At 36.7% G+C, this 72,089-nt stretch overlaps 2 protein-coding genes, 1 long non-coding RNA gene and 1 pseudogene across 3 annotated transcripts in view; 1 reads left to right on the plus strand and 3 right to left on the minus strand.

Annotated features, from left to right (window-relative positions):
• The window catches only part of LOC112775201 (uncharacterized), a 3,204-nt gene extending 427 nt beyond the window's left edge, over window positions 1–2,777 (minus strand). The window contains exons 1-3 of the long non-coding RNA XR_003189487.3: window positions 1,894–2,777; window positions 1,545–1,644; window positions 1,337–1,465 (exon numbers count right to left, since the gene is read on the minus strand). This is a non-coding gene — a long non-coding RNA (uncharacterized lncRNA). The remainder of the gene's footprint in view (window positions 1–1,336; window positions 1,466–1,544; window positions 1,645–1,893) is intronic.
• Window positions 2,778–10,693: 7,916 nt separating this feature from the next.
• LOC112775200 (linoleate 9S-lipoxygenase 1-like) lies at window positions 10,694–16,313 on the minus strand (annotated as a pseudogene).
• An 18,509-nt stretch (window positions 16,314–34,822) lies between these two features.
• LOC140182181 (uncharacterized) lies at window positions 34,823–36,349 on the minus strand. Its single transcript, XM_072228312.1, has 2 exons — window positions 35,558–36,349; window positions 34,823–35,107 (listed from the first exon to the last, which is right to left on the minus strand). Exons 1-2 carry the CDS (start codon window positions 36,347–36,349, stop codon window positions 34,823–34,825), a joined length of 1,077 nt encoding a protein of 358 aa, XP_072084413.1.
• Window positions 36,350–61,655: 25,306 nt separating this feature from the next.
• On the plus strand, window positions 61,656–68,505 carry LOC112778054 (uncharacterized). The gene is made up of 6 exons (XM_072228313.1): window positions 61,656–61,764; window positions 62,748–62,794; window positions 64,772–65,431; window positions 65,503–65,607; window positions 65,719–65,831; window positions 68,229–68,505. Exons 1-4 carry the CDS (start codon window positions 61,656–61,658, stop codon window positions 65,551–65,553), a joined length of 867 nt encoding a protein of 288 aa, XP_072084414.1. The 3' UTR covers window positions 65,554–65,607; window positions 65,719–65,831; window positions 68,229–68,505.
• Window positions 68,506–72,089: the final 3,584 nt, after the last annotated feature.

A 72,089-nucleotide genomic window follows, 5' to 3' on the forward strand; every position in this document is an offset into this window, starting at 1 on the left:
AGAAATCCAAACATTTCCTTTTTATAAGAAAAACTCAATCAGAAACCCAACCACGCAATCAAACAACACAATCATTCAGTACCAAAGTTCATTCTGAAATGTAGCACGCCAGGACAAACACAAGCAAGACAGACAAGGAAAACACAGGTTTAGGTAGCAGTTACAGCAAGTAGTTCAAGTAGCAGTTAAGAACAGTTTAGCAATTAGACAAACCAAAACAAGATCAAACCCAAGCAAAGCATACAAATGCATATGATGCATGCCTGTCCTATGGCTGATGAGGCTCATCTGTCGGTTATCCAGCCAACCCGACAAGTCTGAATTGTCCTTAGACTGTCCCCCGACGTGCATCCCCAAGAGTCTATGCATAGCTTTTTCTCAAATAATCAATATTGCTCAATGGGGGTAACATTCCCGGGAATTTATATAGTGCCCGGTCACACTTACGTCGTAGGGTCAACAGAGTATCGAGTTTTCAACCTGGTACACGTGGTGGCAAGCCACGGCACTTAATCCAGGGAACCTCGTATCTCAGATATTTCAAATTCATAAGCCATATAAATAATTCAAAGATCATATCTCAACATTCACAACATCATAATCATTCATCAATCCAAATCTCATTTCCAAATTCATTCAAAAACCATATTTCAAGGAAAATCCTCATCAATCCTCATCATCCTTCTTCCCATTCCGTTCATTATAAATCTCAAAACATATAATGTTTAAAAACAAATCTTTTTAAATAATTACTTCAAATGAAACTTCCAATCTTATAAAATTTTGGCAGCATCTCCTCTAAAACTCGGACTCTGCCACCCTTTATGGGTCCCAACAAAACCATTTCTCAAACTCCTTTCAACTCAGTTTCAAAATCAGAACAATTTCAATATCTCAAACCATTTTCAATTTAAATTCATTTTTCTACAAATCAAGCTCATTTCCAACATTATAACCCTTTCCAGATTCCAATTCATTTCCAACAAAGTCAACTAACATTTTCTCAAACACTTTTCATCATTTTCAAACCCAAGTCATTCACAAATCTCAAATCGTTTTCCGAAGTCAAACTAATTCTAACATCAAATCCTTTTTCAATTCTCAAATTATACTTAATAAACATTCGAATCAGAATTTCAAATTAATCTTTCATTCACTATCTCAATATCAACTCAATATCCAGAACTAGCCACATACAAGTAAGCAATCACATTCATTCAAGACAGTTCAGTTCAACTCATAAGACTCCATAATCACCGAAAATATTTACTTGCCTAAATATCAATTTATAACAACTCTTAAAAAGAAAAATGAGTTTTAATAAAAACGCCCCTACCTCGCAAAACCACTAACCAAACGCGTTGGAGAATTCCTTTTTCCTCATTCCGAAATCGAACAGCATTGACTCCGACTATTTCCCGCAGCCGTATAGCCCAAAAAGCACCCTTCACAACAAAACTCGACCCTGAGACATTAAAGTCGCGTAAAACTCAGAAACATATAATTGAATACTAACGCGAGGGTTTCAAGACAGAAACACTTACTGTACTAAGAGAATGAAACAACGGCAGTGGCATTAGCTACACTGAAAACTCTCCGCAACAACACCATCAAACACGGCTCTATAATTACAATGGTTTAACCCTGAAACGTGAATACCCAAAACCCTCAACAAGCATATAACAACAATAACAATAAGGATTTTAGTTAGGGATTCACTACAGTTATGGAAAAATAGAAGGATGGGGCGACATCACCCATAACTCTAGTAGCAGCAACAACAACTTTGGGAGGAAATTCAATAGAAGTTGAAGCAAATACAAGGATAAAATAGAACACATCATCAAATGAGCAATAATCAGAATGTTGGTTGTAGAACAAAACTAATCTTACCAAAAGAATTACAGGAAGGGAGCAGCATTAATCAGGACAAGAGCAACGTCAATTCCAATGATACTCCAGTAATAGCGACATTAGTAATCCTCACAGCGATAATCAAGGTTGCAACAAAATAGAGAGTTCAAATTCAATGGAATCGGAAATGGAAATGAATTCAATGGAATTGGAAATAGAGATAGCTTACAATAAAATAATGAAGCAGCAACAACAGGGTTTTCGAGCAGCCCCAGTGGCCACTTTTAGTGATGACGACAGCAGTTAGAACAACGGTGGCAATAGCAAGAATTTGGCGGTGGCGACTCTGACAACGACAAGGTGCGGCAGTGACTGCATAACCAAGCAGACCTAGGCTTTAGTGGCGGATTCCGGTGGCGGCGGCGGCGTTCTCCGGCGGTAAAGGTGTGGCCAGAAGCTTCAGAGGCGGTGGATCTGACAAGGATGACGACGGCGACAAGGCTCGGGCTAGGCGGGCCGGCAGCAACGGGTCAGACACGCGTCTCCTCTCCTTGCGGTTCTAGCAGTGGTGACAGCTTGGTGACAACGAAAGCTACTTCCACCTCGCGCTCAGCCATCTCAACGGCGACTGGGCAAGGCGCGGCGACGGCGGCGGTCTTCACGCCTGCAACCGTGACGACGATGGTGACACTCCTCTCTCTCCTGAGCTCTCTCTCTCTCTCTCTCTCTTCGCGGCTTCGATTCCTTCGGCGACGCGACGGCGGCAACCGTGGGCTCCTCGCCGACGCCGTTCCTCCCCCACTCTCCTCTTCTTCTCCCTGTCCGCTTCTCTTTCTCTTTTCTTCACCCCCTTTCCCTTCCTTTCTTGTTTCCCCGTTCCTTATTTTCCCTTTCTGAAAAGTGTGTGTGTTTAGATTAGGTTAGGTTTAGGAATTGTATAATTAGGGTAAAATTAGGTTTAGATAGAATTAGGATTAGGTTAGATATTTTTATTAAAATTTTAGGTATAGTAATGTAATTTTATAAAATAAATAAAAAGTAGGATAATAATAAGAATCAAATTAAATATAAAGTATTTATCTTTAAAAATATCTTCTAATTAATAATCTTTAAATAATTTTTGGTTAAATACCAATTTAGTGAAAATTAGAGATAAGTAAATTAATCCTCCTTTGTTTATAAAATAAGGTTAAAATCTACATATTAAAATTAAGGCATATGAATTGCTCATTATTTTTCAATTATGAAAATTCTAAGTAATAAATAAGAGTTTATTCAATTTTTATATAAATATCTAAAATGTAGTCTTAAATAAATATAATACATCATAATAATTTATTAATAACTTTTAAAAATTTATGGATCTTACATATGTTATAAAAAATTACACTAAAACATAGTATATGAAAATTACCATTATAAAAGAGAGTACTAAAAATAATAAAAAATTAAATATTTACTTTATAGTAATAGAAACAAATCTGAAAATTTTTTATGATCTTTTTATATAGTATATTTTTAGTATTTTTAGTACTCTTTTTTAGTATGCTATAATGTTTTACTATTATTATTATTATTATTTATAGTTAATTTTTTTTAATTTATTTTACCTAATAGAATCAATAAATCATATTATAAAAAAATAATAACAAACATAATACACAAAAATCACAATTATAAAAGTGTATAATATCAAACAAATAGTTGAAAAAATAAAAAAATAAATAATAAAAAAATAAAGCTCATATAAATTGAAATAATAAGAATTTTATAAATAATATAATAACATATATGAAGGATAAAGTTGGTAAAAGATAAATAAATGGTTAATATCCATGGCTAAAAGCTCGTTAGGAAAACGCAGAAGCTAAAAATAGTTGCTTCTTGTAAACGTTGGTTTTGGTAGCAAAATCACTTATGCGTTCATGAAAAAAAAAATTTGCCAAACCAAAAATTGAAGCTTTCAAGAAGTCTAAACGTACTTCTTCCCTTCCAACGAGTTTTCCAAACACACCCTAAATCACATCAATTTCATTTTCCTACTTCTCAAACTGTATATGATCATCCTCTACAATTAGTCGTTTCAGATGTATTGGGACCAGCACCCATCATCTCTAATAATGGCTTTAGATACTACGTTTACTTTATAGATGTCTATTCTAGACATACAAGCATATATTTTTTGACCAATAAATCACATATTCTAACATGTTTTAAACAATACAAAGCCTCTATGGAATTGCAAATAGGTTATCCTTTAAAATGCTTACATACAGATAATGTTCGTGAATATGTCTCATGCCTTTTCTGAATTTCTATCCACTGATGGTATCTTTTATTGTTAGGCTGTCCTTGCACACCTTAGCAAAATGGGTTGGTTGAGCACAAAAATAGGCATCTAGTAGAAATAGGACTAGCATTACTTGCAATAGCCTTTATGCCTCCTGTCCTTTATAATCAATCACCCCATGAGATTCTATTTCATCAATTCCCTCACTACTCTTTTCTTAGAATCTTTGGTTGCCTATGCTACCCTTATCTTCGACCTTATAATGAACACAAATTACAATTAAGGTCTGAACCATGCATTTTTATTGGATATTCTATGAATAAAAAAGGATACAAATGCTTGTGTAAAGATGGTAAAGTCATTATATCTCGAAATATAGTTTTTGATGAAAATACTTTTCCTTATATGAATTTATTTCCTCTTTCTAATTATGTAACTCAAAGAATACTCACAATAATGCTTCAGATTTTCTTTCTTAGATCTCAACCATCCCTCCATCCATCATAGAACCTAACACTACTATCTCCTCCTCAACTCTATCTGAACTTACTCCCAAATCTTCTTCTACAACTACTGAAAGTTTAGAAGAAATTACTCTTCCATCCAATTCTGTTGATCTAAATAATTCCCCACACATTCCTACACTTACACCCTCACCAATTTCCTCTCACAACACACATCCAATGCTTACTCGCACCAAAACTGGATCTATCAAACTCAAAACCTTCCAATCAAAAGTTATAACTCCCATTAAAAATTTAATTTTGCCTAAAACCATCTCTGCTGCTTTGCAATCTAATTAGTGGAAAAATGCAATGCTTGTAAAGTATCGTGCTCTAGTTCATCATAAGACTTGGTCTCTAGTTGAAGCTCCACATAATGAGAAAATTTTTGGTTGCAAATCACTACATGCTAGATTTATTGTCAGATTTAGCAGCGGAATAAATCTGACGGTATAAACCTCGCCTGTAACTGTTTATCGATAGATTTTTTCGTCCATCGCTAATTACCGGCAGATATAAATTTTTAATTAGCGAAATTTTAGAACTTGTTTACCGACGGATTTAACCGACAGTTAATCCAACGGTAAAATTAAATTTTATTTTTTTAAAAAAAATATTCGAAAATTTAATATATAATTTTAAATATTTAAATTTAATAATTTCTGAACTAACAAGTTTTATAATTTTTTTTATAATAATTTATTTATAATTTTTAGTTAAAAGTTAACAAACAAATTCAAATATCAAAGTTTATTATTAAAACTAAAAAATTAAAAAAATTTAATTAATTAGAAAATTAAATTTAAAATGCTTCTAAAACAGGGAGAGGAGTACAAGAAAAGAAAAAAAATCTCTTAAAAACTGTATCACTAAGATGTTTTTTTAAGTTAAAAGAACTATAATAACTAATCACTAAAGATTATCATAGTGAATAGATATAAATTTAAGGGTTAAATACGATTTTGGTCCCTAACGTAGAGGCTGAAAATTTATTTTGTCCCCAGCCTTTTTTTCGCTACAAAATGATCCCAAAGGTTTCAGTTTATTTAAAAATCATCCTTCCAATGAAAATACCCTTCCTCCATCTTCCCCAAAATGTAAAAACAGAAGCAGAATGCAGAAGCCAGCATGCAGAAGTAGTGAAACAACAATGAAACAACAACTAGAAAAACAACAACAACAATAACAATGGATAATGAAATCAAAGCAACAACAAAAGCAAAATCAGAAACAGAAGCAAAAATAGAAAAGTTAAAGAAAAAAAGTGAAAAGTGTTGTGGTGGTGGTGGGGGAGGAGGGGCTGTGGCGGTGAACTGCAAATCGCAAGAGGAAGAGAGATGCGGTGGTGGTGGCGGATCGCATGGAAAGGGCTGCGGCAGTGGTGGCGACACCGCGAATTGCAACGAGAACGGCGAGGAAGCAGCGGCGACGACAGCGGCGTGGATATTCCACACTCTCCATCACAGGCGGCGGCGCGGTGGCGCTACCTTCCCCTCCCCAACCCCCAACTCGATCTCTTTCTCCCCCCATCCCTTGATTCTCTTTCTCTCCCCTCGTCGTTTCCTTTTTTTTTTTTTTCATTTTTATTTTATTTTATAATTTTTTAGTTAGGGATAATTTGGTAATAAAAATAAAAAATTTGATAAAAATGGCGATTTTAAAACAAATTGAAACTTTCTGGATCATTTTGTAGCGAAAAAAGGCCGAATACAAAATAAATTTTCGACCTCTACGTTAAGGACTAAAATCGTACTTAACCCTAAATTTAACTATGCATGACAAAAGTTTGATTAAAGTTTCAAAAGCACTCACACCATATAAAGAAGCCATAACCTTAAAAGTGTCTTTAAAAGCAAGAGCAACTAAAGTGATATACCCACCAGTAGAACCTCCGATCATACAAAGACACTCCCTATCAACCTTTTCACTTACCACCTGAGGAGATTATACAATTATTCTTTTATAGATTCATCAGTACACGTATAAGGAAAAGGTATTATAAATAAATAAATAATAATTACTAAATATTTAGCACAACTACAAAATTCATTGACATCATATATTCTCCGTTGTCCCAAAAGACATTTTCTGTACTTTCTGTTATAACCTTTCCAGAAATATTAATCAGTTTACTTTCCTCCTTTCAACAACTGAAACTGACTATAACAGACTATAATGAACACGAATTCCAATAAAAAATTATTTACAATGAATATTTCATTGGGTGGCAAGAAAATAAATAAATAAATTATCACCGTAAAATGAGAAGCATAGCAATACTCCCACCACAATTAACATCAGTAAATGCCCAACCTCTACTAGTCTAGTACTGAATGCTCACAATTAAAAGTCTACAGTAGTTGCTCCTGAAATATTCAAATATAACAATACAAATATAAAGGAGCCAATTGTCCTCCATAAGTATTGAGAGTAAAAGTACTCACGTGACAGTTTTTTAAATATTAATCATGTTGAATTAATTAAAAAACAAGGTAATCCATCTTTTCTCAATTATCACTGTTCTAATTAAGAAGTATAAAAGGTAAAGTAATCAATTCTTTCAATGACCCGTACTTACTATCAATTTATCTTTGACAATCATTCTATTGCACAAAAGTACTACAAAAAAGAAAAAATCTAAATATGATAATATAGAGCCACATAGTAGTTCAACATACAGAATTTTTATAATCAAAACAAAGGAAATATTAAACATAATAAAGGTAAAAATATATTAAAAATTAAAACTGATTTTTGAAGTTATATCAAGATCAAATATAAATTTTTCCAGCTCTTAATATTATTAATAGTAGCATATGGATACTACAAAATCTTAATTTGGTAAAAATTAATATTGTACTCATCATCTTCAATATAAATAAAAAAGTACAAAAATTTTTGGAACTCTATTTGTTGAAACAACAAAACTCAAAACAGAAAGACATTAAATTGGCTATGGAAAAATACTATGTCAACTATGAAACTTTCTTGTCAGAAATATTTTTGAAGCTGTTAATGTAATAAACACGGTGGCAGAGAAGTGTAGGATTAGAGTTTAGCAAATGCCAACAATGTTAAAAATAATTAAAAGAAGAAAAGGAAGTAGATATATTTGGACAAAAGAGGAAGACTAGCATTGCAGCTAACTGAGGCAAGCGGTGGCGCAGTGAACAATGGAGGCAGCAAATCGCAGGGAAGAAACAAGCTCTAGGTGGACGCTCCTCGACGGCGACGATGGCTGGAGTCGTGGGAAGCTACAGATGATGGCGAAACGGCAGTGAATGATAGCGATGGGGCTGACGGCAAGAGAGAAAGAGAAAGGAGAGAGAAGTGAGGTTAATGATTGTTAGAAATAAGAGACTAAACTGGAGAAAGGATTTGTGTATTACTGAGTGTATTCAAGTTGTTTATTCAAGTTGTCTGATACAATATAAAAGGGTATTTATACGTACTAAGAAAATCGTAATGATAAAAACGTAATCTCCTATAATAAATATTCAGATATACTAAATAATGCTCATTGAAGGAAGTGCAGAGGGAACTGTCGAAAAGAAATACAGACGAAACTGCCACAAGGAAACACAGACGAACGCAGACGGAATTACTACGAGAAAACGCAGACGAACGAAACTGTCACGAGAGAAAGCAGATGGAACTGCCACGATAGAACGCAGACAGAACTGATGGAACTCTCGAAAGAGAGCGAAAACTATATGATTTCTTCATGAGAATAGGTAAGCAGCGGATGACAACGGTGTTTGATCATTCAACTCAAAATAGGCTAGTCGGTGAGGTGAAAAAGCATCGAAGGAGTGACAAAAGAAGAAGAAGAATGACATAAAAAAAATACAAAATCTACGGTGATTTCACCACAAGGAAAACAACCTATCCTCTTCAAGGAGGATACCATGGCTCTGATACCATGTTAGAAACAAGAGACCAAACTAAAGAAAGTGTTTTGTGTATATTTCGGTCTAATCAAACGTATAATATACAAGGAGTATTTATAGGTGCTAAAAGAATTAAAGTAATAAAAGCATAGAATCCTACAATTAATATATAGATATGCTATATAAATATAAACTATACTAATTGATCCTAATTATATTCTAACAATGATGTTGTAGCAATGGAGGGGAAGAGTTCACAAATTCAAATTTAGGGTCAATTTTATCGGCGGATTTACTGTTGAAAAAATTTGTCATAATGCACATCCTGTGACCAAAACGGCGCGTTTCATTTAATTACCTTTCTGTTGGATTTTTTTGTTCCTAAATTCGACGGTAATGATCTCGCCAATTTTTTTTTCCTCTAATTATTATCGACAAATTTACCATCAGAAAACACAAACCCGCCACTAACCTTCGACGCGAAATCCGATGATAAATTCAATGATATTCAATGTTTTTATTGTAGTGAATGAATTTTTGTACTCAAGAAAAACTCAAAGGTGAGATTGTTAGGCATAAAACCAGACTTATAGCAAAATGCTACACTCAATCTGCTGGTATTAATTATAATCAGGTGTTTTTTTTTGTCATCAAATCAGTAACCATACAGATAGTGTTAACTTTAGTTCTCTATAAAGGCTGAAAGATTTGGCAATATAATTTTTATAATGCTTTTTTTAATGGTCTGCTTACTGAAACCATTTATATGGCCTAACCACCAGGTTTTACTCTAATCCTCATCTTATATGCAAATTAAATAAAGCTATTTACGGGTTGAAGTAGGTACCTAGAGCATGGTATTTTACTCTTACTGTTAGAAAATATGGCTTTCAATCTGCCAAATTTGATCCTTTCCCATTCACCAAGGTCACAGCAATATCAAATCATCAATCACATATATTTTAATATATGTGGATAATATGCTTATAACAGGTAGTGGTGAGGAAAAAATTCTAAACATTGTTAAGCAATTAAATTCAACTTTTTTGTTTAAAATTTAAACTACTTTTTAAGGATAAAAGCTGTATACAACAGTGACAATATTATTTCCCTAAATCAATGTAAATATATTACTGAACTACTTGCAAAGGCAAAAATGCAACATTTTAAATCTGTGACTACATCTATGATTACTTTTGTAAAACTAACATCCACATGTGGTCCATCATATGAAGATTCAACACTTTATAGGTCATTGATTAGAGGATTACATTGTTACAGTGACACGACCTAATATCACATCATATGAAACAACGCTCCTCCAACTCCGAATGATTGTTGCTACCTATTTTATTGCAAAAAATTTTATAATACATGTCCCATCACTCTCTTTAAAAATTTAATTTTTAAGTATTTTTATCAAATGAAATCATCTTTAGTGGTACTATATTAATTTTGTTTTTTAATAAATAATTTTGTTAGTAATCTAAATATTTATGGAAAAAAATAGTAATTTTTTTTATTGTCTTTCTAAGATTCATATCAAATAAAGTTATATCTGAACAATTACATTTTCTATTTTTTTTGGATAATTATTACGTTCAATTATTCGTCTCTATAGTGTTATTAAATTTATACTTAGGTCCTTATATTTTTTTTAAATAGATTCTTACACTGCTTTTAATTTTATAACTAGATTTTTGTCAGCGTAAAAAATATTAAAATTTACATAAATAATTTATTATTTCTTCTCATTGTCTTTCTAATTGGTCGTAAAATGTTTTCTATATTTTTTTTATATTTCTCTTCAAATTTTTGTGTTTACTTTTTATGTTTTTTAGTGTATTTACATTTAAAATATTTATGTATTTACTATAACAAAATTTATGTATTTTTTGGAAAAAAAAAAAAACTTGTGTACACCAACAAGGAGAGAAATATAGAGGAGAGGGAGAGGTGCCCCTATTAAAGTGTTTTTTTTTTATATTTACACCATTTTCATAGGCTAACTGTAATTAGCTTCCTCTTATTAATTGGTATTTCATAAAAATGTTTAAATTAAGTATTTTTTTTTTGTCAAATGGATTGGACAACTCCCCAATTTTAAGTATCACTTATGAAGCATATTAAAAAGTATATAGTTAAACCAGTTGAGCTAGGCCTTAGCAGCAAATTAAGCATTTATTCATAGCAACTATGTCTAACTTGCGTACATTGACTGCTAAATAAGTTTAGAATTTTTTTTTTATCTCGCTAATTATGGCTTATAAACAAGCATATCTTTTACTGAAAGGTGCAATAATATGAATCCCCATAGTCATAGCTAAGAAGGGAGCAAAGTGATGACACACATCCAAGCACAATGCTATCTGAAATCACTAAATACAACACAGGATTACTCAAAATGCACATGACAATACCACGAAGAAATGCATAATAAACTTGCATCTCGGATTATTAGAAAAGTAACAAGCTGCAAAGGAACACGCAGGCACTGATTTTAGATAGAGATACTGTTTGGAATGCCTCTGAAAGTAAGGCCTTCATCACTGGTAGGAAGGAGCAGAGTGCATGGCATATGAACTGGTCCAATTCTGTTTCTAAGGCTTGGCTCTTTGTTCCTCTGCTCGATTTTCGCCTCCATATCCGCCAACTTGTTTCCAAACTTCTTGAAGGCTTGTATCGCCCTCGAATCCGATGTCCAGTTCGGATTGTCTCTCTGCCCAAGATACACCTCATCAGAAGCATGCCTTGACAATATCTCAAATTCTCAATCACAGAAAGGTCCACCAGGGCCTCCAATTTCCCTGTAATTGTTCTCAAGTAAGCTTTCTGAGGGTTTGTAACCAACTCTTGATACTCCTCGCTTTCGAGTTTCGGTAAGAATCTTCTGCTAATTGTTGGCCGGTTCAGGATGAAGCCGCCATAAGGATATTGTCCAAAATTAACAGCTGCATGAAGGGCCGAACCGATCCATATAATAATGCTGCATGACTGAACCAAGTCTTCAAGAGTTTGCAGTTTTGGCCACCATGGCTTGTCTTTCAGGTCTTCATGACCCCTCTCTACAGCTTCCTTCCACCATTTTTGGAGTTCAGTGTCTTTTGTGACTTCATTATCTGAAGCGTAGTACAAGGAGACATAGTCTTGGACCCATGTCTTGATAGCATCCCATATCTCCAGTCCATCCACTGCATAAGGGTAGTCCTCGATCACGAGGTGAACGCCATGGGTGGCCGATGGATCCTCAACTGCCAATCCCCTGAATCAAGATAAAAAATTGTGTTATGCTAAACAGTTTAGTCAAATACGTCAAACAATCTAGTAGTTCTTAGTTATTATCTTCACATGAAGATATTATCTTTCACTAGCTGTGTAATAACATAATTCCAAAGTATATAAAGATTATGATTACCAGCAGGCAAAGCTTGATCAGGGAAAACCCAATTCTTGTAAACTTTAGAAGACATCTCCACAGAAAATGCTCCAGGAAAGAATGATTGCTCAATCATACCACCTGCATTAATCAAGGACTATCTTGCAAGTCCATTGATATTCATGGTGTCGCGGTAGTGAGGTTCTAGAAGCTTGTGAATTGGATGGAGCACACTAAGATGCCTGTATGTTGCAATGATAAATGGCTCCATTGCAGCATGAGTATTCAACCTTTAATTCGTAACATGAAAAGAAAAAGAAATTAGGAATGATTACTCAAATAAGAATATAAATTAGTGAAATTTGAAAAAAGAAAAAGAGAGTTATACCAGTGGCTCATGAGTTGATGATAACATGAGTCATTGACGACGACATAAGCCTTGGCAAGAAGCCAAATAGTACCTTCAGCACCTTCTTTAGCAGGCAAGACAACTCTGCTAACAGCACCAAATGTGTCCCCGCCAGGGTGTGGCACACTTAATTCAATGGCCAATGGTGTCAATGTTCCATCATTTTTCAAGAACAGGATTGTCCTTGTTGCATAAGCCTTTGAAGTCTTAAGCCCGTTTATCTTCCTCAAGTATGGCATGAATGCATCATGGTAATCTAATATGAATAATTTGTTCCCTTCAAGCGCCTGTTACATTACATTACATGTATCAATATTTTGTTTTCTTAATTGAGTAAGAAAAAGAAGCTATTTATATATGGATTTGTTATGAAATATATGTCATTAATTAATTAATGAAAAAGTATAAGTAATCAACAAGATTTTTGAATAATGTGTGAATAATGTGAATTAATAGGGTTAAAAGAGTAAATTAGATGAATAAATTATTTTTATAATTAAGTTTAATTAATTTTTTTAATGTTTTTTTAACTAAAATTTATGATTATTCATCTTTAAATTATTAAATTATTCGATTAACTTGATTAAATTTTAATTATCAAAATAATTTATTTATGTAGCAGTACTATCTGCAGTGCATAAAACCAAAAAAACAGCAGCAGCATGTGATATTCAAAATTCAATATAAAATCCAAGTTAAATCCAATGACTTTGAAAATTAATGTAGTTAAACTTTACTCATCCAGGTTTCTTTCTCAATTGGTTCTGAGTCAATACCATTTTTAATGAAAAAGTTACATTACCTGAAAGTTAAGTAAAAATGAGACAAAATCTGTTTTAAAAACCAACAAGCTTAGTAATATATATTATTTTTTATTAATTTTACCACGAAAGCAATTTTTTAAACAGAAGCCGTTAATAAAATAGAAAATTATAAAAAAAATTTATTCAATTTTAATGTTAAAATTATTTTATATGTATTTTTAATCATGTAAATTATGTCATCAAAAATAATTTTTTATATTAATTATATTAATAATCATCTAAAAAATACAGATGTGATGATATTTTATAATGTTAATATATATCAAAATTAAATTTAAAATTCAATTATGAATAAAAATATTTTAAAAAAATTAAAAAGATAAAATGTCCTCAAAAAATTAAAAGCGTGAAAAAATCAAATATTATATATGTATTTTCAAGAAATTTAGATAATAATAATAATAATAAAAAATAAACATTGCTAACCTTTTTTTGTCTTTGTTCTTCCAGTTCTACCCCCTGCGAGGGTAAGGATATTCGGAAGATCCTCCAAGAATGGGGCGAGCAAGGCCAAATCATTGTAGACATCATAATCATAGATTCTATCTGCTTCTTTGCGTTCTCCTGTTCCATCTCCTCTTAAATTTTCCAGTTCTTCGTTTCTGTATTTTACTAGTGCACTTGGAGTTGCACTTGGCAGATAAACCTGAAATGTAGTATATTCAATTTTATTATTTTTTTCATACGGTGAGAATTCAAATGTTAAATGATTTAATAGATTTGACTAAATTGTCATTAAATAACTTTAAGCTATCAGCCTCATATTAAATTTATTACACCTGAATTTTCAGGTATAGATTTAATAACTTCAATCAAACAGCGTGACCTAAAAAAATCGTTTAAAATAGATAATTATTTTTTGCCATTGATATGCCACGAATACTACGGGCCATATAAAGATTTTTTATTTAAATAAAAAATTATTATTTATGTTTTTTTTTAATATGACATTTATTTTTTATTTTTTATTATTACTGTATTTTGTTTCTAAGTTAACTAGATTAATTTACTTATATTTTGTTGGCGACCAAATTTTTTTTTTTTACGGTAACCTCAAACCTGATAGATCAAAGACTAATCCGTCGTGAATCTGAGTTTTATTTAACGGTTTGTTGCTAACCAAAATGGATTGCTGGCCAAATTTTTAAAACATGTACAATTCACATAAAGAATCAATGATTACACAAGTCGGATTTTTTTTTTTGTTAAATGAAAAAGCCCGATATAAAACATTCATTTGTGGTGAAGTATTAGAATTGAATAAGTCTATTAACTCCTGACGGAAAAAAAAAGAAAGAAAGAAAGAATAAGTCTATTAACTCAACTCAATCCTATTAGCTAATAGTTAGTTCCAAAGGTAAGAGTTTATTAAAAGCTAATTCTAGAGAGCCAGAGAGATAACAATTGTCTCAATAATAATAAACACCGCAAAATTATATCCTTAATGGATGTAAGATTTTTAATATTTTGTTATTTTGTTAAATCTATAAAGTAATGTAAAGAAAAACTGATTTGTTGTTTACAAATTTTTAAAAATTCTTAGAAATTTACATTGTATAACCAATATTGTAGCCAATATTTAATATAAGAAAAAAATTCAAAACTCAATTAGAAAAAACATTCAAAATTAAAACTCAAAAAAAAAATAATGGACTTTATACTATATTTTTTTGACAATCTTCTATTATAATATTAACTGAAATTGATGTTATAATGTTAGTTCTTTAGCATTATTAAAAAAAAAAAATAAAGATAGACAACAGTTTTAACCCTTGTAGAAAGGCTACTTACTTCATTAGCAAAGAAGATCGATGCGGTCCTTTTTGTAATTTTTGAAGTTGTAGACCCATGAGTTGCAAACAAAGTAAATGCTTCCATGGTTTGGGATGTCTTCATGAGTCACACTAACGAGGAAGAACTCAGTTTGCATGTAGTTTTTGAGATAAAATGCTGCTGGAATTCCAAACTCAGCATCATATTCAAAATAAATATCGTATGCTTCTTGCCTTGCTCCCAATGTGGGCAAGGTTCGAAGATTATTCTCTACATAAGTTTCCTTTCCAATTTTTCCATTTCCGTTTTCTGAAAAAAAAAACGGAGAAAATAATAAATAAATTTTTATTTTTGTAAATGGAAATAAAACATATAAAGTCCTCTGGAAATAGTTTAAGTATTTGTTTGGGTCACATTAAATTGTTAATGAAAAAAAATATTTTTTATCGTGTTTGATAAATTTTTAATAGTAAAAATAAAAACACTACAAACAACAACAATAACAAGCATTGTCCCACTAGGTGGAGTCGACTACATGAATTAAATAACATCATTGAACTCTGTCATGCATCATGTCTACAGAGAGACTATTTACATGTAGAAAAAAAAAGAAAAAACACTAAAAATAAAAATACTAAAAAATAAAAAATATTGAGAATCTATAATTTACACATTTTTTTAAAAAAAATTCTTAAAAAATATTTTTTATATAATAAATAAATATTTTTATATTATTATATTCGAACATAATTAATAAATAAAAAAAATTTTATATGAAATATTTAAACATAAAATTACTTTTACCAAATCTTTTTAATAAAAAAAATAACTCAAAAAAAATATTAAAAATTCAATCAAAAAACTCCTAAATCTAGGATTGAATAACTTATGTGGCTTCTGTTTATTGACATCAGAGACTTATTTATAGTGTTCTCAAAAAATTATAATAAACTAAGAATTTGCAATGATATTGAACTTTGTTTGTTTGCGCTCCTAACGTGAAAAACAAAAAAACAAAAAATAATGTTTTCAAAAGAATTATTTATTTTTTTAGATTATTTATTTCATCAAAGAAATGATGAGAAAGACATTAACACACCATCAGTCTTGGTAGCACTGATCAACTTAAGAGAAATTTGGTGGCTCGTGGCTGAAGACGGAAGTGACATTATCGACTGTGTTACCAATAATGTCAGTGGCAGCGCCAAAGAAGCCGCCGACGGCTTCAGAAACGCCGGCGTCGGGGATGGACGATATGGTGTTGAAGTCCAAGACCACAGTCCCCTTGATCTTTTGACCCTTGTTGAAGAGAAATGACATCTTTCCAAATTGTTCTTTCTTCAATTTAGACAAAACTCTTATATTGGAAGAAGCTGGTTGCTTGTGACGATGCAAAGGAATGTTTTGTGCTATTTATAGACCAAGTGACAAGTATAAATCAACGACCGAAAGTGTTCTTGTAGCATCCTATAGAGTTCCAATGGTTTATTTTTTGAAAAAAATCCATATGCTAAACGTGATATCTTAAACTTTAAACGAAAGAGTTTAATTTAATAAGAGTTATGTTAAGTGTACACTAAATTCAACTATCAATGTTACGTAACCAAAATATTATAGATAATAAATAAAGGTATATGACTAATAGTATTTGCGTTGATAAGAGAGTGTGAATCACTCTCCTAATTTAATTGACGCAATTAATTTCTTTCTATTATTAATTATCTTTCCTTATTTAATTATACAAAAAGTTAATTCCAAATTTAATGTGAATCAGATTGCAAAAATTTCTCCTTCATTATTATTACATGTATTTATAATTGTATAATTTTTTTCTTCCAAATAAAAATTTCAAATTTTTATATTTTTAATTAAAAAAAAACTCAAATCACCTCGATACATTTTATAAAAAATAAAATATTTTAAATTTGATCAATTTTTATTTATTAAAAATAAAAAATATCTAAAATTGTTGGTTCATGATCTGGAAAATAAAATAATAAATAATAATAAATTAACACCAATTTATTGATTATGGATATTATATATATATAATTATAAATATTATACGTATAAAAATATGGATGTTAAATTAGAGAATTTAACAACTTCTGATATACAACTCATATTTTACATATAGGCTATTATAAAATAAAAAAAATTAAAATTAAAAAATAAATTTTAAAAAATAAGTATTAACTCGTCGTATTAAAATCAATAAATAAGTATACATATGAATAGTAAAAAAATATTAAAATTATGACCCTTTGGTGTACATGTAAGATAATTTGAAATATATAACAAGACACAGTTTAAAATTTGGTAATATTAATTGTAAAAATTTGTTAATTATAAATATTATATGTATGAAATTATGAATGTTATGAGTATGAAATTATGGATGTTATTAATATAAAATTTTGGATGTTATGTGTATCTTATTTAATTATGGATGTTATGTGTATGAACTTGTGGATGTTATGAATAAATTTGTCAATTGAATAAATTAATTTACGTATTTGATATTTTTTTTTAAATCTAATTATAGTAAAATTTAGAAATATATGTGAATTAAAATAAATCATTTTCACTTTGAAAAACATGAAATAAATTTTTAAATTATCAAAGACAGTGATTTAAAAAATTATACGTTGATTTAAATGTATAATGTCTTCAAAAATAAAATATTAAAATATTTTGAATCATGATTTATTAGTATATATGTAAAATAATTTGAACTACATAATAAAATATAGTTTAAAATTGAATAATATTAATTGTAAAAATATATTAATCATTGAGTGGGTCCGTCTGTTGTACAAATTTTTCAGCACCTTCTGCCATAGGTACTGTATTAAAGTCGAAATCAATTGTCATACAAATTACAATGATAAAAACAATTTCTTGTAAAATTTCTTGGCTTATACACTATTGTGCTTGCAATGGTGTTATTCTTGTGATTTTTGAATGAATATGATTGAATTAACATAAAGTATATATTAGGATAGGTTTCATGTTTCATATCTCCAATAATTGATGATAAATACCATAACGGACAAAGAATTAATTGCAATTATTTAATGTAATTGATATTATAATTACCGTTCTTAAATATAATTATTATTAATCTTTATTGTATTTTTATATATACAAATTAAATTATAAAAAGAAATATTAAGTATTGATTACAATAGTGCCTAATAAAAAGAGATATGATTTTCTAATTAATGTCATTAATTAGCAGATTTGATAAGAACGGTGATAAGTAGAATGAACGGTGATAAGTAGAATGATAAGAGAGTGAAGTAAAAAATAAAACTGTTATTAAGTGATATAAATGAAGTAAAATATGGAAAGTTTTAGCTGATTATGGCTGAAAAATTTTGGTTACCAAATTTTTTAATGCTAGGGGGACAATGACTTTATTGAATAATATGAACAACTACCAATCAAATAAAAACATATTACACCTTCAAATTAACCCTCTAAATTTTAATATTAAAATAACTATCCGTACACTAGTAAAATGAACATCCGATATATCTATTGTTTACATTGTTTAATATTTTCATTGTTTACCTATACTTTTCCGTATAAAATACATGTTAGAATATAAATAGACATTGAAAATAAATTAAATCACACATGTATTTATACACAATACAAATATATTGATGATTAATTTTAATAGCAGATTTTGGTATATAAATAGTATTTTTATTTTTATAAAAATGAAGTTTTATCATCATATGTATCGCCTGTTAAATTTCGAGTTAAACACCAAAGTGGTCCCTGAGATTCACGAAATGCACCGATTTAGTCCCCAACTTCCCGATTGCACTAATTTAGTCCTCCAGATTGAAAAAAATGCATCAGCGAGGTCCCCCGCATATTTTCCGGTCAGATTCCTTACCGCCGGGACTGACGTGGCGAATGAGTGCCACGCTGGAGTGTCCAACGGTTGGATGATGTGGCAAATGAAACTTGATGCACCAATTTTGTCCCTGATTCCTTTTTTAAACCCTAAATCAGAAATGGCGCAGCACGTCTTCGTCTTCTTCTCTTCTTCGTCTTCTTCTTCTTCGTCTTCTTATTCTTCTTCTTCTTCTTCTTCTTCTTCTTCTTCTTCTTCTTCCCTGTTCATTCTCGTACCCATTGCTTTGCTGGTTGGAGGATGGTTGGACGTGCAGATGAAGGAGAGGGAAGTTCTCTGCGATCAAGCACAAGGAGGCCAAGTCAGAGTAGAGGCACGCGAGTACCAGAGCGGTGTGGGTGTGGGAAACGTCCTGTGCTCCGATGGTCTGGAACGGAAACCCACCCAAATAAGCCCTTCTTTGGATGCCCGAATTACAACGTGAGTGTTTCATGAAGATTTGTTGCTGACTAATTTGATGGTAACAGTTAAATTTCATGTTCACAGAGTAGTGGAAGAAAATGGTGTGGCTTCTTTCGATGGGCAGACATTGGAGAAGATGATAAAGGAAATTTGGAAGACACTGCTGCATACAACAATGAAGAAGTGAGCGTCAGTCTTGCTTTGAGGATTGGCAATTTGGAAGCTGAGTTAAGGACCCAGAAATATATGATACAAATGTTAGGATTGCTGTTTTTTTCTATCTTAGTTGTTGTTTTAGTTGTGATGTTAAAAATGTAAGAACTTGTTTTACCTGTGATGAGAAAAGTGTAAGAACTGTGTTTGAAAGCATCTGTTAATGAATGTATGGGAACTGTTTAACTTATTGGAGTGTTATTTGTTGATAGATTTTACAAAAATAGAAACCAGACTGAATGAACATAAGATGTAAATTGATAATAGTAGTTGTAGATTATAAACAAGACATTGTCAATGTTACATAGTTGCAGTTGTCCACATAAGGATAAACAGACTGAAACAGCTACCAAAAAGCACAATCTCTGTTAAATTATCTACTACCAGAAAATCAAAATAAACCATACAGTCTACATAAGAGCCATTCCCTTAGAGAAAAAACAAAAAATCCAAAATATCAACCAATGCCTAAATTCCATATATATTGTTAAAGCAGCTGCTACAACATCCCAATCAAGGGTTTTTCTTCCTTGGTGCCTTGAACTGTGGTGTTGGAACCATCTTCATGAACCTTGCCAACCTTGAAGATGTGGCTGCACTTGCTCCTAGCATGGGATCGACAGAAGTACTTACTGGTTGTGGTGTGGTCTTCCGTTTAGTTGGTAACTTAGGTGGCCTTGTTGCTGGTGGTGGTGGTGCCTGCTTGAAGTGTAATAAGTTATATGAGTTACTGTGAAAATGGGAGTTAAACATAGGATTATAAACAACAAATCATTTGGGACCTTTTATACCTCATCTTGTGTTCCACCATAGCTTGGTTGGGATAATTCAACCTCTTCAGCTTGCGGTCCAGACACTGGTGGTGGAATGTCAGCTGCCGGTGTTGCCGGATTGGTACTGTTGCTTGCTTCAGGTGCTGGTGTGGTCCCAGTAGCAGTAGCTTTGGCCTTTGAAGCTGCCACAGCTGCTGCTGCAGCCGCAAGAGCAGCAGCAAGCTCATCAGCTCTCTTCTTTTTGCATCCCCTCTTGGTGTGGCCCTTTACACCACAATATGTGCATGTGAATGGCTTGAGCTGTCTCTTTAGGGTAACAGTCTGCTTAGCTTTCTTGTTTACACTAGGACCCTCATCAGCGTCCTTTCTTCTTTTGGTTGTGAGCTTTCCTGGTTTTCGTTTGATGTTAGGAGCCTGGGGCTTACTATATGCTGATTTTTCCCACATGGATTGACCCGGAAGAGGATTGATATAATGTTCGTAGGTCTTCGCGTATGATTCCATTGTGACCAAGGGGTGGCAGAAATCCTCTGGTCTCTTGTTCACCTGTGCAAGAGCAGCACAAGCATGGACACAGGGAATGCCTACAGCACACCAAACAGAACGCAAGACAAGTCCAGATCATGTTAGTTAACAGTTCAGGTAAAAATTACACTAAAATGAATCTAATGATAATGCAAATCAAGATAAATAGAAAAAACAGAATTAGATGTACATATAACAAAAATTACCTGTTAACATCCAGAATTGGCAGGTGCAAAGTCTTTTGCCTAGATCGACAACCATGTTTGTTGGTTGTCCATGGACCTCAAACTTCTCATAGGCTTCATCCCCAGTCCATATAGGTACCCAGTTCTTTGACTCTTTCCTTACCTTTTCTAACCGGCTCTGAATAACTGGAGGAAGTTTTCCGATGTGGTTGTTCAACTTTATCTTGTTCTTTGCAATGGACCTCATAACGAACATCCTTACCTCCTCAAGCAGTGTGATGATTGGCTTGCTCCTAGCCTCCTTGATCCTTGCATTGAATACCTCACAGGCGTTGTTGCATATATTATCTAGCTTTGGCCTGTGGCTAAATTGAGACTTCGTCCATGAATGCCTAGGCCACTTGTTAAGGTATGTCCATGCTTCTTCACTGACTCTTTTGATCTTCTCCATGTTGCCAATAAAATCTTGAAAGGTGGTTGACCTTGCAGCATCCCAAAGGAGTCTCCGCAGCTCAAGATCCTTCCACTGTTTGTTAAAGTTACGCCACAGGTGCCATACACAGAAACGATGGTGGACCTGTGGCATGACCTCTTCCACAGCCGAAATCAACCCCTGCAATTGATGGAAAGATATAGCAGACACCAAACAATAACCAATACCCAATCAGCCTAAGTAATCAATAACCAACCACCCTAAGTAATCAATAACCAATCAGCTTAAATAATCAGTAACCAATCAGTAACCAATCACCCTAAATAATCAATAACCAATCAGCCTAACTAAGCAAACCACCTAACAAATCAAACTACTTAATTAAACAAATACCCTGAATATTCAAACATACTACAAGTGATTTCAGCAACTTGCAATTATCCATACCAAAAAAAAAACATAGAATCAAATAGTTTATACAATGAACTAATATACATTTTGCTTCCAATATAAACTGGCTAACCTTCTGCATATCAGAAATGAAACACCACCCGTTAGCCTTATAGTCTCCTAAGTCTTCATGGAGTAACTCCAAAAACCATTTCCAGTTCTCCTTATTTTCAATGTTGACTATAGCCCAAGCAACCACATAAATGTGGTGATTTGCATCTTGTGCGACAGCTGATAATATCTGTCCACCAATCTGAGTCTTCAGAAATGCACCATCGAGGCCGATTAAAGGTCGACAACCAGCTTTAAACCCGTTCTTGCAACCACTCAGGCAGATATACATTTTATCAAACATTACTTGGCCGTCGGGCAGTGGAGTAACCCCAATCTTTACGGTGGATCCCGGATTGGTCTTTAGCAGCGTTTCAGCATAATCCCTTAACAAGGCATACTGTGCCTTTTCATCCCCGTAGACAATATTTCTTGCATCAGCCAAGGCTCGGGCTAATGAATTCCTATGCAGTATGAGATCACACTTAGACCTGAAGTATGTTGCAGCCTCACATTGCTTGAAGTTGGGGTACTTTCTAACCTTCTTTACCAACTTACTTGCCAGCCAAGCTCTGTTTGCAGCCCTATTAGAATTCTCTCTCGGACATGTATGATCGTCATAAAAGGTCTTGATTTGCCAGCAAGAGTCCTCATGATCCCTTGAGGCATAAACAACCCAGCAACACTCTTCCACCTGGCACACTGCCCTACACCTCACATTGTCATTCTTTACAAACTTAATCCTTCTACCCTCCTGAATAGTAAACTCTCGCACAGCATCCCTGAAGTCTTGTTTAGTATTAAACTTCATTCCCACTTGCAGTTGCAACTCACCAAATCTCTGTCCCTCCTGGAAGATTGGAAATTCATCCGATTCTCCATCAGATTCCAATTCATCTTCAGAATTAGGAGGAGTCTTCATCTCCTCCGAGTGCCAAGAGTTGGCACCATCAGACTCTGCACCCGGGTCAAGAGCATCATACATAAATCCCCCTCCTGGACTTCCTAAAAAACCAAGGTCCACCTCTACATCAGATAACTCTGCCACAATTGCATCATCATCTTGCATAATACTGTCTTTATACATCTTTTCCTTTCCTTTGGCCATGGCTGAGGCCTTCTGAACCTTCTTGACCTCTTTCCTAATTGGTGGTTTAACCAATTCATCATCACTACTAGAGCTGGCCTCCTGCACAGGGACATAAGAGTCATCCTCTGAACTCCCTTCATCACTGCTGGATCTGTTTCCAGTTAAATCCACATGAAAAGTTTGCTTCCCTTTGTTAGCACTCCACTGTCCCCTTGCCTGAGATCTTGTGATTCTTTTAGGTGGGTTAAATTTGGGCTTGGTTTTGGAAGTAATATTGGGCTTAGGCTTTGGTTGAGTTTTCTTGGGCTTCGGGTTCTGCTTGGGTTTTGGATTCTGCTTGACAGTTGGGGTTGTATTGGGCTTTGTAGTGGGTTTTGGGTTGGATATATGATGGAGTTTGGGGTTTTCATGATCAGCCATGGACTTGGTATCATCATGCATAGGTTTTGTGATGGGAGTGTTAGCAGGGACTGAGATTGCAGTTGGACTGTTTGGAATGGGGATTGGGGTAGGAGGATCTGGGTCAGGATCAGCTTTGTCATGTGGCATTTCATTTAAGGTATCCTCAGGGGTGTTCTTCTTGTTTAACTCACCACCAGGCTCCTCTTGTTGAATATAATCCAGACACAGCACATCTTCTTTCCCCTCCAACAGTTCAGGTGTCGAAACTCCATGTTCGAAATAAACATCGACTACGCCATCATTCCTCTGTGCATGGAAGCACATCTCCCTTAATTCATCATCAGTGGTCAGAGCTCTCAATCCAACCTCCAAGCTCCTCTCCGGAACCAGCCACCAACACTCAACTACCTTGTCATATCCCAACTCCTTGAAATAGTTCCTGATGAAGAAGACATCAAGTGTATCCTCATCTAAATCACCTAAGCAAGCTCTATTATCAGGTGAGTAAACCAACTTTCCATCACCATTCTTCTTAAACGTTCCACCATGATGGAACATTATATCCAGCAACTTCTCCATCTGTATCGGAAAAAAAAATATACAACATTTTTAATAAAAGATAGAATCTGCAATCAACAACAGAGAGAAATTCCAAAATCCCTAACTAACAATTAATTCAGTCATTATGCCATTATAGAAATGCCCATATTTTCTTGTTGAAAACAGAGCATTCCGATTACCCCTACCCGCACCACCCAATGCAAAAACCCTATCCACTATCATAGCATCCATGGTTTCCCATCAATCTACACCAAATTCCCAAGTAAAATCCATAATGAACGATACATTACCACTACGTAGAACAGAAAAATACTATGTAATATTCTGCATGCCTACCTTTGTCACAGGGGATTCCACGCAAAATCTTTGCTCCTTCCTTCACCGATCTTCAGCCAACGATGAAGAGGTTCCACTGAACTCTAGATTGTTTCACTTCGAAAAGGCACGCCAGGAGTATAGGATGCCAGGGTTTGATGCTTTCAGTTCGCAGGAGGTGAAGAAGACGAAGTGATCTTTGAATATTGGGGGAGGGGGTTTGAAAGTTTTGTAGATGCTGAGTGGAAACGGTGTCGTCTGTTAATGGGTTTAGCGCCAAAACCCAAAACGACGTCGTTTTCTTTCATCCAGCGTGGCACTCATTCGCCACGTCAGTCCCGGCGGTAAGGAATCTGACCGGAAAATATGCGGGGGACCTCGCTGATGCATTTTTTCCAATCTGGAGGACTAAATTAGTGCAATCGGGAAGTCGGGGACTAAATCGGTGCATTTCGTGAATCTCAGCTGTGGATTATATATTAATATCCTCTTATTATCATTCTAAAAGAATGTCCATGTGTTTTTAAAAAAATGTCGATGTGTTTTAATACTCTTTTATTACTGCTAGACGAAGCCTGAAATAATACCCATGATGAAATGAATTTCACCGTCATCTAATCATATATATATATATATATATATATATATATATATATGGGTCGGGTCATTTTAATATGACTATGTTACGAAAATTATGATTTTTAAAAAAATACGGTTAAATTAAAAAAATATTTTTTATTAAACAACATTTTTTAACAAGTGTTGCTTAAAAAAATATTATCAAAATATAAAAATTATATATATATGTGGTGATGGCTCTGGCGGCTGGAATAATTTGGTGGCTAAGGGTAGAGGACAAATCTGAATTGGACATGTGACAACGATTGACTTGAATGTGAAAGTGTGACCTTATTAATGACTTTAACTCAGCTAATGATCCATGGTAACATTTTTTTATCTTTAAACAATAGTTATTAACAAGTTAAATACAGGATTAATCCTTGAGCCAAATCTGTTAATTCCCAACTTTCAAAGTCAGCAAGATTGGACAAATTGGAAGCACGATTGGATAGAGAAGAAATGCAATATTGGAAAAGTAGTAGTGTGAACTATAGAGAATGAACTAGTGTTCCATGTGTTCTTGTTAACCTTGTCAGCCCAGAATGCGTTTCTTCCCTAGCTATATCAAACTCACTAGGCATATGTGAACCTTTAATTTTACTTGTCTTTCAATTTATGTTTACTCTTTGCTGTTGTTTAGGGTTCAGTGAAGGTGTGTTGCTCATTCAAATTAAAGGGGACAATCAATGTAGGGTCTTATTCTATATAAGTCATGAAGAATTGCGTTTCTTTTGCTCCATGTTCAATGTGCCTCTTGTTTTTGTTCCTCTCGAAGTTGCTGACTCCCTATGCACCCACTGCGTTTCAATTTTCACCCAAAAACCTCGTTATTATAACATATATATTCTTAACACAAATTTATATTATTATGTTAAATGTTAAACTAGGATATTTAATCCCTACGTTTGCACCTTGATGTTAACATAATATTTAGAGTAATTACCCAAACCAGTCCAGAAATTTTAGAATTGGACATTTTAATCCTAAAAAAAAATTAATACACAGATTAATTTTCAAGGTTTTACTCTGACAGATAAATCAGTTCCTAATTTATTTTCTGGCAGAGTAATTATCCAGATCAGTCCCCAAAAATTTTAAAAACAAACATTTTAGTCCCAAAAAAAAAATCAATCCCTAACGTTTTCCTCTGTTAGACATAATAGTCTTCCGTTCAAAAATAAAATAAAATAAAATAATTATTATTATTAATTACACAATAATATTGTACTATATTTTTTGTATTTTCTAGATAAAAATAATGATAAATTTATTCATTAGATTCTTATATATATATATATATATATATATATATTTATATATATATAGTCACTCAATAATAATAATAATAATAATAATAATAATAATAATAATAATAATAATAATAATAATAAATAAAATTATTAGAGATTATTTTACAAGAAATTTAAGATTAAAACCATTTGATATTTTTATATTTAATATAATCAAAAGATATACTACTTTAAAAAATATGTATTTAATATAAATCTAAATTAAAATATTTTCTTTTAATACATATTTTTTAATACAAACATATATTTTTTTTTACATAGGACATCTTTTGATTATATTAAATACAAAAATATCAAATAATTTTAACCTTAAATTTTTTGTAAAATAATCTTTTTATTATTATTATTATTATTATTATTATTATTATTATTATTATTATTATTATTATTATTATTATTATTATTATTGAGTGAATATATATATATATATATATATAAGAATTTAATGAATAAATTTATTATTATTTTTGTCCAAAAAATACAAAAAATATAGTACAATATTATTGTGTAATTAATAATAATAATTATTTTATTTATTTTATTTTTGGACGGAGGACTATTATGTCTAACAAAGAGAAACGTTGGGGATTGATTTGTACACTAGTTTTTCTTGGGGACTAAAATGTCCGTTTTTAAAATATTTGGGGACTGATCTGGGTAATTATTCTGCTAAAAAATGAACTGGGGACTGATTTGTTTGTCAGAGTAAAACCTTGGGGGATTAATCTGTATATTAATTTTTCTTGGGGACTAAAATGTCCGATTCTAAAATCTTTGGGGATTGATTTGGGTAATTACTCTAATATTTATACAATAAATCAGAAATGTTAACGATTTATATTCTTTAGCGAAAATGGCAGCTAGGTTAAACATAACATAACAAATAACAACAACAACAAAGCCTTATGCCACTAGGTGGAGTCGGCTACATGAATCAAACGACGCTATTGTGCTCTGTCATGTATTATGTCTACAGAGAGACCGTTTACATGTAGATCTCATTTGACCACCTCATGGATGATTTTCTTAGGTCTTCCTCTGCCTTTCGTCCCTTATCCATCTTCCATCTCATCCACTCTCCTAACTGTGTGTTCTATCAGTGTTCTTCTCACATGTCCAAACCACCTAAGACGCGATTCAACCATCTTTTTCACAATGGGTGCTACTCCAACTCTCTCCCTTATATCTTCGTTCCTTATTTCATCCAATTGCGTATGACCACTCATACATCTCAACATCTTCTCTGCCACACTCAACTTATGTTCGTGCTCCCCTTTGGCCGTCCAACACTTCGTACCATAAAGCATAGCCGGTCTTATAGCGGTGCGATAGAATTTGCCTTTAAGTTTTAAAGGCACTTTTTTGTCGCATATAAAACCAGATGCACTCCGCAATTTTGACCAACCTGCTTGGATTCTATGATTTACATCATGTTCAATCTCTCTATTATCCTGTATGATGCACCCAAGATACTTAAAACTTTTATCTTTTCGTAGGAAGTTTTCTCCAATCTTCACCTCTATATTAGGGTTTTCCCTTCTCAGACTGAACTTACATTCTATATATTTCGTTTTGCTATGACTTATGCGCAGACCATACACTTCTAAAACTTCTCTCCATAAGTCTAACTTCTTATTTAGGTCTTCCCTTGACTCTCCCAAAAGGACGATATCATCGGCAAAAAGCATGCACCATGACACAGGCTCTTAGATGTGCTCTGTGAGTACTTCCAAGACTAATGTGAAAATGTATGGACTTAAGGATGATCCCTGGTGTAATCCTATATCAATAGAAAATTTTTTTGTCACACCACCTTGAGTCTTCACACTAGTTATGACCCCATCATACATGTCTTTAATTACACGAATGTATACGATCCTTACGCTAGAAATATAATGCAACAAAAATAAGTTATCATCGAATACTCCATAAAAGGTTAGTGGTACAAATATTAAAAAATATTAAGAAATAATTAATCAGAAATAATTTATTTTTTTTGGTTTATAATTAAGACAATATTAAGAAAATATTATAATTTAATTTTAATGCACCGTTAGTATAAAATAGTTTTATATGTGCATTCAATCACGTAATACCACATTATAAAAAAAAATTGCTATTTTTATTGACCGTGTGAATGGTCATCTAAAAAGACAAATATGATTGTGTTATATAAAATATTTTATACTGTTAGTACATTAAAATTAAACTTTTTTAAATATTCCATAAAAGATCGATGTAAAATTTCATACTTAGTAGAAATAAATGTTTCAGAGTTTAATTTTTATTAATTACTCTAAAAATTAATAGTCAACTATTTAATATAATTTAGGAACACTAATTTACAATTTAAAAATATATACTATTTAATTTCAACCAATAAATATAGCTTTAAATATAAATACAAAATTTATGTATTTCATTTTATTTTTGGTAATCTTAATAGGGTATCGAATCAAATTTGTATGAAATTCTCAGTTTGGAGAGCAAATTATACAAAATAAAATAAAATTATTTAGTGTTTTTGTCGAAAATTATTTAGTGTTTCTGTCGAATTGAACTGTGTCAAAACACTTGTGACAAATTGTACAAAATAAAATAAATGTAGTTTAAAATGAATAAGATAAAATGCTTGAAGAGAGAGAAATAAAATAAAGGATATGAAAAACAAATAAAAAGTTGATAAATAAATGAGAACTTTAAGTAAAACAGAAAATAAAAAAAATGCTTGGACAGCAAGGAAATGCAAGAAAATAAATTAACGAAAATGTTTGGTAACAAAAAATATCAGCAAAAAACAGTCCTAATTTATCTTATTTAGCATTTATTAATTGTTGCGACAATTAATGAATACTAAATAAGGCAAGTTCTGACTGTTTTTTTTTGTCTCCCTAACATTATAGACCATGAGGATAGGTTTGCATAATGTTTTCCTTGATTAAGTTTCTTCCTTTTTTCAAGTCACGATCTTGTCCTGATTATGAAGAATCTTGACATCTGTACAAGATGTCTCTGGTACGGGTTGAGAGATGGATCGGGAACCTGCGGGTCGAGGCGGATGCCGGATCACTTGACTGGGGCGATGGGGGGAGGTACCTGCAAAGACACTCCGACGCTCAAGTCAGAATGGATCTGAGAGGTATAAGGTCTGTGGAATGAATGAATACCTGGAGGGACCTGGGTCCTCTATTTATAGGTGATGGAGAATATCTTATCTTATCTTATTTGGCTAAGATAAGGGAGACGTTTGAATTCGAAAGTCGGTTAGGAATCTGAGAGTGCCATTTTCGGGCCTTCTAGAAGTGGGGAACGGGTCGGACCCGGGGAACCGGTGTTGGGTTCGGTCTTGGATCCGGGATGGTGGGCCGGATCCGTAACAGTTGCCCCCGCAGCGGGGGAGCGAACAAGGTCGGTCTGTCGCTGAAAGGCGCGATGCTTGACCGTGGGCTTCAGTTTGTCTCGGGAGTTCGTTTGTTTTTTGGAGGGAGATCGGTGTCTCGGCTCCGGTTTCGCTGAAGGCTCGTCTGACCGTTTTTTGGTTTGACGTGACTCCTCCGATTCTGCCGTGTCTGTTGCGTTCTTCGAGGCTTTATTAGCTTCTTTTTTCGAGGGAGGGTCATTAAATGTGAAGGGACGCTTTCCCTCTTCTGCCCCTACTAGCTTTAACTGCGCCTAGGGGCAATTGTGTCTTTTCGCCCCTCTCTTTGAAACCGTTTTGGATTTTTATTTCAGTTTCCTCGCTCGTTTCCCTTTCTTTTTCCTTTTTCCATTCTCTTCTGAAGAATTTCTATCTGAACAGAAAGTCTCCTCCTTTCTCTGTGGTCTTTCGTTTTTTGGTTTTTGCTTGCTGCTTCTGCTTTTCGAGCTTTCTCAAGTGTTCTTTCTGCATTTCCAGGTTAGCACGTTTCGCTTATTCTTTCCTGTTATTTTGTGAATGCCGCTCTGTCTTTTGCCATGCATTGTTCTGCCTGTTTTTAGTTTTGCGTTGAACTAGTTTCTTTGGGGGGGGTAGTTTTTTGAGTTTTTGGAGGGGTTGAGCACCGCCGTGTTCATTCGGTGATGGCGGTGTACCGCCGTGTTGGTTTGGTAATGGTGTGTAGGTTTCTGTCTTGCTTCTGTCTAGGGTTAGCAGGCTGATGGTGGTGCTCCTCCCTGTTTTAGGTATGCAACGGCGGAGAAATGAGGGTGTGGGAGCTCCAGTAGCCCCTTCCAGGGGCGTTCCCAATCGTTATGGTTGGGTGACTAGTGATGTATGGGGCGTTCCGTCGCGGATAACGGAGGGCGACCTTCAGCGGCTCCGTGATCAGGGGGCCATCTGCGGTGGTGGTGATGAGGAGGGGCGGTATGAGCTCGTCCTCCCAGACGCCGACGAGCGCGTTTGTTACTTGAATCTGCATTCCCCCACCGTTCCAGATTGGATGTGGGTTTATGAGTCGATGTTCACTCGGCTCGGCGTGCGACTCCCCTTCTCACCGTTTGTTCAGGATCTGTTGAGTCGGTGTTCCGTGGCGCCGTCTCAACTTCACCAGAACAGCTGGGCTGCTGTGCGGTCGTTTGAGTTGGTGTGCCGGTATCTCGACCTTCCGGCTTCCGTTCCTGTTTTTCTTTTTCTTTTCTTATGCACTCTCCCGACTAAGGAGGGGAAGTATAAGAAGGGGTATATGTCTTTCCGTGCTCAGCCTCATCGCCGTATTTTTGGCTTATTTGAGGATTCTTTTCATGGTTTTAAGTGGGAGTATTTTAAGGTGCGTCCTGTCCAGGGGCACCATCCATTCTGGCTGTCGCCGGAGGGCGTACGTCGGTTTTCGACATACTGGAATTTCCAAGCTGGCCCGTCGGTTCTAACTAAATTCACCTACGATGGTTTGTCCCAGGAGGATAAGGACGTTGCCAACGTTTTGTGGCATTTGTTTGGTGAGCGTCCGTTGAATCCTCGGGACGTTATGGGGGATCCCGAGGCTTGTCGGGCGTATATTGGTGTGTGCCTTGTCTTCTTTTCCCGATTTTATATGTTCTATTTTTCTCTTTTTTGTAACTATGTTTTGTTATTTTTTATTTCTTTCAGTTGAGATGGCTGGTGGGCTGACTTCTCTGGCTAGGTTGAAGGCGGCGATGGGCCGGGAGGAGGGATCCTCGTCTCCTTCTACCCCTGTCTCCAATCCTGCCGTGGAATCTCAACCGGTTTCTCAGGAGGTGATTTCCTCGGCTGCACGGGCCGAGGTTCAAGTTTCCCTGGCCCTGCGAACTCTCCTGAGGTTGTGGTGGTGTCGGCTGCTGAGGCTTCTCGGAAGAGAAGGAGGCCTGAGGACCCGAGCAGCGAGACTTTTGAGGAGGGTTTGGTGCCTAGTGTGATGGATCGTCGTTTTGATGCCCGGGTTTCATTGATCAGCATTTGATGCCTGGTACGGAGCCTTATTTTGATGGCTGTGATGTCTCATTCCAGGCCAAGTCAGTGTATCGTGCTCTCCTTCGCTCTGCTGTTGTTGTTCGGAAGGCTGAGCCCGTGATGGCTCAGGTCGGTTTACTGGACAAGAACTTCGCCAATCTCAGGCTGAGGTGGCTAAGTTGAAGGAGGAGCTCGAGGCTGCCGAGATTGCGAGGGAGAAGGCGGTGAAGTCTTCTGAGGAAGCCGGGGCGGAGATTCTCCGGCTTTCCGAGGTTGAGACTTCACTCCTTTCTCAGCTAGGTGAGGAGCGGCGCAAGGCTTCCGATGCGTGTTCCCGGGCTGCCGTACTTCTTGGTGAGACGAAGGCTCTGAATGCCGAGGTTGCTGCATTGAAGAGGGAAAAAACGGAACTGCTGGCCGATGCTAAGGATGCGATTGCTGCTACCGAGGAGACGATAAAGGCGCAGGCCCTAGTGCTTGCTCCGGGAGTGGATGTGTCCGTGATGGGAGCATTCAAGACCGTTCGCGATGGCCGGATAGTTGACCTCGAGTAGCTTTATCTTTGTAATTTTTGTTCTTCCGCTCTTTTAGACTTACTTTGTTTTTTGGATACTTTTGGTTTGGCCGTGGGCCGTGTAACCGTGACTCCGTAGCTTTTGGATTTTGTTTTAATGACTTTTCTAGCCGTTCGGGCTCTTTTCGTATGTTCCGTTTTAAAGCTATTCCGTTTGGTTAATCTTGTTCCCATATTTGGGATGAGTGGACCGTCGTGTGGTCGGGTTTATATGGATATCCGTGGGTTGGTCCCGGAGGGTGATCGGTCCTCCAGTTGTGGCCGTGTTTTTGTTCCGTATTTGGGACATTGTGTGAAAAATAAAGAATTTAGGGATAGCTTTGTAATGGGATTTTATTGATGGGTGGGCCTCGTTAAAACCCTCCGTTGTTGGCGGGAAAGAGTACCCGAATTTGATACATAGGCGTAGTTTTGAAATGTAAATTTGCAACGACTGAATAAGTAAAGCGAAAGCGTAAAAGAAAATCGGGGGGGGGGGTGGGGAAATGGAGACCTGGGTTGGTTTTAGGAGTAGTATCGCCGTAAGTTGGCGGCGTTCCACGTTCTCGGGACTTCGTGACCGTTAAGCCGTTCGAGCTTGTACGCTCCTTTCCGTAGGACGAGGTCGTCTGTCGTGAATTCTCGCCGAATGACTCCGTTGTTGTATCTTAGGCTGATTCTTTGTTTTAGGGCTAGTTCCCTGAGATGGGCTACGCTTCTTATTTCATCAGTGAGGTCTCGTTCTGCTTCTTCGTCGTTGCCCCCGATTGTTCTTCGCGGACTTGGGTTGCCGATTTCAACTGGGATGACAGCTTCCGTGCCGTAGGTTAGTCGAAAGGGGGTTTCCCCGGTAGCTGTCTGGGGGGTCGTGCGGTACGACCATAAGACCGATCCGAGTTCGTCCGCCCATAGCCCTTTGGCTTCGTCGAGTCGTTTCTTGAGGCCTTTGACTATTATTTTGTTTGCTGATTCCACTTGCCCGTTTGTTTGGGAGTGTTCTACCGAGCTAAAGCGGTGGGATATGCGTAGTCCGCTTAGGAATTCCTTGAATTTTGTGTCGGCGAACTGGGTTCCGTTGTCCGAGATGACGATCTCGGGGATCCCGAACCGGGTAATGATTTGTCGCCAGAGGAATTTTCGACATTGGGTCGCGGTGATAGAGGCTAGTGGCTCGGCCTCGATCCATTTGGTGAAATAGTCTATGGCGACGATGAGATATCGGAGTTGGCCTGGTGCCATGGGAAAAGGTCCGACAAGGTCGATCCCCCAGGTGCCGAATGGCCGTTCTGCCGATATAATGCTGAGCTGGTGCGGGGCGGCTTGGTGGATGTTGGCGTGCCTTTGGCATTTGTCGCAGTTTTTCACTAGTTGTACGGAGTCCCGGATGATCGTGGGCCAGAAGTAGCCGGCGCGGATGACTTTTTGGGCAAGGGTTTTGCCTCCGATGTGGTGTCCGCAACAGCCTTCATGGATTTCGCGGAGTATGTATTCCGTGTTCCCGGGCTCGACGCATTTGAGCAGGGGTTGCGAGAGTCCACGTTTGTATAGTTGTCCCGCGACGACCGTATAGCCGGCGGCCCTCCTTTTTATTCGTTTTTCCTCTTTGGGGTCTTCGGGCAGTGTTCTGTTGAGGAGGTACTGTAGGATGGGGTAGGTCCAAGACTTGTGGTGGGAGTGCGTCAGGTGGGTGTCGGCTGTTAGGGATACGGACGGTGTTTTGACGACCTCCTGAATTAGCGATTTGTTGCCGTGTCCTGGTTTGGTGCTGGCAAGTTTAGAGAGGAGGTCGGCTCTGGTGTTTCTTTCCCTGGGGACGTGCTGTATGGTTACCTGGTCAAATTCTTCTTTTAGTTTGTTGACTTTGGCGAGGTATTGTTGTAGCAGGGGATCTCGCGTTTGGTAGTCTCCGTTGATTTGGGAACTGACTACTTGCGAATCCGTGTTGATTTCCAGGACCTTTGCCCCGACTTCGCTGGCTAGGGTTAGTCCTGCCAGGAGGGCCTCATATTCTGCTTGGTTGTTTGAGACCGGGAAATCGTATCGGACTGATTGTTCGATTACGACGCCGTTTTGGCTTTCCAGAATGACTCCGGCGCCTCCGGAAGTGACGTTCGAGGAGCCGTCGACGTGTAGTTTCCATGACTCGGGAGGGGTGTTTCCCGGTGTCATCTCGGCGATGAAGTCGGCCATGGCCTGTGCTTTGATTGCGTACCGGGGTTCGAACTTGATGTCGAATTGGGATATTTCGACGGACCATGCTAGCATTCTTCCCGCTAGGTCGGGCTTCTGTAGTACCTGTTTAACTGCTTGGTCGGTTCGAACCGTTACGAGGTGGGCTTGGAAATATTGCCGCAGGCGTCGGGATGCCGTGAGGAGGGTGAAGGCTAGTTTTTCTAGGCGCGAGTAGCGGGTCTCTGCGTCTTGTAGGACTTTGCTTGTGAAATATATGGGTTTTTGCTCCTTTTTCTTGTTTTCTCGGATGAGTGCCGCCGCGAGTGCTTCTTCCGTTATGGAGAGGTATAAGTACAGGGTTTCCCCTGTTTGGGGTTTGGCAAGAATTGGTGGTTCCGCCAGGGTTTTCTTGAAGTGTTGGAATGCCGCTTCGCACTCCTCTTTCCACATGAAGGGGGCTCCTTTCTTCATTAATTTGAAGAAGGGGATTGCTTTTTGGGCTGATGCTCCGAGAAAACGAGATAGGGCTGTTAGTCGGCCGGTGAGCTTCTGAACGTCGCGTAGGTTTTTTGGGCTCGTCTCTCGAGGATGGCACGACATTTCTCCGGGTTGGCTTCAACTCCGCGTTGTGTAATCATGAAGCCGAGGAACTTCCCTGCCTCCATTCCGAAGGCGCACTTTGTTGGGTTGAGTCGCATTTGGTGCCTTCTTAGGGTGTCCATTATGACCTTGAGGTCGCTGATGAGTTGTTCGTCGGAGTCAGTTTTGGCGAGCATGTCGTCTATGTAGACTTCTAGTTTTGTTCCGGATAGGTTCTGGAATATTTTGTTGACGAGCCGTTGGTACGTTGCTCCGGCGTTTTTCAGACCGAAGGGCATGACTGTGTAGCAGTACGTGCCGTCGGGGGTGATGAACGCCGTTTTTTCCTCGTCGGGTCGGTGCATGGGTATCTGATTGTAGCCAGAGTATGCGTCCATAAAGCTGAGGTATCGATGTCCGGATGCGGAGTCCACTAGTCCGTCGATGTTCGGCAGGGGAAAGGCGTCTTTTGGGCAGGCTTTGTTGAGGTCCGTATAGTCGACACACATTCGCCATTTTCCGTTGGATTTCTTTACAAGTACAACGTTTGCTAACCAGGTCGTGTAGGGGAGTTCTCGGATGAAGTTTGCTTCGAGCAGGGCTTGTACTTGTCTCTTGACTTCGGCCGCTCGGTCTGCTGACATTTTTCTTCTTCTTTGTGCTACGGGTTTGGCTTTGGGGTTTACGGCTAGCCGGTGGGACATGAAGTTGGGGTCTATCCCCGGCATGTCGGCTGGCGTGAAAGCGAACAGGTCTCTGTTTTGTTTTAAAAATTGGGAAAGGTCTTCTTTTAGGTCATAGGGGAGGTTCCTGTTGATGAAGGTGTACTCGTCCTTGGTTTGTCCTATTTGCAGTTTCTCCATGTCGCCTTCTGGTTCTGGTCTAGGCTGGCCGTCTTGTCGGGCGTCTAGGTCGGCTAGGAATATCCCGGCAGCGTCGCGGGATTTTTTCCGTAAAGCCAGGCTGGTGTTGTCGCATTCTGCCGCGACTTCCCGATCTCCATGGATGGTCCCGATGGAGTCGTCCTCCGCTACGAACTTCATAAGGAGGTACTTGGTAAAGATGATGGCCGAAAAGTCATTGATCGTCTTTCTTCTGAGGATGACGTTGTAGGTAGTGGAGTCTTTTAGGACCACAAATTCGGCTAGGATTGTCCTCCTCTTGTCACCGGTTCCTATGGTGAGGGGGAGTGTGATGGAGCCTTCCGGTTTGAGGAAGTTGTCCCCGAGTCCCGTGACACCGTTGCGGTGCGTCTGGAGATTTTCGTCGCAGAGCCCAAGCTTGTCGAAGGCCCCTCGAAAGAGGATGTTGGAATCTGCGCCGGTGTCTACTAGTATTCTTCGGACTAGTCCGGTTCCGATTCTCGCCGAGATCACGAAGGGTGCGTCTTCGGCTGCGGTGCCATGCTGGCAATCTTCGGGTAGGAAGGTTATTGCTTTGTCGATCATGGGAGTTGGGGCTTGATTTCTGACGGCCATTACCTTGAGGTCTTTTTTTATCGTGGATTTTGACTTGCATGGTGCATCTTTACCCGTGATGACATTTACTATGATGGTCGGGTCTTCCTCTGGACTTTTTCTAGGGGGTTGCTTTTGGGTTCTCGGGTTACGTCCTTCTTTCTCCAGTGACCTGTCTCTCTCCACGTGTCTTGGTTCTCTGATGATTTTAGCGAATTCTGGGAGTTTGCCGTCTCGTATGGCTTGTTCGAGGGCGTCTTTAAGGTCGAAACAATCTTGTGTTTTGTGACCGTAACCTCGGTGGTATTCGCAGTAGAGGGTTTTGTTGCCTCCTGTCCTTTCCTTGAGTTGTCGGGCTTTCGGAATGATGCCTCGATCTGCTATTTGGTGGTATATCTCGGTAATTGGTGCAGTTAGGGGCGTGTAATTAGAGAATTTGCCTATTCTCGGTGGCCGGCTGGTCGGCCGAAGGTGGTCTCGTTGATTCTCTTTGGGTGTTGGGTTATGGTGAGAAGCCAAATTGCCGCGTTGGGTGTTGCCGTGCTGCCGTTTGTTGGCCGCGACGACCTGGCTGACTTCTTCGTCGTTGATGTAGTCTTTGGCGACGTTCTGGATCTCATGCATGGTCCATACCGGTCTGGTGGTGAGGTGTTTGCGAAAATCTTCGTTCATTAGCCCATTGGTCAGGCAAAGGCTTGCGACGGAATCCGTGAGTCCGTCGACCGTTAGGCATTCATCGTTGAAGCGGTCGAGGTATTTTCTTGTGGATTCGTCTTGTTTTTGTGTGGCCCCAAGCAAGCTGATGGGGTGTTTGGCTTTAGTGATCCTAGTAGTGAACTGGGCCATAAATTTTCGTGTAATGTCGTGGAAACTGGCTATGGATCCGTTTGGAAGGGCGTTGAATCATTTGATCGCTGGCCCGGCGAGGGTTACCGAGAAGGCTCTGCATCGGACCGCGTCGGCCGCTCCTTCTAGGTTCATTCTGGCTTCAAAAGCCGTTAGGTGTTCTTGGGGATCCTTAGTTCCATCGTATTTCATATCGGTAGGCTTGTCGAAGCCTTTGGGGAGTTTTGCTCTTAGGATTCTTTCTGTGAAGGGTGTAGCGCCCATTATTATATGGTCGTTTCTCGTGCGTTTGGTGTCTCGGTGTCGCCGCTCTTCCTCTGAGTCGCGCTGGTGGCTTGGGTCTCGGGAAGTGCTACGATTGTGCCTTTTGCTGTATCGCCGTTCTGGCGATTTCTCCCGTCTATGGTCGCGCGAGGTGCTGCGACCGTTTCTCGTATCATGTCGCCGAGTCGGCGACCTGCCGCGACGAGATCTTGACCGGGAAGTCGCCTGGCTTCCGTGTTCGTTATGGAGTTTGTTTTTGGTGGTCAATTTGCCTTCGAGCTCTTGGACCCGGAGGCAGAGATCTTGGATGATTTGAGCTGCTTTATCTCCCGTGTTCTCGGGGTATCGTGGTTCCGTGAACATACGATCGTTTGTGTGATGGATAGCGCTCATTATCCTAGCTTGGTTTGTGACCTCTTGATGTTCGGGAGTCGGATTTCTTGGTCGAGAGTTCTCCCGACTTGAGGAGGCTTCTTCCAGTACGTCCCCCATTTCGATTTAGTCGGCGCAGGTCCCCACAGATGGCGCCAATGTACAAGATGTCTCTGGTACGGGTTGAGAGATGGATCGGGAACCTGCGGGTCGAGGCGGATGCCGGATCACTTGACTGGGGCGATGGGGGGAGGTACCTGCAAAGACACTCCGACGCTCAAATCAGAATGGATCTGAGAGGTATAAGGTCTGTGGAATGAATGAATACCTGGAGGGACCTGGGTCCTCTATTTATAGGTGATGGAGAATATCTTATCTTATCTTATTTGGCTAAGATAAGGGAGACGTTTGAATTCGAAAGTCGGTTAGGAATCTGAGAGTGCCGTTTTCGGGCCTTCTAGAAGTGGGGAACGGGTCGGACCCGGGGAACCGGTGTTGGGTTCGGTCTTGGATCCGAGATGGTGGGCGGGATCCGTAACAACATCCAAATTTATCATCTCACGTCTTCTCTTACCTTAGCTTCCAAGTTTCACATTCTCTCTTAATTTTCACCATATTTTTTAGGTGTTGAAAATCTTTCGACTTCGACTCTCTTGCACGATTTATTACTAGTTCCAACAAATTCTCACGCTCTGTATCGTGCTGTTAATTTGGAATTGTTATCTAACTTTGACTCCAATCATTCTCCATATTCAACTCACCGCATAACCAGAGTTCTGTTTCTTAATGTCGAGTCTTTACTCCGTCGAGATTTTGGCCATGCATGGTCAACCAATTTCATCCTGGATCTTTTCGACTTAATACATATGAATCGGTAAAAACTCTAGTCGATTTTCCAACAGGTTAAAATTCGTACTAGCAGCCAGTATTTATGAAAAGAAGGCATTGCATGTCGTTTACTATGTTTTTGAACTCCACAACAAAATGACTTTGTTGAGAGAAAGCACAAGTACATTGTCGAGACAAAACTTACCTTACTTGCAACTACTTTCCTCCCCTTATATTATTGGGATGAGGTCTTCCCAATTGCAGTCTGTCTTATAAATTATGTCCTCCACTAATAATGATTAAAATTTACCTTGTGAGCTCTTATTAAATCAAGCTCTTGATGATACCTTGTTTAAAGTTTTTGAATGTTTATGTTTCCTAACCTCAAATATTATAATCAGCATATGCTTGAGTTAAGGTCTAAACATTATTGTATTTTTCTAAGTTATTGTAATGATAAAAAATGTTATAAGTGTTTATGTGCAAAGGGAAAGTTGATTATCTCTTGAGATGTCATTTTTCATGAAGATAAATTTCCTTCAATTTCTTTATTTCAAAAGTCTATGACTCCAGAATCTACTACTAGTGCTACTGTGCTTGAGAAATTAACTTCAATTTCAGTTTTACCTCTTCTCATTTTGATCTTCAAAGCCAAATTCCATCTCGATTCCTTCCATTTTTAATTCCCTTGTACACACATTCTAGAGAATCTCTACTTCTGCACAAAATAAAGGTCCTATTACTACAAATTCTAATTCTGTTACTGCACAACAAATAGAAAATCAACTAATTCTCAGCTTGATACACTTATACCTATCTCATCTATAGAAATTACCTTACTCTTTGAATCTCACATCTTAATTCAACTCCATCCATCACTCACAATCAACACCCTATAAAGACTAGGTCGGAAACTAACGCCTTAAAGCCCATGGCACTCCAAGCTCTAGCTTCTGATGTAACCATGGATATCTCTCAGCGAATTCTCAAGTCTATCCAGATTTCTCTCAAATATCCACATTAGAGAAGGAGGCAATGTTGGATTAATATAGAGCTTTACCTTATCATAAGACATGAAATTTATTTGAACTTTCTCTCCAGATGAGAAAGTGGTGAGTTGCAAATGGATTTTTGCACTCAAAAAGAATGATCAAGGACAAGTTGTTAGGTATAAAGCCAAACATGTATTGTCATAATATGCTAGTTGTTCTTCTAGCTTATAATCCTATACTCCATGAGAGAATGAAACATTTTGAGCAAGATTTGTATTTAGTTAGAGATAGAGTGATGCAGAGTTTAGTAGCTGTAACTCATTTTCGAACTCAGAGCAAGTTTGTTGCAAACATTCTATCAAAGTTTTTATCCGCAATGCTATTTGCGAAATTTAAGGACAAGCTCAAATTGCCTACAAAGCCATCTTGAATTTGTGGGGAGATATTAGGCTATATATGATAGAATTAGTTAGAAGATAATAAGTCTAAATAATACCTCTATAAATAATAAGCACCAGAGTATGTAACAAGACAAATAATATCACTTCAATACGTAATAGCTATGAAGTACGGATACTTTGTTGAGTTGTCGTGTTTCTGTGTTGGACACATTTTGGATACGATATTCATCGACACTCGTCTGACACGTGTGTCTGTTGTGTCCAACCGTGTCTTAATAAAAAATAAAAAATTCTTCTCCAAACATATCTGGACACACATAAATACTATCACGTGTTAGTATATCCAACTTTATCTTTAATATGTATTCTTAAAATAAGTTTAGAAATAATAAATATTATATTTATTAAAATAAAAAATATTTTAAATACTTTTATATAGTTAAAAGAAGACATTAAAAATAATTAAAATTTTATTTTTTATTTTAATACCAATATAATATCACAAATTTATTGTAATTTATCTAAAAAATATTTTATATTTTATATATATGTCGTATTCCCGTATTTTATAAGATTTTAAAATTCATGTATCCGCGTATCCTGTATTATGTCGTATCTCATATCCGTGTCAGTGTTCATCCATCAAAGAGTAATAGAAACATTTTTTACTCTCATTCTCTTTTCTCTTTTCCCTTCTTACCGTGTTAACTATCAAATAAAGGGTTTAATTTTAATTTAACTCACTATAAAAAATTTCATACAATTATCTAATTAAATTTTATGTATTTAAATAATTTTTTAAATAATAAATTTAATAATTAAATTCTTATATTAATATGATAATATATTATTAAATGTCTGTATAAAATTAACAGTACATAAAAGTTAAATTCTTAAAATAAAGGATGCATTTTGTTTTTGGATATCTTCAAAAGATGCATGTAACAATAATGGTGTAGTTAAATGGGCTCAACATGCATAGATAGGACAGGGCGTACGAAGATACATTGTTTTCGCCATTCTGGACAAAAACAAGCATCCACATATAATTTCATCGATATTTCCTATCCAAGAGGATTAAAAAAAGAAGCAATTAAAAATTTACAATGTGTTGCTTGCGTTACCAATGAGAATTGAGAAGGAATACCGTTACATATATAATGATTTAGATGTCTTTTTTTATTAATTTAAATTTTTTTAAAAAATAATATCATGATATAATTTTAGAACACCTAAAAATTTAAAGTTCAATTTTTGTTGTTCCAAAAAATTTTTTTAACATAATGCAAATTGTTACAGCATGGCCCAAGCCCTTCACGGGTCGACCCGACCCGAGCGCTACCCGACCCGGATGGTCAAGGATAAGGCGCCCCGCAACCGACCCGGACACGCGTCCCAGACAGCTCACATACAGCTGTGGGGAAAACGCCTCGGGGAAGATGGGCCTGTCCTTGTAGAGCCCACCTCTGACACAGTATATAAGGGGAAGATTTTACCCTTCCCCCAAGGTACGTCACACATCACTCTCCCCCCTTTTTCGCCTGCACATTGCTGACTAGAGCGTCGGAGCGTCTTTGCAGGTGACACCCCCTCTCTACAAGAAGAGCTCGGGACCTCGCCTGCTCCAACCCGAAGACGTACGACCAGACGACCTTCCCCCTTTATTGATCAGGACTCCCACCCGATCGGTTCGGTACCCGACCTACCGAACATTGGCGCCGTCTGTGGGGATCGTCCATGGATTTCGTACTGGTCCAAAGTGGAACAGGCCGCGAGGCCGAGCCCGGAGGGGTTGCTGCCGCGACTACTTCCCAACAGCGCACGAGATCCCCCCAGGACACCCAACACAATCTCGCGAAGGACGCCCCTTCGGGGGAACTGGCGACAACCACGCCAGAATAATGCAAGAGCTACGCCACAGAATGCAAGACTTGGAACGTCGGCTGGCGGAAAGAGAACACGATCAGCACACCCCAGAACAAAGCCACTCCCGCTCCCACTCAAGGAGCCACTCCAGACGCACGCTCAGCCCCCAAGCTGAGTCCGAGAGCGCTGGGGAAAGGGGACGCGCGAGAAGACGCTGTGACCCCGTCACTTATGCCAGGCATGAGAGGCGGCGTACTACAGATCGCGGAACCGAAGACGCCCGTGGGGAGAACGACGAGAACACGAGGACCCGTGATAATGGGGGCGACCCCATTTCATCGTTCCATACTCGAAGTCTGGCTACCAAAACATTTTGACAAGCCCACGGACATAAGATACGACGGAACGCAAGACCCTCTGGAGCACCTCACGGCCTTCGAAGCCAGGATGAACCTAGAGGGAGTGGGGGACGAGGTAAGATGCTGCGCTTTCCCGGTCACCCTGGCAGGACCTGCAATACGGTGGTTCAATATCCTCCTGCAGGGCTCGATGACCGGCTTTGCGGACATCAGCCATGCCTTCTTAGCCCAATTCACGACCAGAATTGCAAAGGCGAAGCACCCAATCAACCTGCTGGGGGTGACCCAATGACCCGACGAGTCGACCAGGAAATACCTAGACAGATTCAACGACGAGTGCCTGGAAATCGACGGACTAACGGACTCGGTCGCGAGCTTGTGCCTGACGAATGGACTCCTGAACGAGGACTTCAGAAAGCACCTTACCACGAAACCAGTGTGGAGTATGCAGGAAATCCAATGTGTAGCCAAGGAGTACATTAACGACGAAGAAGTGAGCCGAGTCGTGGCTGCCAACAAACGGCAGCCCGCTCATAATCAAGACCGGCACTGCGGAAGCGGAGAAGGACAAAAGGAACACGCCAGAGACGGCGGCCCGAGCAAGGCTCCCAGACCATTTTCTCGTGTTGGGAGGTTCACCAACTACACCCCCCTCACCGCGCCGATCATGGAAGTTTATCAACAAATTGCCGAAAAGGGGATCTTGTCGAAGCCCCGACCACTGAAGGAACGAACAGGGGGAAACCGAAGCCTCTACTGTGACTATCACAAGGGCTATGGGCATAAAACCCAAGACTGCTTCGATCTAAAGGATGCGCTGGAGCAAGCCATCAGGGATGGAAAGCTAGCCGCATTTTCCCACCTCGTAAGGGAGCCGAGGCGACGAAATCGCGACCACGACGGTGAGGATAGGACTCGGGCACCGAAGCGACGCCAAGAACCGGAGGACGACGACCAGGGCCTCACCATAGTGAACGTGGTAACAGCTAGGAATGCAGCACCTAGGTCAAAGTCGGCACACAAGAAAGACGCCAAAGTCCTGGCGGTCTCCTCATCCTCCACACGAAGCACTAGGAAACTCCCACCCATTTCGTTCGGCCGGAAGATCAGTGGTTCGACGAGATCGGAGAGAGTCCTCCCATGGTCATAACGGCCAGGGTAGGAACCGGTCTCGTCAAATGAATCCTTGTAGATACGGGGGCAGACTCGAACATCATGTTCCGCAATGTGTTCGATGCTTTGGGCCTGAGGGACGCCGACCTACAGACGCACTAGCACGGTGTCGTAGGGCTTGGTGACCATTTCATCAAGCCAGATAGCATAATTACCCTGCCGATCTCGCTGGGACAAGGACAGGGGAAGAGAACGGTAATGGCCGAATTTGTGATCCTACGGGACTCCACAGCCTACAACATCATCCTGGGGAGAAAGACAATCAATGACCTAGGAGGAGTCATCAGCACAAGGATGTTAGTAATGAAGTTCATAACTGAAGAAGGGTCAGTGGGATCTGTGAGAGGAGACCTGGAGACGGCAGTCGCCTGCGACCACGCCAACCTCTCCTTGAGAAAAAAGTCTAAAGAGGCATCGGGAATATTTCTCGCCAACCTGGACGCCAGAGTCGATGACAAACCCAGACCCGAGCCAGAGGAGGACCTGGAAAAATTTAAGGTTGGGGACACGGAGGAGAAGTTCACATTCATAAACAGAAATCTCCCCCATGGATTGAAGGGACCTTTGATGGAGATGATCAGAGCCAATGCCGACCTGTTCGCTTGGCACCGGCCGACATGCCGGGAATAGATCTCCAACTCATGTCGCACTGTCTGGCCGTCAAGCCGGAAGTCCAACCAGTGGCCCAAAGGAGGAGGAAGATGTCGCAGGAAAGAGCGGAGGAGGTGGCCAGGCAGACGGCCAGCCTCCTCGAAGCAGGGTTCATCCGAGAGCTGGACTACTCGACTTGGCTATCGAACGTGGTCTTGGTGTAAAAGCACAATGGCAGGTGGAGAATGTGTGTGGACTACTCCGATCTCAACAAGGCATGCCCCAAGGACTGCTATCCCCTCTCCAACATCGACGCACTCGTCGACACGGCGGCGGGGTACCGGTATCTGAGCTTCATGGACGCTTACTCTGGGTACAATCAAATACTGATGCACCAGCCCGACGAAGACAAAACGGCGTTCATAATGCCTGGAGGGATCTATTGCTACAAAGTGATGCCGTTTGGCTTGAAAAATGCTGGCGCCACGTACCAGAGGCTGATGAACAAGATATTCAGCGAGCTCATAGGCAAGACAGTAGAAGTCTACGTGGATGACATCCTTGCAAAAACCACACGACCCGACGATCTCCTAAGTGACATGGGGGGCGTGTTCGCGTCCCTCCGACAAAACGGCATGAGGCTCAACCCGCTCAAATGCGCCTTTGCCATGGAAGCCGGGAAGTTCCTAGGGTTCATGATAACCCAAAGAGGGGTAGAAGCCAACCCTGAGAAATGCCAAGCGATTCTCCAGATGAAGAGCCCGAGTTGTATCAAAGACGGATAGCGATTGGCAGGAAGGCTAATGGTTATCCCGTTTTCTCGGCGCATCGGCAGCAAAAGCCCTGCCCTTTTTCAATCTGATGAAAAAGGGGATAGCGTTCGAATGGACTCCTGCATGTGAGAAAGCATTCGACCACTTCAAAGAGATCCTAGCATCACCTCCGGTGCTCGGGAAGCCAATGGCCGGAGAACCACTCTACCTCTACCTGGCCATACAGAGGAAGCGCTTGCAGCAGTGCTGATACGAGAGGAAGGGAAAGCTCAGCAACCAATCTACTTTGTAAGCAGGGCGTTACAAGGAGCAAAGCTGAGGTATAGCAAATTGGAGAAACTGGCGCTGGCACTCCTAACCTCCTCCCGAAGACTGAGGCAGTACTTCCAGAGCCACCGTGTTGTCATGAGAACGGACCAAGCAATTCGTCAAGTACTCCAAAAACCTGATTTGGTAGGAAGGATGATGACATGGGCCATCGAGCTCTCCCAACATGATTTGCAGTACGAGCCCCGGCATGCAATCAAGGCGCAGGCAATGGCAGATTTCCTAGTGGAGGTAACAGGCAATCCCCCCGAGGAAACGGGCACACGGTGGAGGCTCCATGTAGACGGAGCCTCCAACCAGACGTCCGGGGGCGCTGGGGTCATCTTAGAGAGCCCAGCCGGGGTCGTGTACGAGTAATCGACCAAGTTCGAATTCCCCGTATCGAACAACCAAGCGGAGTATGAAGCCCTCTTGGGAGGACTGACCTTAGCCAGGGAAGTCGGGGGCGACAAGGCTGGAAGTGTGCAGCGACTCACAGGTCGTCACCTCGCAAGTGAACGGAAGCTATCAAGCAAGAGACCCGTTGCTGCAAAGGTATTTGGAAAAGGTTAGAGAATTGACCAGGCAATTTCAGGAAGTCACGGTCCAACACGTTCCAAGGGAAAGGAACACACGGGCGGACCTCCTATCTAAACTAGCAAGCACAAAGCCGGGAGCGGGCAACCGGTTTCTCATCCAGGGCATGGTAAAGGAGCCAACGGTCGCCCTCCATTTGGCGGAAGCGAGCCCCTCCTGGTTAGACCCCATCATAAACTTCCTGGAACATGGCACACTACCTGATGATGAGAAAGCAACCAAAACGTTGAGAAGGGAGGCGGCCAAATATGCAATCATACAAGGACAACTGTTCAGAAAGGGACTCAGCCAACCCCTATTGAAGTGCTTGCACCCCGACCAGACGGACTACGTACTTAGAGAAGTCCACGAAGGATGCTGCGGCTACCACATCGGGGGCAAACCCTAGCAAGGAAGCTCATCCGAGCTGGGTATTACTGGCCATCAATGATGAAAGACTCCAAGGAATTTGTCAGAAAATGCGTAAAGTGTCAAGAAAATGCCAACTTCCACAAAGCGCCGGCTTCCGAGCTGAGCCTACTGACGTCTACCCGACCTTTCGCTCAATGGGGAGTCGACCTCTTGGGGCCCTTCCCGGTCGGTCCAGCACAAGTTAAGTATCTCATAGTTGCCATCGACTACTACACCAAATGGATAGAGGCTGAACCGCTAGCCAGCATATCCTCATCCAATTGCAGGAAGTTCATGTGGAGTCAGATGATAACCCGTTTCGGCATACCAGAGGTCATCATTTCGGATAATGGGACGCAATTCACTGACAAGAAGTTCATGGAATTCCTCGCTGGTCTAGGGATAAAGCAAAAGTTTTCCTCAGTTGAACATCCCCAGACGAATGGACAAGTGAAATCCGCAAACAAAGTCATCCTACTAGGCCTCAAGAAGCGCTTAGACAACAAGAAAGGCGCATGGGCTGACGAGCTTGCTTCGGTCCTCTGGTCCTACCGGACAACCGAACAAAGCTCCACAGGGGAAATCCTTTTTCGCCTAACATACGGGGTCGACGCGGTGATACCTGTGGAGATTGGCGAACCGAGCCCACGGCTACTTCTTGCAGGAGTAGAAGAAGCAGTGGAAAAGGACCTGGTGGACGAGACCAGAGAGATGGCCCACTTGTCAGAAACAGCACTGAAACAAAGAATAGCTCTACGCTACAACACTAAAGTCCTCAGGAGGGAATTTGAGGAAAGAGACCTCGTCCTGCGACGCAACGATGTCGGTTTACCAACCCGAGGAGAAGGAAAGCTGGCGGCAAACTGGGAAGGCCCCTACAGAATCAAAAAAGTGCTCGGCAAAGGTGCCTACAAGCTGGAGAGACTCGACGAAAAAGAAATCCCGAGAACATGAAATGCAGGTAACCTAAGGAGATTCTATTCGTAGCTTGGGCACACCGGCCAAGCGGCCTGACGAGCGAATAGATGCCTACTCCATTCACGTGTTAATTGCTAGCGATTTATCTTTATCAAATACCTGCCATGTTCACAAATTTGTCTGGCTAACGACTAATTTTTACTTGTCTAAATTCTTTTATCTACTATTCTCCAACACGTATTCCACACAATCGCGTTCTTCAACGGCAACCCGGGACTGATCACCCCGGGAGCCAGTCGGATCATAGCCATGACTAACGGCCGCGATAACATGACCAAGACGGTTCCAACCGTTACCAACATAAACGGCAAAACGGACACAAACAATAAGTCCACACCAGAAAAACGGTAACAAAACATAGGTGCTACTAAACAAACAGAATAAAGGCGATAATAAAAGGCCGACCAGGCGACCACTAAAAAGTAGCAAAGGTCTCAACAGCTATAACAAGTATCTCACAAAGCCACACAAAAACACAAAGTTACAAGAACTCATTTTCGAGGCATATCAACAATCTTGTTGTCCTGAATTATTTTGAAGACTCCAATAGCCGACGTATTGAATTCTGGGACCATTATCTTCACCTGGGCCTTGAGAGACTCTTCGGTCATAAAGATTGCGTTCTTTCCCTGCTCCCTGACCATCTTATATTTCCTTTTCAACTCTACAGCCTCGGCTCGCGCAGCCTTAGCCGACGAGACGGCCGCGTCGCGCTCCTTCTCCACAGCGACCACACGACCTTGCGCGGCGTTAAGCTGGCTCTCTAGAGTCATCTCCCGCTCGGTTAGACGGGAGACGGTGGTGTCGGAGGCATTCATTTTTTCCTCAAAAGACACAGCCTTCTCCTCGGCATCCTTGCGCCCCCTCTCCGCCGTGGCCAGTTGTTCCTGAAGCTTTTCGACATGGACCTTGAACTCGTTGTTGGCTTTGGCAATGGTATCAAGTTTCCTTCGCAACGCCTGCATACCCGACAACTCGAACTCGGCCTTCCGGGCTATCACAGCTCCGCGAAGAAGTGTTCGATACATCCACCTCGCCTGCCCCGCCAAGTCGGTGCCAAGGAAGTGCTCCTCCATGCCAGGGATCGGCTGGGAGTCAATGAAAGTCCCGGCATCAAAATTTCTTTCCATCATGGTGAGGGTTCCTTCCGGGCTGGCGGAGGCCCTCAGCCTCTTAGGAGTATGAACAGTTTCCACATCATCATCTTCTTGGCGGGTAGAGGACGAATGACCAACAATGGCCGCCTCTTCGGGAATAGGGGAAGCCTACGCCCCAGCCGGATTCTTTTCGGACCTTGCGGTGTCCTGGGGAGAGGGCACAGCCTGATCCTCCTTCTCCCCGGAAGGGCCCTCCAGCTTCCCGGCATCCTTCTCGTCAGCCTTCTCCTCATCGCTATCCTCCAAGAAGGTCTTGACTAAATTTTCGAGCCCGGTCACCGAAGCAGACATCTCCACTACAACAGAGAAACAAATACGTTAGTCGTGAAGTCGGGGAGAACAAATTAAACAACAAACAATGCAAAAGCACAAGACAGAACAGCTCACAAATATAATTCCTGGCAGACTCCCGTTCACCCATAAGGAGGTGGGGGTTCACGGGGTTCTTTCCAAAAAGAGCAAACAGCACATCGGCAATCCTCTTATTTACAGGGGACATTCCCTTGTAGGTCACCTTAATGAAAGAATTAGACCCCGCCCCGAAGCTCCAATAAGTCGGGATGAGGCGTTCCCCCTCTAACAATAACCAAAAGGGATGGCGACCTTTAATGGGACGAACTTTGAAGAATTTGTCCTTGAACCCATGATAAGAGTCCTCGAACAGGCCAAATATCCTCCGGCCTTGGGCAGACCAGAAGGACAGGAACCCTTTCCTCGCCTTCCCTTGTTTGGAGGGGTTGGTAAGGTTGAAGAAGAAGAGGAAGACATCCACTGACACCGGCAGCTCGAGATATTCACAAACCATCTCGAAACAGCGGATAGAAGCCCAGCTGTTCGGATGGAGTTGCGACAGCGACACGGATATCCGATTAAGAAGCGACATCTGAAAATTGGATAATGGTAGGCGAATGCCAACCTGGGTGAACATGGCTTTGTAAAACCAAATCCAGTCGGCGACCCGGGGAGAACGGAAATTAATCTCATACAATCGCTCGTTGGGGGCAGGAACGAAGGTCTCGTAATTGGCCTCCTCATCTGTCCCCCCGCACAGATACCCGGCTTGCCGGAACTCCGTCAACTTCTCCAGATCCATCTGGTTCGGCGAGTCCTTCACATCTGAGGTCACCCAGGCGTAGGGGTCATAGTTTGCGGCAGAAACAGAAGCCCGAGAGACAACGCGAGGCATACCTACAGTGGGGGTACCACTCCATTAGTCTATGAGGTCGGGAGTCCGGAAAAAAACCCAGAAACTATGTTCATCCTATTCAACAGTTAAGATCAAGCATGGCCAAAGCTACACCTATCACGCAAGCCACCTAAAAACGTACCCTGGAATGGTACCCCTCCCCTAACACATCTACTTAGCACTAAAAGGTCATCTAGCAACAAAAACCAAACAAGACAGCAAGAACACAAAGCAAATACAAACAACAAGTGTACAACAACGAAGCAGAAAAGATAGAGGTCCAAGGATTACCTGAATTTGTTGCGAAAACTGAGAAGGATGAAGGGAAGATGTATGAGGATACTGCAACAACGCTCTGAAATTTTTGAAAGAAGAAGAGGGAGATAGCAGGGAGATGGAAGAAACAGGAGTGTAAAGGGGAAAAAAGTTGAGGCAAACTGTTTAAAACTGCCACTCAGGAAGCGCAAAAGACTTGGGGGCAAAATAGTATTTGCACACGGGGTTTTGCAACCCATTATGAGCATTTAATGCTCAGCGCGAAGAACGAAGCGACGAACGGTTGCCTCAACAACCAAGTGACACGCGCGCAGGGGGCATGTTCCTTCCACGGGCGGCCGACCTGACGACGATGAAATAACACACCACTAATAGCTCCCACGACTATTACTGGCGCGTGGGGGCACTGTTACAGCCTGACCCAAACCCTTCACGGGTCGACCCGACCCGAGCGCTACCCGACCCGGACAGTCAAGGGTAAGGCACCCCGCAACCGACCCGGACACGCGTTCCAGACAGCTCACATACAGCTGTGGGGAAAACGCCCCGGGGAAGATGGGCATGTCCATGTAGGGCCCACCTCTGACACAGTATATAAGGGGAAGGTTTTACCCTTCCCCCAAGGTACGTCACACATCACTCTCCCCCCTTTTTCGCCTGCACATTGCTGACTAGAGCGTCGGAGTGTCTTTGCAGGTGACACCCCCCTCTCTACAAGAAGAGCTCGGGACCTCGCCTGCTCTAACCCGAAGACGTACGACCAGACGATCTTCCCCCTTTATTGATCAAGACTCCCACCCGATCGGTCCGGTACCCGACCTACCGAACACAAATAAAAAAGAAAGAAAAAACTTATACAAAAATTATTTAAACTCAATTTTTTTTTGTATAATAAGACATATTAAAAATATAATTATATTTTTTTATTAAAAAAAATTAAAAATAATATCATAACCAACAAATAAGTGATTTGACTAGAGTTTGACTCCAATTATATAGTACGTGAGTTCAAGACTTTATTCTTGGCGAGAACAAATCACTCTCTAAATTTTATTAGCTAGTTAATTTCTAAATTTTTTTTAGGGCAAATCTGTTCTATATCATATTTTTCTTATTTATAAAGAGACTTATCTAAAAATAAAAAAATAGAAATTGTTATATGTTTTATTAAATTATGTTATGGACTAATTTGTTTAACTTTTTTTTATCAACATTTGATGTGAGAATTGATTTATCTATCAATAAATAAAATATTAGAAATTAATTTCATGATTAAAATTTGTTAAAAATTAAATTGTCCAACTAAAAATTCATCAGGATTTAGATATTACTCTATATGTAAGTTTTCGAATTGCACATAAACAAATATTTTAAAAAATGAGGGGTGAGCACGGGTAGCGGGTACCCGATTATCCGTTCAAATTCAAACCGAACCAATTAAATTGGTTCTAAAATTAACGGGTAATTGGATCCAACTCGAACCAAACTAATGGTTTTTTTTAGTGATTGGTTCAGGTATCAATTTTGGGGGTGCGGAACCCAAACCAACCCGCGAATCCGATCGTATATTAATTAAATAAAAAAATAAAAATATATATATGGCTTTTTCATTAGACAATGATTATTCATTATTAATATGTTTGGATTTTAATGATTTTAGTTTTTAATATATTTGGTATTTAACATGTTTGGATTATTTCTATTGATGTTACATGTTTATTGTACTTGTTGAATTTTTAAGATAAAAATTTTGTTTTTTTTTATGAATTTCAAAGTCATCTTGTACCCAATTACCCGAACCGAACCAATCCGTTCTTAATCGGTTTGGTTTGGTTCGGATACATATACAAAAAAACACATATCCGAACCAAATCGAATCAATTACATTTTGATCGGTTCGGTTCTAATTTTATCATAAACCCGAACCAAATTGATCCGTGCTCACCCCTATTAAAAATGTTATTATTTGAATTTAAATACCTCTAAAAATATTCATGATCGGTTAGGTAGTATTATTTTATTTAATGAAATACAAACATAAATAAACAAATAAGTACAAGAAAATAAGACTAATTTCGTAAAATTATGTAAATATTAAAATAATACTAAGATATTCTAATTAGTTTTAAGGTATACATTTAAGTAAAATCAACATTTATTTAAGTAAATTACATAAATAAATAAAAGATGAATCAGTTTTATTCAATTATAATTTTTATAAACTAATTATATTTCGGTCTTGTATTTATTTTTATATAAATTGTTACATGATGTAAACATTTTTAAAATTTATACCTAAACCGTTATAGAGTATAGAGATTTATGTTAAAATTGACTACTATTATAAACTACTACAAACTGTAGAGATTATGTAAAAATTGATTACCATCATAAACCTCTACAAGATTACAAGATGTAGAGGTTTATATACAAAATAACTATCTTCATAAATCGATACAAGGTGTAGCAGTTTACATGTTTTTTTTTGTTTTTTCTCTCTCTATTATCTTATATTATCTTATATTATACACAAAAAAATTTAAATTTTGACGTCAAAATTTTTAATTGTGTCACAAATTTTTGTTAAGAGTGTGAAATAAAAAAAAATTATGAGAATGTGAAACATAATGATGATGATAAAAAAGAGGGTGTAATGGAGTTTTGAATTTGCAGAAATTATTAAAACGAAATAGCACCGAATTTTTTTAACTGTGATACGGAAGGTTTTTTAATTTTGACACTGAAATTTCTTAACTATAACACATGTTTTTGTTAAGATGGTGAACAAAAAAAATTACAAGAATATGAAATAAGAAAAAAAAAAGATGATGATGAAGAAGTGAAAGAGGAAAGAGAGTTTTGAATTGTGTAGGATTTATTAGAAAAATAGCACTGAAACTTTTTAACTATGACACAAGAAATTCTTTAATTTTGATACTGAAAATTTTTAATTGTAACATAAAATACTTTTTAATCAATTTTTCTTATCATTGAACTAATTGAGTTGCATTAAACTCATATATAAGAGGTCTAACCATTCCTGTGTCTTTGTTAACAAATTGTTGCATTTTTTGTTCTAAAATATATTTGAATGTATTTTGTTGGTTGAGTTAGTGAGTTTTTTTTTTTTTGAAAGAAGAGCTCAACACAGCAAGTGGAGCATAGAAATATCAAAGAGAAAAGCCACAATTCTAAAGGAGTATGATATAAGAAAGATTAATTGATGCCCTGTCATTTTCGACATTGCCATCAACAACAGAAGGAATCCACACCTATCCACTCCTTATAGTTCATGGAGGACTGGTAGATGATATCGTCAATTCCTTTTCTTTTTGGATGGATGATTCTTTAAAAATTGTGTCATTTATTAAAAATTTTAGTGTTATTTCTAATAAATTTTTTGTGTCATTAACTTAAAATTCTTGTGTCTCTTCTGTTATTGTGAAATTAATTGTGTGATACTGAACTAAAAAAAAAAGAAGATGAGAATGACGATGATAATAACGAAGGAGGAGAAAAAGAATAATGAGATGAAATCAAAGAGGAATGTTGGGAATAAGTAGTATGACCACAATTCAATCAATCACGTATCAAATAATTTGTTATTGTTATTATATTAAAATGTTAATATAATAACGTCCTTGATTAAATTTAGAGATTTATCATTGTGATAGTGATCACAATATTGAGAGATAAATCTTTTATAATTTAATCTAAATTGTTCTTGGTCATAGGATTATTAAAAAAGGACATTAATAATCCGGAAAGATCAATATATATATAATGGTCTTCATTGGATGAAGATTAATAGATCTCATTTATTAAATTATATATATAGATGGTGCATATAGAGATATGACCATTGAACTGACTCATTCTGAGAACTTCTAATGGTTATAATTACCGTATATTTGTCAATAGAATATTCTCAAGATGAACATAGTAATAGAGTTTCCTTTGACCTGCGACTGTCATAGTAATTAACAATGTATTTATTATACTTTGATTCCGGACACCTAATACCCTAGGGTGCTAGTTGAATGGATATTGGGTATGATTTAAATACTTGTAGAATTAATGATTAGTCAATAAGGAATCCGTCAACTCTCGGTAAAGAGTTTGAGCTCTATGATTATAATGACTGAGATGAATAAAACCTTGGCCAAGGGGATTGAATGAATGAAGAAATGAGTTTCTTAGGTCATTCACAGTTCATTATAATAATGGTAACAAGTTAGAGTTTGACAATTAAACCATACTCTAAAAGTTAACCAAGAGCTGGAAAGATGGAAGGAATTATACTTTGTTCTTCTAAGGTTCTTAGTAAAAATATATTACTTCATACTATCGGGTCGTTGAGGAGTGTTGCTAGACGCCAACCTTGATTAGTAAATTTAGTATGACTAATTTACTACCCGCTTAGTATTGAACCTATGGGGTCACACACTAACGAGTGTTCTAATCTTTGCTGTAGAATTATTTAATTATTAATTTGATTTGATCAAATAAATAATTATATTAATTCAAATGGAATATTATTACATTTTTTGCTAGCACCAAGAATATAATAATAGTATGATAATTGAGAATATTATATGAGATTTGAGAATAATTAGTTATTCTATTTCTAAACTTGAATTCTAAATTTGGATGAGATCCTAACTGATTCTGTTTCAAATTGAGTTATAATATGATTCATAAATTTGAAAGATTCAAGTTTAAAATAACAAGATATGATTTAAATTTGAATTGAGATTCAAATTTAAAATCAGAAACAAATCTCATACTATATATATGTATGCCAAGAATAGAGGAAAACATGAGAAAGACAGATGAGAATAAAACACAAGGGTTTTATTCCTTTACTTCTACACATATAAACATATGTGAGCCTAATTCTTGGAGAAGAATTTTATGGCGTGCAAAGAGTTGCAAGAGGTTTCTCAATTTAGATCAGATGTCCATTGGTCAAAGAGTTGACAGCAAAGATTGGTCTCGGTGTGGATACGCATAGCGCCTTCGTACCATCGAAGGAGAAAAAGATTTTTTACTAGCGTACTCAGGTATTTAGATCTGATCTACATTATATATTGTATATTATTGGAATAAAATTTAAGTACAAAATAGATCTTTAGGATTACCTTTATTTCCTTCCGCTGCGCGTGTTATGAACACATGGTAATCCTTCAGTGGTATCAGAGCTTTGGCTTTTTGTGTTTAAATTTTATTCCTATTTTCTTAAATTTGTGAATTAATAGGATTAATTCAAATTTTTTTAAGCATGCGATGCAGTTATTTCCATTGAGATGGTTTTCTAATAAATTAATAGTTAATTTATTTTAATTATTTAATTGTGATTAAATTATCATTCTTTTAATATAAAAGTTATATTTATAATCAAATATTTTGTTTGATTTTATTTATATATTAAATTTTATTGTGATTTTGATTACAATAAAAGGAATAAGATGCAAAATATTTTTTATTTGTTTCTTAGATATATAAGTGTATATATAAAGATCAAATTTGATTTGATAATTTTTTAAGGCTAAACGTTAGTACATGAAAAATCAAATTTTGATTTGATTAATGTGTTTTGAACACTATAATTTTAGAAATTAGTTTTTCTAATGTTCTTGATTATAAAGAGCAGCCTGACAACTAGGAATTTTATTTTCAAGATAATAATTAGTATATACATTTTGATGTATTAGTGATTTAATTTTATATTTTTACCTAGACAACGTGGGAGTATAAAATTTAATCCATGAATACTGGTAGAAATTCTCTAACAATTGAGATAAATCCAAAAAGTTAGGAGTTTGCCAAAAATAAATTTATCTCTTGTTTACAAGGAGCAACCTGACAACCAGGACACTTGTACTCAAAGATAGAATTTATTTATGCATATGACGATGTATAAGGAGAATTAATTTTATACTTGAACCTAGACAACATAGGGGTATAAAATATAATTCAGTTAAATAATTGTCTGACAACCAGATAATTATTTGGGATTATAATTGTATGGGATACAATTTAATCATATTTATTTGGAATAGGTATGAGTAACAACTTGACAACCAAGGTACTCATTCATGATTCTAAATAATTTTAACAGAAATATAGATTTCTTAATTTACTTTCATATTTTAAATTTTTAAATATATCCATCTTTCGTATGGCATGCTTGAAAGTAATATACTGATATTTGAGAATTGTTCTCATGTATGAAAGGATTATCATGAAAATGATAATTCTATTAAAATAATATTGTCCAATAAAATTGGTGATGGAATAGTCAGTACTTGTGAAGTATTTGAAATATTGCTTTACTGCAATATGGGTTGTTTTGACAACCATGAGTTCTAATTTCAAAAATATATACCACTATTTATTATTAAACATCTTGAGAAGATGTATGATGCCCAAAGTAAGATAGTATGACTATCAAAGATTTTATTTAAACTAGTGGGAGTATTGGGCAATATATTTCGAATTAAACAACTTTAGAAGTTGGAATGCCATTAGGCAAATGGTTTTAGCGAGAATTGTTCTTGCAAGCATTTTTAGAGATTTATTTTGTTACAAACAATTTATAATTGGCCCTAATATGATTAAGGTTTGTGGTCTTTTTGGAAAAGCTCAATATGAGTATTGATGATGCATATCAAAATTACTCTTAAGGGTTGGTTTGACCAATAATAAAAATATTGAGTATTTTTATTATAAGAGTTTTAAAGTAAAATCTCTAATATCTAATTGATATTCTATTAAATAGAGAATGAGATTCTCTCCGTACATAAATACTAGTACTCTATGTACTCCGTCATGTTTAAGAAACATGAAATTTGATTTAGTTGAATATCACTATTTGTTAAATATTTAGACTACATTTTAGAAATGTGGCTAAATTAACAAATTTCTTATTAAATCAAATTTTTACCCATATGAGATATGGAAAAGGCATAAACTAAAACTCAAGAATATTAGTGTTTGGAGATGTCTTATGTAGTAAGAGATTGTACACCAATAGAATTGATATTAGATTCAATAAATGAAATTTATTGGTTACCCTAAAGAAATAATGAGATTATTTTTATCACTCTTCTTATGACAAAATGTCTGTGATAAGAGGTTAAATTTCTTTTTAGAAAAGGGATTTCATCTTAAAGAAAGAGTGGGAGTACAATTACTTTTATTAGAATTGTATACCACTCAATAGAGGATATATTTTCTCTTGAAAGTATAAAATGTTTGATCGTCAAACTAACTTTTTGAAAAAGTAGCCTATTTGTATAATGATACAATTCTATAAAGATAGATCTAATGGTTATATAGATTTTTTATAATCATGTTCAATAAGAATTGTCCTTAAAATAAAATTATGCACTATTGTAGTGGGAGATTTCATGTTTTGAGAAAACGTGATATTTATTATACACTAGGTGTATTTTACAAAAGGTCAAGCAAACATGCTCAAGAGCAAGGTGTTTAAGGTCAAAAGAGTTTTGATAAACACAAATGTACATTGAAAAATTATACACATGATTGATTGGCTCTAGTGCAAGTGGGAGATTATTGTGATAATAGTATGCCCAAGATCCAATCTATCATGATTGGCTCTCGTGCAAGTGGGAGATTGTTGGGAATAAGTAATATGACCACAATTCAATCAATCACGTATCAAATAATTTGTTATTGTTATTATATTAAAATGTTAATATAATAACGTCCTTGATTAAATTTAGAGATTTATCATTGTGATAGTGATCACAATATTGAGAGATAAATCTTTTATAATTTAATCTAAATTGTTCTTGGTCATAGGATTATTAAAAAAGGACATTAATAATCCGAAAAGATCAATATATATATAATGGTCTTCATTGGATGAAGATTAATAGATCTCATTTATTAAATTATATATATAGATGGTGCATATAGAGATATGACCATTGAACTGACTCATTCTGAGAACTTCTAATGGTTATAATTACCGTATATTTGTCAATAGAATATTCTCAAGATGAACATAGTAATAGAGTTTCCTTTGACCTGCGACTGTCATAGTAATTAACAATGTATTTATTATACTTTGATTCCGGACACCTAATACCCTAGGGTGCTAGTTGAATGGATATTGGGTATGATTTAAATACTTGTAGAATTAATGATTAGTCAATAAGGAATCCGTCAACTCTCGGTAAAGAGTTTGAGCTCTATGATTATAATGACTGAGATGAATAAAACCTTGGCCAAGGGGATTGAATGAATGAAGAAATGAGTTTCTTAGGTCATTCACAGTTCATTATAATAATGGTAATAAGTTAGAGTTTGACAATTAAACCATACTCTAAGAGTTAACCAAGAGCTGGAAAGATGGAAGGAATTATACTTTGTTCTTCTAAGGTTCTTAGTAAAAATATATTACTTCATACTATCGGGTCGTTGAGGAGTGTTGCTAGACGCCAACCTTGATTAGTAAATTTAGTATGACTAATTTACTACCCGCTTAGTATTGAACCTATGGGGTCACACACTAACGAGTGTTCTAATCTTTGCTGTAGAATTATTTAATTATTAATTTGATTTGATCAAATAAATAATTATATTAATTCAAATGGAATATTATTACATTTTTTGCTAGCACCAAGAATATAATAATAGTATGATAATTGAGAATATTATATGAGATTTGAGAATAATTAGTTATTCTATTTCTAAACTTGAATTCTAAATTTGGATGAGATCCTAACTGATTCTGTTTCAAATTGAGTTATAATATGATTCATAAATTTGAAAGATTCAAGTTTAAAATAACAAGATATGATTTAAATTTGAATTGAGATTCAAATTTAAAATCAGAAACAAATCTCATACTATATATATGTATGCCAAGAATAGAGGAAAACATGAGAAAGACAGATGAGAATAAAACACAAGGGTTTTATTCCTTTACTTCTACACATATAAACATATGTGAGCCTAATTCTTGGAGAAGAATTTTATGGCGTGCAAAGAGTTGCAAGAGGTTTCTCAATTTAGATCAGATGTCCATTGGTCAAAGAGTTGACAGCAAAGATTGGTCTCGGTGTGGATACGCATAGCGCCTTCGTACCATCGAAGGAGAAAAAGATTTTTTACTAGCGTACTCAGGTATTTAGATCTGACCAAAAACTATATATTGTTTATTGGAATAAAGTTTAAGCACAAAAATAGATCTTTAAGGATTACTTTATTACTTCCGCTGCGTGTTATGAACACTTGTAATCCTACAAGGAAAATAAGAGGTGCTGGAAGAGGAGGAAATGATGATGATGATGATGATGATGATGATGATGATGATGATGATGATGATGAGGAGGAGGAGGAGGAGGAGGAGGAGGAGGAGGAGGAGGAGGAGGAGGAGGAGGAGGAGGAATAAAAACATAAATGTGCATATATAAATTTGACTTGTTTAGACTTAGTTAAAAAATAAAAGTTTAGTTATTTAGCATTTTTATTATTCTTTTATTGCTTTATTAAATGATAAATTAGTGCATAATAATATTTTATAATCATTTTCATAATTTAAGTCTTTTATATTTTGTAATTAAAATAAGTTAAAATTTTGATAGACATTTTTTATTTTATAAAAATTTTATTGCATAATATTATTCTTACAAAATAGAAAACATTTTGTATGTATTATATATTTTTTTATTGAAAAACAAAAGACTACACTCGTTATTTTATAAGATTAATTATATGCAATAAAATTTTTATAATATTAAAAAATTTATATCAAAATATTAATTTTAATTATAAAATATAAATACTTAAATTATAAAAATAATTATAAAATATTATTCTATACTCCTCCATTATTTAATAGAACAATAAAATAATAATGATAGTTCCTCAACACCAATTAAATTTTTATTATACCGAAAATTTAACTAATTAAATTATTTTTTAGCACATTTATTTTAATAAAAAATCATTAAATAATAGATAGATAGATAGATAGTTAGATAGATAGATAGATAGTAGCGAGAAAAATTAAAAAAAAAAATAAAAAAAATGTATAAACTGTTATATTTTATAGTAGTTTATGATTATAATTATTTTGTATATAAATTTTTATACTTTCTAGCAATGATATAGTCAACTTTTATATAATTATATACATCTTGTAATAGTTTATGATAGTAATAAATTTTTATATAAATATCTATATTTTATAATAGTTTATGTATAAATTGTAAAACCTCTATATCTTATAGCAATTTATATAAAATAAATATAGGATCGCAATATAATAATTTTAAAAAAGTTATAATTAAATAAAATTGATTTATCTTTTATTTATTTATGCAAATTATCCTTTATTTGAAGTTGAAAAGAGTAAATTTTTTTTTTCAAAAACCCATGGAATTGATTAAGGGTTGGAAATTTTTTTAAAATAAAATTAGAAAATAGAAAAAATTGTTACATAATCAAATATATGACATGTTTAATTTTGTTTTATTTTCTTTTTAATTTGGTGATTGCAATGCATGCAACCTAAATCCAGAACTTAATTAAAAAGAAGAATACATTACTTATCCTAGCCAATTGAAGTAGTTCTATAAATTGTTATTAAGATATTTTTTCTAATTCTAGTCATTTTTGTTTGGTGCTTTTCTTTATCAATGACACACCACCAAAATATTTTTAAAATAATTTAATTTTAAAAGAACTCCTGCTGCATATGGAGTGTGTGAGAATAGAAGAATAGTAGAGAAAAGAGAGAAAATGTTATATTTTTTTAATATGTCTTTTAGATATATTTATATCTATTTATATAAGATAGAGATAACAATTTTTTAAGCTAACTTATCTACTTATATCTTTTTTTAAACTTATGGTTGGTTGACAACAAATTCTGAATTTATTTTTAAAATTATCAAATTGTGTAGACAATGGCTTAATTAGAATGTCTGCCATGTGAGAGGATGAGGAGATATGAACTATGTATAACTTTTTACTATTAACTTTGTCCCTTATAAGATGTAAATTAATTTCAAAATGTTTTGATCTACTATAGAGATTAGAGAATTGAATTTTCTAAAAGTAAGACAGCACTCAAGTTATCATAAAAAATAGTCGATGAGATTGGTATGGTAATGCGCAGCTTTTGGAGAAACTTTTTTAGGGTCATTTTTTAGATATTGAAAAAGATTTGGTGTAATGCTTTAATATTAGAAGTGTTGATATTTTGCAAAATTTTGGCAGCGGTAGAATTCATAGAGGACGAATTATCAGGGGGTGGATTCCATTTTTTAACATTTATAAAGACAATACGCAGAGAAATAATTTGATTTTTAAATATTTATAAAGCAATACGCAGAATGCGTATTGTGTTACTTAAATATTAAAGTGACAATACACAGACTGCGTATTCGTTATTTCGTGGGTAAAAAATTATAACTGAAGTATTATAAAAGGAGGAACGATATCAGGTTGATTAGGTGAGAGTGCTTTATTTTCTTGAGAATGTAAGGGTATAAAAATGGAGAGAAGTATTAATTTAAAAATATATTATAATGGTCAAATCTTTTTTCAAACATCTGAGAGTGTGAGTTTTATATGTGAGAATCCACGTGATATTGTTATTCCTTTTGCAATAACATATGAGGAATATAAGAGTATACTTTGTCAATGTGTTGATAATCAAGTATTAAAGAGAGTCATAAATATTCTTTATAGACAGACTATTTTAGTGTTTGATGATTTCGTTCAGTTTCAAATAATGCATGTGGTTGACGAAGCAAGTATGCAAGGGATGTTTTCGATCTACTAGCAAACACGGGCACAAGTGTCCGTTATCGAGTTGTATGTTGAGTTTGAAGAATTTGTTGAGGTTGATTTACTGGAGGCTAACATCGACTGGACAGTTTATAACACTGAAAGTGAAGATGATATAATAGTTGAGTCTAACGTCAGATATGACAAATGCATTGGCGAGCCAATATCCATCTGGAGAGCCTTCTTTCATGCACGCTTTAGATCTAGACGCTATGAATGTACCAGAGTTTTCTGAGTATGTCAACTCAGGTAAGTAGTCTTTATTATTATTATTATTATTATTATTATTATTATTATTATTATTATTATTATTATTATTATTGAATTTGTTACGGACGTTGAATTTGTTGTTGGCATGGAAGTCAGTTCTAGGAAGACTGTTATTGCAGCAATTAAAGATTATACCATTCGCAGGGGAGTGGATTGTTAATGTTGCAAGTGTGAGGAGTGCATGAAGTTAGTCCCACATCAAAGAAAGCAAGAAAGAGTGAGGAGTTTATAAGATGAAAGACCCATTAAATTACTGCCTTAAGGTTTTGAGTTGGATGTGGGGTCTTCTCATCTTATGTTCTCTCACTTGATTCCTCCCCGAAGTCTCTCCGGTGGTCGAGAGCTCCCCACAGTTGCCCAACAAGTGGTATCAGAGCCGATGGTTAATCGGTCTGGTGGTTTTAACTTTTAAGGCGTATTCAAGGTGAAGCATCAAAAGTCTTCCCGGCAAAGGTGGTCCGGACGGCGCGTGTCCCGCGGTGTTTTGTGGCGGTGTGATGGATGAATACTCATGGTGGAGGAGCTAGAAAGAAGGGGAGTTAGTGCCTGATGTAGAGGCTCACACTTGAGGGGGAGATTGTTAATGTTGCAAGTGTGAGGACTGAGGAGTGCATGAAATTAGTCCCACATCAAAGAAAGCAAGGAAGAGTGAGAAGTTTATAAGATGAGAGACCAATTAACTTATTGCCTTAAGGTTTTGAGTAGAGGCAAGAACTTCTAGTGGACTGTCATTCCAGATTTGTCACAAAATAAATTTATGCCGAACAACAATAATATATGAATATTTATGTACATTTGTCTGTGAAGGATGATATCCAACTGCATGCGCTGCTTTAGGGTGTGGAGCCATGCAAGTTTGACACCACTTCCTTTGTGATCAGCTGCAGTAGGTACTGTCGCAAATTGTTTTATGAATTCATTTTCAAGGCTACTACTACTGCTATCTGTAAATCCTGATATAGGTAAACTATCTGTGGAGAGTCCAAAAAATATTGCAACATCTTCTAAGGTAATCATGCATTTACCGTGTGAAAGGTGGAATGTATGAGTTTTCGGGCGCCATCGCTCAATCAAGGCATTGATAAGTGCATTGTGTACAGTAAGATTTCCAAGTATATGAGATATGTGATAAAATCCATTATCCCATAACTCGATTTCAATTTGGGGATCATACGTATCTTGGTAGAGATATCTTGATTCCAAATTTCTTGAATTCTGAAACAAATTGAAAACAACAACAACAACAACAACAACAATAAAAATAATTACTTAGGGTGAACGATCAAAGTATTCAACAATGAAATCTTCAAGACACGTAATGTCACGAACCATTTTCTGCGTTTATTTTTTTTTTTTTGAAAAAAAAACATAATATAATCTTTATTAAATCTAAATTTAAATATTGATATTTAAATTAAATTCGAATTTAGATATATATAAAAAATATATAATATATTTAATATGTTTAAAATATATTTAAATTCAAAAACTTTTGAAATCAAACTTAAATATATATTTAAATTCATATTTAAATATATATTAAATTAACAATTAAAAATATTTTCAATTTGAAATATATATTTAAATTAAAAATATATTTAAATTCAAACTTAGATATATAGTTAAATTCGATAAATGTTTAATTTATATCTAAATTCAAATTATAAATATATATTTAAATATATTTAGATTCAAATTTAAATATATACCTAAAACCAAAATATAATTAAAGACAGATTTAAATATGTATTTAAATCTGAAAAATATTTAATTTTAAATTATAAATATATTTATATATATATATATATATATATATATATTTAATTTTTATTCAAATTCAAGTTTAAATGTTTAATTAAAACTAAAATATATTTAAATTTAAATTTAAAGTCAATTTAAATATAAATTTAAATTTAAAATATATTTAAATTTATATTTAAAATCAAAGTAAATTTAAATTCAGATTTAAATATATATTTAAATTCAAAATATATTTAAATTTAAATTATAAATATATATTTAAAACTATTTAAATTTAAATTTATAAATAAACCTAAAATATATCTAACGTCAAATTTACATATATATCTAAATTCGAAATATATTTAAATTCAAATTTAAATATATAATTAAAACTGAAATATATTTATATATCTATTTAAATTTGAATTTTTTAAAATATAAATTAAATTTACAATTATATTTATTTTTAGATTTAAATTACTTAAATTAAAAAATATATTTAAATTTAAAATATATTTAATACTAATTAACATCATCCTCGTTCATCTAAATATATAATAAAAGTATCATTGCTAATTATATATTTGTTCTTACTACTAATAAACACTATTTAATTTAAATTGTAAGACCCAGAATTTTTGAAAAGTCTTATTATGATCAAGTCTCAAATCATATAGTTATTTATAGCCTTAATTTCAGAGATTATTTTCTTAAAGATAATTAAAGCAAGTTTTGATTTATTGAATTTGAAATAAATTGAGATTATTATCCAATTTTATAATTATTGGATTATTTTCTATATTTTGATTATAAAGTTGATAGTGGTGAAATAATAAGGATTTTTGTATGGTTTGGATTAAATAATTAATATTTTAAATATTAGTACTGCTACTTTGAAAAATAAATAATTTAATTATATTATTCCTAATTATTTGATTTGGACATTTTATTGAAAATAAGTGGTGCAATTGATGAGCAAATAGTATTTTTATAGATATTATTCTTGGGTTTGAATTGGGTTTCAATTACTATATTATTCCCAATTTTAGGTGAAATTACCATAATGCCCCTAACCCTAATTTTGCCACACCTATCCCCAAAAATATTTCTCCTTCACGCTGCGCAGTTACCAGCCCTCCTTCATCCTCTTTCTGCGCAGCACACACCCTTGGTAATGGAAGGAAAGCTTGTCACCGCCGCTACCCACATCCCCTCTCATACCCCCACTCTCAGTTTTCATTAGTCAGCCCACACACCGAACAAACACACACACGGTGGAGAAGAGATCGGGCAGAGAGAGGGAGGGCGTCGCGCCTGTCACGAGTTCGCCGCCACCACCGTGCCGTTGCGCCATCGCCAGAAAGAGAAGAATCGACATGGGGTTGGCTCGCGAGTGAGGGTGGTCGCAAGCTTGGAGCCGCCGCGCCATCGTCACCACTGCGTCCACGCTGGTTGTCGCCGTTGTGATGCACTCGAGGGGAGAGAAGTCGCCCTAGAAGGCTGGCCACCAGGGGCGCTGTTGCTGCGAACCAGCCGCCGCCGTGCATCCTCGTTGCCGCCACTGACCGGCCAAGTCGCCTCGCCATGGTCACCGTCGTGGGTTTTGCTGCTGGTGAGGAAGGGACGCTGCCTTGTGACATCGCGGCGTGCCTGGGCGTTGTTGCTGCGAGCGCGCCATCACCGGAGCTGGGTGGTTGCTGTCATGGGAACCGTGAAAGGAGGGAGAGGTCGTGCCGTTGTTCTGGCCGTCGGAGTTTCTATGGCCGTCAGAAGCTGCCGCTGCCCAACCAGCTGCAACCGGGGTTGTCTCTTGTCGTGTATGGCTGCCGAAGAAGTTGTTGAGGCCGCCGGAACCACCACCGGAGCTACTGGTTACTTCTGCCGTCGCCGGAAAAGTATGCCGGTAAGGGTTTTAATTTGCGATTTCTGTCCTTTTTAGATTTCGGAAAGAGTATTGACACTGCGTGGTTGTAGAACTGCTATTATCAGAAATTCGGGCCGCTGTCGTTATTCAGAATTTATTAACGGAGCCGTTGCCGAGTCGATTTGGAGTTGCGGCTGTTTCGTTTCGTTAATCTAGTAAGTATCTCTATTTCGAAAGCCTTACGTTAGTAACTTGTTGTGCTTGGTTAATGAATATGAGTTTTGGTAACGTGGGGTCGAGTCCTAATTGTTATGTGTTGCGATTAGAGTTGGTGAGATTGTTGAGAACGCAAGTGGAGCCGAGTTGCTGGCTGCAGTTGGTTTGGGTTGAGGCGGAGAGGACTCTGCGAGACTTTTGGGCTATGGAATTGCGTTTTGAGGTAGGGGCGCTTTCCAAAAACTATGTTTTGTGTATTGGAATTATTACATATGGATACTGGTGTGAGATATTGTGTATTCGGTGATTGTATCTGCCTTATGTATTATTTGATTGACTCGAATGACTATGGATGTTGGTTTGGCTGAATTGTTGTGTGGCTTGTGAAATGTAATGTTTGGAAGTTGATTCTTTAAAGATTTGAAATATGAGTTTAATCCGTTGAGGATTGGTTTGAAGTGAGTCAATTATTTTGATGATGTGAAAGATAGAATACTCTTGAAATTCAGCCTGGGTTGCTTTAATTGATTTGGTTTTGATAAATGATTTATTGCTGACCCGATTCTTTAAAGCTTTAGAAATGAGTTAAATCGGTTGATATTGAGTTGATTTTTGAAATGGTTTCCTTGAGATATGCCACTGAGGCGACTGTTTGATTTAGCTTGCTTTTGAATTGATTTCTGGTTTTGGGATGTTGAAAAGGAATGAGAAACGGTTTAGTTGGGACCCGAACCGGGTGGCAGAAGTCCAAGTTTTAGGGGAGGTGCTGCCGAAATTTCTACAAAATCCTAGTCTTGTTTAAAAAGTTATTTAAAAAGGATTGGATTTGAGAAGTTGTATTATTTGATTTATTAAGAGAATATTTATATTTTCACGCTTAATTTATTTAGTGAACTTTATGTCTTGAGTTTGACTTATTTAGAAGTGAACTATTTTTACCGTTTGAATCACTGAAGGAAAGAATGATGCTCTAATATTGATTTCAATATAAAAAAAGAGCTTTTAGTGATTTCAAAGGAATCTAGACTTTTGATTGAGTAATTAAGTTTGAGGCATTTTGGAAGGGTTAGAAAAATGGATTCCAAAAAGAAACCTGAAAGTGGTTTGATTCAAATGAACCGGTTCCTTTTCAAATGAGTTGATTTTTGGACTGGGTTGGAACTTGTGATTTTGTATGGTCGGTTTCATAATAAATTCAGTTTTATTTACTTGAACCGAGAATCCATGATTTTAAGAGTTTCAATGAATTTTTAGGAATTGATATAGGTTGACCTTCCCTAAAGACTTGGGACTCTGCCGAAAAACTTTTGTTATAAAATCTCATTGTTGTATGGGTGATTTTGAATACTTTGAAATAAATCCTTAACTTGCCATGGTTTTGGAAGTTTTGGAAAGAGAATGCCGAGAGTGGCTTTGTTTTAAAAAGGGAACTCACTTTCAGTAAAATTGGCTTATGAGCCTGAGATGATTTGAGAAACGAGATTTCTAAAGCCAAGGCTGAAAAGAGTTGAAACTTGATTTCAAAGTGATTTATGGCTTAAATGCCGATTTTATGAATTGATGATGTTGAATGTGGAAGTGCTGTTTTGTTGTGAGCCGGAATGACTGTGTATGATTATACATATTGGTTGGTTCTGGATTGAACCGTGAGCCGGAATGGCTGTGTATGATATGAATATTGGCTGGTTATGGAATGAACCGTGAGCCGGATCACTGAGATGGATGTTGATCCATGGATGAGATTGAATGCATGTTTATACTGAATCATTGATAAATGTGAATGTTGCACTTCCACTATCGGAGATGAGGGTTTCCCTGGGAGGAAGCAGTGGCTAGCCACCACGTGCTCCAGGCTGAGACTCGAAGCTCTTTTGACCCTATGTCATAAGTGTGGCCGGGCACTGTGAAAGTCCCGGATGAGCTCGCCCCTGTAAATATTCACCAGTGAAGGTGATGGATATGGATCATGATTATGATCAAGTTTATGATGAGTATAACTCGAGTTGGGGATGCGCGACAGAGGGACAGTCCAATGCTTTGCTACCAGGACTTGTCGGGTTGGCTCTATAACCGACAGATGATATCATCAGCCACTAGGGACAGGCATGCATCATATGCATCTATGTGACATTGTTTGGGTGTGCATATTGTACTCGGTTTGCCTATGTGATTAATTGCTAATTGTTCTACTTGCAATGACTGTTTGTTTGTGCTTGCATCTTCCTATTTATGTTTGCTACTGGAACTCTGTTGGATTGTGGTGATTGGTTGATGGTTGGATTGTTTGGGCCTAGGGCCTTGGTTGAAATGAGGTGGACCGATGGTTGGTTTTGGTTGTGTTCTGGTTTGGAAAAATATGAAAGACTATTTTGGTTCAGCACAGATAAACCGTTTTGAAAGGCTCTTGAGTTTTTGAGAATTGAACTGTTCCTCTTTCAGAAAAGGATTTCAGATTTCTTTTTATTTATAAACCGTTGTTTTTGAAAAGAGGCGTAAGACGGTTATTAATCGCTGGTACAGTTTATCTTCATGTATCCTATTACAGTAATTCCCAAAAACCCTCTACTGAGAACCCTTTCGAGGATGATGTTCTCACCCCCCTACATTTTTCCCCTTTCAGGATATGGGCGCAGAAGTTACGAAGAGCTTATTTATTTGTTGTTGAGATGTTCTGTATTGCTTTAGGTTATTATTTGTACCCTCGCCTTTATCTTGAGATATTCTGTAAGAGGGATAGGAATTGTATTGGGTAATGCTTGTAATGTTATATATATATATATATATATATATATATATATATATATATATATATATATATATATATGGATGTACTCTTTATGAGTTTTTGTAAGTTGTATGGTATCTATGGATATATGTAATCGAACGAAAGTATTTTTTTTGGGAGCGGTGTTGCGGTTTAAAATTTCAAACAGGCTCATATTCTAGTATTAAGTAGTATAAGTGTCGTCGTAATGTCCGAGCTATTAGAGTTGCACAGCCAGAAGCGTGAGCTTTGGTAGTTAGGGTGTTACATTATGGTATCAAAGCAGTCCTTCCTGTAGAGCCTGAGGAATGGATCGACTATGCTTCAATTGCATACTTTGAGCATTTGTCATGTATTAGGTCTTGTCGAATGACGAGAATTAGAGCTTTATGCACATGACGATCTATTGATTAACGCTGTTAGTCTTGCATTGCATAATTCCTGATATTAAGTTTGGCCGGCTTAATACTAGTGAATTATGTAAATGAAAGTACTAATGGGTTATCATAGATGATACGCGAGTTTTGAGTAAAGCGAATCGCGGGTTTTGGAAAAATTGGGAACTATTTCTCGAGGCTATTCAGTTGTGTGTCTTGAATTTTGTTCGAGTCGACCTGTTCTTTTATATCCTAACTTGAAGCTCTTGTTTGCTACTCCTCTTGAAAAGTAATTTGATGTCCCCACTCTATTTCTCTATTCATATGCATTATTGTTTGATCTCAATTGCATATGCCTGTTTGGAATCCTTGTTACATCTGTCTTTCTCTGTTTGAGTTCTTTTTGATTCATGTATCCTTTGATATGACTTTGAACTTGTCCTAATGCGCTGTGCATTTTAACTTTGGATTCCGAATCCATTATTAGAGAAATTGTTGATTCAGTTTTCCTCTTATTTGACAGTGAATTACAGCCAATTTTGAGATTTTTATAAAAATTTCTGTTGACTAGATATACACTTATCTATATGTGGAACTTTGAAGATTTCTTATACAGTTTAACAGCTATTTATTTCTAATACCTCTCCTGTACTTTTACTGGTTTGCGGAACTGCTTTTACTTTAAATACAATTTGACTTTCTAGTATTTTTACTATAGTTCCAATGCACATCTTCATTTGATTATGCATTTGGGTATTTTTCAAATTTTGAAAAGAAAGGATTTTTTCACTTTTATCCCGGTTGAGTTTCGTTTGATAAGTTTTACTTAACTTATTTTGAATTGAGTTTGATTTAGCATGCCATGTTGTTTATGCCATTGCTGTTTCTTTTGAAAATGTTGGATTCATAACTTTCTTCTTATGAACGGACTAAGTTTTTTCTTAAGCTTTTCACCTGTATGAATGTCATACGTGATTCTGTTTTTAACTAATATTTTACATCTTGTGAAATTACCATTGATCTTGGTTTGTCCTCTCTTGTGAATCTCATCCGTATGTGAGTCAGTTTGATTCGTTTCAAATTAGTGCATTGTTTATTCTCTCATTTTCTCTACAAGAGTTTTTAGTTAAAGATTTACCTTTGAGAAATTACTAATGATTGAGTTGTCTTTTCCTATGACTTTTATATTCTTTTGGATCAATTGAAAGCTTGTTTGATGACTCATGCCTAGTGAATCTTGTTTGGACTACTTTGGTTTAAGATCCTTTCTTGCAAGGCTTGACTCCTTTTTAGTACATCTTAAACTTCTTGAATGTTCTTCTGAGATGGTGATTTTAAGAACACTTTTGGGAGTCTTGTTCTGAACTTTTTAAAGAAGTTTTGAATTCTCTTTGAAGAAATATTAAACGGAATTTACTTTCTATTGCTTGATTGAGATTGAAAACCATTGTTCAATTTTGATGAAGTTAATTTAAAAATCGGCATGCGCTATTTTAAATGAGGCCTTGGAGAGCTTCCTTGTTTAGTGGAAATCGGTTCGTTTGTAACGCATCACTTATTTCCTTTACCAAATTGTAAGCAAATTTTTACTTCTGAGTTTCTTTTCTAAAAAGAGTTTAACTTCCTCTTTCGTACTTGCTATAAATGTTATACACGCTTGTTTGAATATGAAATTTTGAGAATTTTGAACAAGCATTTGATTACTTCCGAGTTTTTATGAACTGCTTTTGGTTAAGTTGTGCATCTAAATATCTTTCTAAAATATTTGAGAAAATATTTTAGCTCTTAGCCAAAGTTGTGTGCATTTTGTTTTTGGAACTCTACAAAATCTACTTCAACATGAACTTGTATTGAAGTAAAGCCACGTTTATGCTTTTGTTACTCCCTTGAAGGATGTTTGTTGTTTAACTTCTCTTTCAGACTGCGAAGTGATATTTTTACAAGTTTTTAATTCTTTTAAGAACAATGTATTCGGAAGTATTTTAATTATGCTCTTGAGTTCTGTGAGCTTTGTCTTGGGTCTGAGATATTCTTTTCTGTAAACCTCATACTTCTTCGACTCAGCTTGAGTTTGTTTCAAACTGATACGCTGGTTTTCTTCTTATTGATCCAATTGAATTTCATTGATCTAAGGGTTATTTTTGGACTTGTTAATCGATTTATTTCTAGCAAACTTCTTTGCTTGAGCACCCTTGTTTATCTGGAATTGGATACATTCTCTCAAAATCTATGAGTACTATCTTTGACATTTGACTCACCTTTCTAGAATCTTGTATCCTTCTGAGTAGACTCGAGAATTATTTTGATATCATGTGCGACTTGTAGATGTAGTAACGCAATGCGTTAGTCCTTTAAGACGTGATATGTGTATACGGAAGTTGAAGCGGTAGGTGTACAACGTTAAGAGTTGTGGGTATTCTGTTCCTTGCGGACGGGTTTGCGGTTGTTTGGCTTATGATTGGCTATGAGGTTGTAAAATGATTGGTAGAGTTGGGAAATTGAAGTTCTGAAGTGGGAACGAGAATTGTCAGCGAACGTTATGCCGTTGTTTAAATACCAACATGCCTTGCAGCCTTTTACCACACTAATTACCACTTTGCTTTGTGAACGCCTATCTTGATTTGCACCCTATTTTGGCACCTCAAGTTTTTGTAAAGCCTTGAGCTCATGTGACCTTGTGCATTGAGTCTATCTTGTAATGTTTGCCTTGCAATCACACTCCTACGTTTGTATCCTTATGCATACGACAATCCCAGTATTTGAAAACCGTATATATGATTATGTTTTGAGATATTTTTGCTTCTTCCTTAAACGTTTTCAAGGGTGAAGTGTATGAAATTTCTTTCCTTTTGTATCAATTTTCGAGGGCGAAAATTTTTATAAGGTGGGTAGGATGTAAGACCCAGAACTTTTGAAAAGTCTTATTATGATCAAGTCTCAAATCATATAGTTATTTATAGCCTTAATTTCAGAGATTATTTTCTTAAGGATAATTAAAGCAAGTTTTGATTTATTGAATTTGAAATAAATTGAGATTATTATCCAATTTTATAATTATTGGATTATTTTCTATATTTTGATTATAAAGTTGATAGTGGTGAAATAATAAGGATTTTGGTATGGTTTGGATTAAATAATTAATATTTTAAATATAAGTACTGCTACTTTGGAAAATAAATGATTTAATTATATTATTCATAATTATTTGATTTGGACATTTTATTGAAAATAAGTGGTGCAATTGATGAGCAAATAGTATTTTTATAGATATTATTATTGGGTTTGAATTGGGTTTCAATTACTATATTATTCCCAATTTTAGGTGAAATTACCATAATGC

Source organism: Arachis hypogaea, chromosome 19, assembly GCF_003086295.3.
Source record: "Arachis hypogaea cultivar Tifrunner chromosome 19, arahy.Tifrunner.gnm2.J5K5, whole genome shotgun sequence".
NCBI lineage: Eukaryota > Viridiplantae > Streptophyta > Magnoliopsida > Fabales > Fabaceae > Arachis > Arachis hypogaea.

Coding starts and splice junctions, on each gene's coding strand:
- LOC140182181 (XM_072228312.1), bottom strand. CDS start 36,349: ATGGCCGTCAGAAATCAAGCCCCAACTCCCATGATCGACAAAGCAATA. Junction 35,108..35,557: donor TCATGTCCCACCGGCTAGCC/GTAAACCCCAAA, acceptor AAAATATTCCAG/AACCTATCCGGAACAAAACT.
- LOC112778054 (XM_072228313.1), top strand. CDS start 61,656: ATGACAAATGCATTGGCGAGCCAATATCCATCTGGAGAGCCTTCTTTC. Junction 61,765..62,747: donor TTCTGAGTATGTCAACTCAG/GTAAGTAGTCTT, acceptor ATCCTGATATAG/GTAAACTATCTGTGGAGAGT. Junction 65,432..65,502: donor GTCGCCGGAAAAGTATGCCG/GTAAGGGTTTTA, acceptor GCGTGGTTGTAG/AACTGCTATTATCAGAAATT.